Raw genomic sequence first — 72,089 nt, 5'->3', positions numbered from 1 at the left:
GATTATTTTCGTTCATGTTGCGTAAGGAAGCATAAAGAATTCTCTTTGTGCATTGATTGCTGCATCATTTCTTTATGAAATGGAATCTTTGAAAACTGTGTGTGTATGAGAGAGAGAGAGAGAGAGAGAGATCTGTGAGCTGTTATAATTCCAGCTAATGCTGTAAACCGTAGGGCAGAAAACTTCATGGACATTCAGAGGAAGAAAGGTAGACACTGAGCCTATTCTTAAAATAATCTCTATTTCCCTCCTTTATATATATATATTGTGCCAAGATAATCACTAAAGGAACTGGAATATTGGGAGAACAGGTGACTGAATTCAGTGATAGGGCCCAGATTAGAGCCACTATCTTAAGCTTCAAAGCAAAACTTTGAGAGTATTGACTATGAGGGCCTTCTAAAATAAATGAGGGATTGTTTGCTTCGTGGAGGTTATCCAACTTGTGATGATATTGTTTTTAATGGCACTCCTGAAAGGTAGGTTAATTCCCATTTGCCCCAGAGGGAAACTGCTGACATGGGTTTCATTCTGCGCTAACGACTGATAATGAGGTGCTGTGGTTTCTTGTCTGCAGGCGTTTTCTGCCGCTTCAGACTCATTCCCGGCCACAGACACTCATTAGCTCCTGAATCACACCCTTGCCTCATTGTTATTGTGCTGTATAGCACCAAGTGAATCTTCTGCATGCTCAGAAAACAGTATATTTGATAAGCAGGTAGCTGTAGAATATGCAAACTTGGCAAGATTTAGATTTCAATTTTACACTTCCCACCCACCTTCATGAGCTGACCAGATTTATTAATAATTTCTGTATGAAAATCAATGTATTATTCAATTTGCATTTCTATTTTATATGTAATTTATCAGCCAATTCTTTTATAATTTTATTATATTTTATTTAACTTAGTTGTTTATTTAGTCTTTTATTTTACTCAATTTCAATATGCCTTGTTACAATATGTTAAAACATTCCTGATGAATGGATTGTAATGTGTCTCGATTAGAATCAACAGATCATTAATTCAGTCAGTTACAACAATAAATAAATAAATTAGTTAATCACAGTAGGATATGAATAATTGATTCTTTGATGACCAAGGGCAAAGAAAAACAATTAAATAATTGTAAACAATGGTCACAATGACAACCAGTCAAAACTGAGCATATACCAACTTGCCCTGACATTATTTAAAAACTTGAACATACACAAATCTTAATATAACACAAACACAAACTGGGGAAACACTCAGCATGCTATTCTAACTATGGTCAAGAGACTCAAAATGGGTATAGACACATTAATACATCAGTGCAGGGACATACTTTAAATAGGTATGACTGAAGATCCTCTTCACATGTTAAGACATAAATATGAGACTGACCTTTGTAAATGTCCCTGGTTTAATAGATAGTCTAATAAGAAAATGCAGAAATCGAATCCAAATGCCTAAAGTTCCCCCTCCAGTCAAAACCCTTAAAACTCACTTTTGCTCATTAAAATGACATATTTAGTATTTTTTTTTCCAGAGCAAACACCCCTAATGCCTTAAAACCGACTTAGATGTAATTCTACACTTTCACCTTCTTTGAGCATGTGCAGATTTATGAATATGCAATTAGTCTCTGCTTCTACCTCCATTCACCCCTCTGCTGCTCGCCTGTAGCTTGAAAGCCCTACCCCGCAAGTAGACAGAATTGATTCCTTGGGTCTATGATGTCAAAAAGAAAAAGGGAGAAAAAGATATAACAAAGAAAAAAAAGAGAATAAACTACAGAACTTAAGAACCATTGGAAAGGGAGTGACACTAACTCTGGAAACTATTTTCTTTCTTATCAGGAATGAGGTAACCAGAGGCTACAAAAATATGCAGGAGCATGCAAGCTACTGTTAGTAACTGTAAACCTACCTCTGTAGTAGATGTTTCTGATAAGACAGCCAATGGCCACGCTATGTATTTGCAAGCTAAGTAAATGTCCTTAATTTTTGTGGTTAGTGGAGAACTGCAAGAAATGTGCGTTCACACCTATATTTTCACTTAAAAATAAAACTTCAGAACTTTAGAAACTTCATGATCCATGTAACAGTTATCAGTTCTAATATCTAATGTTGGCTCCTGATAGGAAGGTGTGGGAAATTCAGATTTGTCCCTGAAATTCAGATTGTGAGAAGCATAAATTAGAAAAAAAAGGAATTAAATCCAAACCAATGATTAAAAAATAAAAATGACTAATTACGTTGTGTACCCACTTTTCTATTTTAGTTTCAAACTGTGAGAAAATTAAACTGATAAACCAGACCAGACATTTACACCAGACCCTTCATTACACATTTTGAGTGCAACAAGTCTAATTGACAGTGTTTTATCTATAAAGCACTAAGTGGCTTTAAATTGTCTAAGCTTCATGGCACTATGTTTTATCCTGCAGCGTGCTGAAAGCATTCATTTCGTCTTTACATAATCAGACACATAGCTGGAGTTCCAAGGACACAGTAGTAATGCAAGTGGCCTGAGTGCTAATTTAGAGTGTGTCTAATGAGACCTTTTGGGTGGGCTCATGGCAAGGTCTGCTACTGTCTCATACTCACACACATACACAGTTCAGAAAGTCGCCGCTAGATCTCCTTCCCACACTGATTCGTAATGCTGCAGAGAGAATCAAGTCATTTCCTCAGCATGTCTGCTACAGTGCGCTGCTATTGAATGTTAAGTCGCTTGTTGTCTCTCTTTAGAGTTTTTTTTTTTCTTCAAGTAATTCTTCACTGCCTCCTCCTCACTGTCTAAGACCCCTTAGTTATCTTAGCCTCCTCCTTCACTGTCTGCTGTGTTTTATCCCAGGGCTGAACTAAGTTTGACTGGCTTCCATCATCATAAAGCTCTTTTGGTACATATATGTGTGTTTTAAATTAAGGATCTCAAAGCTTATATATTACAAACATTTTAACTGACCTATTTGTGTATACTTCCAAACATTTATGGGTCTGTAGTTGAATTGTTCTCATTATAAGAAGCTGTGATCTTGTGATTATTCAATAGGGTGGCATACTAGTGCTGTAGTAGTGAACAACTGTTCATAAACTGACACCCTGTCCTGTTAATTTAAAATAACTGACCAAGGTTCTTAATGGCCCACAAAAAACGGATATTATGGAGCACCATTCTGAATGTCAAGTGTTAAATAAATTGTCCCTGATACCGGTTGTGGAACGGTGTTCTCTGAAGTAATGAAGCTCCAACCTATACATCTGAAATGAGTTTTTTGTGATCCAAACCTAATCACATATAAATACATATAAATGTCCTCAGTAATGCTCTTGTACAGTATGCAGTGAAGTCCTCGCAGTAATTTTACATGTTGCAGTAAATCTGAACATAAGTATGTTATAGTTAGGATGTTATTGACATAGTTGTGTACATACAGTGAACATATAGCCAGTTTGTAAAAAAATCTAATAAGGTCTACAAATAGGGGTGGGGTTAAAAATGTGTCTTGTTATTGGTGAGTTGGTGACTGCAGTGTTAAGATATTTGAGGGATACCCTCAAAAATGTCGGTCTAATATCGATCATATTTTTAATTTGTCTCCCTGTGTGTCTGATTGTGAAGGATTTATCAATATGAATGCATCATTAGCTTAATGCTGCAGCAATGTGACTCAGCTGGCCAGCACTTAACCATGGTCCATTCCACTGACCAGCATCCCACCTGGGTGATATATCCTAAGTGCTAGATCTTTTTGTTTGTCTTACACACACACACACACTTCACTGGGAGAGTGTGTTCTCAGTGGGATGTGCCCTCTTGGGGCAGCTGAGGTGATTTTCGACACAAAAGCTCCTGAGGCTGTGAAGGAAGTCATGCAGTAAGCAGTGTGAATCATAAAGGCTCTCCACACGCACAGGTAACAGCCAAATCTGTCAGACAGAGAGCTCTCTCTCTCTCTCTCTCTCTCTCTCTGTGTGTGTGTTTCTTTATTTTTCTATCTCTCCCTCATCTCACACAATACCTTGACCACTTGATATCCTTTGCCTTTTCTTTCTTTTCCTCCTAATCTTTGTCCTATCTCACCTTATTCTCTCCATTTTGTCTTAATTTCCATGTGTCCTTCTCTTTATTTTTTCCCTTTATTCATGCCTTTTGTTCTTTTCTTTTTCTTGTTTTTCTGTCTATCTCAATTCTCTGTTGTTTTAATTTGTAGTTGTTTTTCTCTATATTCTCTTCCTCTCTATTTCTATAGGTTATTTTCTGCTACTCTCTTGACCATATCTTCCTTTCGGTCATGTTTCTTCCTTTTTCGGTTGTATTTTCATGTTCTCTCATTTTTTTTTCTTTTTACTCCTTTTACTCCTTTTTTCCTTTTGTTTCATTTCTCTCTTTCTCTATTTTCTGTTCTTATTTTCTCTTGTTCTGTCTTTCTATTTTACTGCCTTTGCATCTCTTCCTTTCACTCATTCATTTAATTTTTGTTTCACACTATTTTCAGTATTACTTTTCTTGTCTCACTTTTCTTTCTTTATTTATTTTTCTCTCTTCTCTCTCTCTCTCTCTCTCTCTCTCTCTCTCTCTCTCTCTCACACACACACACACACACAAACATACACATGCACACACACACCCTCTGTCGCTCTCCATCTAGCCCCTAAGTGTAACTGGAGGCTAGGAGCTGCACATTTGATCATATTGATCTGTTTTGTTTTGTTTTTTTCTTCCCCTCTGCCAGCAAGCTCCCCACATTCTCATAGTTCTTCATTGAGTACAGATCCGAACAGCCCCTAGCTTTCCAAGTTAATTTTCTTTGGAGAGGGGAGAAAGGCTATGTGTGTGTGTGTGTGTGTGTGTGTGTGTCACTGTTAGTTTGGAGTGCCAGTTCTTAGCAAGTCTAGCTAAACTTGGCTTGAAAATCTACAGATGACCTGAACCAACACCACTGAATATTTCCTGCTGCCATCTGCTTTCCCAAAGACACTGCCAAGTGCAAAGTGGACAGGTTCACACAGATTGTGTTCCAACACAGTGAGATCAGATTGGAACCAGGTAGAATTATTGGTAGTTTGCTTATGAGGGCAATGTTACTGTAGGGAAATTAATCAAGAATACCAGCTTTCTCAGGAATTTCAGCACAGACAACAGAAATAAATACTTCCTGCCGGAGTAAAACTAAAGTTTAGAGCAAGACTTTTAGATATAAACCCTTAACATTGAGCTCTATGTAGATGAGTTAAGAAAGACTTGGTCTTCTAGTCTCTCCCCTGTTAATTTAATGTTATATTAAAACTAAACTGACAATGTTTCTAACTGAGATGTCTTTGACTTTTCTATATTAAACAGTTATCTGAAGCTTATAATCAAACTCTACAAAAATAAAGGTCTGAGAAGAATAAACTGCAATTCAGTCAAAGTTTTTCAGTTGTTGGGCAGCACGGTGGTGCAGCAGGTAGTGTGGCAGTCACACAGCTCCAGGGACCTGGAGGTTGTGGGTTTGAGTCCCGCTCCGGGTGACTGTCTGTGAGGAGTTGGGTGTGTTCTCCCTGTGTCGGCGTGGGTTTCCTCCTGGTGATCCACTTTCCTCCCACAGTCCAAAAACACACATTGGTAGGTGGATTGGCGACTCAAAAGTGTCCGTATGTGTCAGTATATGTGTTGCCCTGTGAAGGACTTGCGGCCCCTCTAGGGTGTGTTCCTTCCAGGTAGTTTCTGGACCCACCATGACCCTGAACTGAATAAGGGGTTACAGATAATGAATTAATGTTTCTGTTGTTGTCAGGTAAATACACAGCTTTATATTTATGTAGACAAATAAGAACAAAACCTGTCACAATGATTTTTTTTATTTTTTATTTTGTAATGGAGGCAAAGGTTCTGTATTTTTACATATGCAAATGGAATATTTTATCTAATTGAAATCGTTTGTCATTTGTAATATTTGACACAAGGTAAAAAGCAACTGCGGTTCAAATGTGATAAAGAATAAACACCACATTTTGATTTGACAGTAAAGACATTTTATATGTTCATTAATATGTTAGATTGCAAAATGACATCCAGTTACTTAGATACAAATGTTTCTAGTTATATGTATAATGGTTAACTGCACTGAGGGTAGAGCTGGTTTTGTATACTGAAAATAAATAGATAGTATATTTCATAAAGCCCACAATTCTATTTGAGGATGCAGTACATTAAGCTTTCAAAAGGAAGAAACTGGAGTTTGCAGACCTGTGTGAGAGAACGCAGGTGGCAGGCACATGTAAGACCAGTGGAAATAGGTGTTATGGGATTTGTAGCCAAGACTACCTCACCTGCTAAGGCAGCTCTGAAGGAGTTATCAGAAACAGCTGAAATGTCTTGTCAGTGCTTGTGGATAAGGAGAGCACAGAGCACATAGTTTGGAAAGCATACTGTAGATGTATTATAGGTATGTGAAGGATAGGACAGGTGAGTGGGTGCTGTGTTGTGCTATTGGGCTGCTGGAAAGTTCAAAAAGAATTGGTGACACTGAGCATGCATTAAGCGTTCCAGTGGGTCTTGGTACAGCCCTAGTCACCAAGGAGGCCAGTGTGGATTTAGTGTCATTGATAGTTAAGGGTATGGTAGGACTACAAACTAGCTTGGAGGGGGTTGGGTCTAGGATGCCAGACTGTTGAGCCTTCTAGAGGTGTCATGGGCTTAATTAAGTGAAACATTGATGAGGCGAGATGCCTACCTGATGACCCCCGTGAAGAGCTAACAATGCAGTGGCTGAGTTGGGTACACAAGTGCTGGGCACAATGAATAAACTTCAGTATAAGTGTTGCTGGTTGCTGATTGGATCATAAATGGCCACAGCAACCCTATTGGCTTGGGTTAAGATTTTAAAAAATCTAAGAAATCATATTTATTTGAAAACACTTTAGTGTGTTCAAATATTAGCAAATGTTGAGTAATGTGTTTGGTCACACAGTACCATCATCCATCATTTGGTTCCCTTACAATTTAGCTTGGTCTAGTTACAATCCAATCTGTTGCTTTTATAATCTTCTAGTCGATTCATTTACTCTGTAGTGGGGTTTTCTCAAGATATTCTCCGACTGAACAATGTTTAAATATATGGTTCATTCTCCAATTATTTTGACACTGATCTGACAGCTGTGATAATACTGCTGTGAAATTATGTCAAATGGAACTTTCTACTGGTGTTTAAACTTTGGGTTTAGAATATTCTTTCAAAGGATCTATATTTCTTAAAGGGAAATACCAAATTACCAAATTACCAAATAATACCAAATTAACCATCAGTAATAAACATGTCTGTCATGGAATATACAATATAAAAATATGCTAAATGAAATATTTAATCAATTAATTCATTATCTGTAACCACTTATCCAGTTTGGGGTCACGGAAAATGAAACATACAAGTTTAAATACCATTTTGAGTTGAATATAGATGCACTGTGCTCATGTGCGCTAATGGCTGAATGACTGTAGCAGTCAGTACAGACAGTACAGTGGTTCTCACTGATTGTATGATATATTTGTATAATGTATGCTGGGTACCCAGAGTGAGAAAAAACAGAGGCATGGAACTCCATCAAACCAATTCAGTCTGATGGATATGATTGTGTGCTGCTGAATATTATTTACCACAGTAAAGTCTCTTTACATCTACTGTAACATAAACCTTAACACACATCAGCAGAAATACCTGATGTCTGTAGGATTTTATGCTTTCTCTCATCCTCTATCTTTTGAACAGTGTCTGATGTGCTTACAGCAGCAAGAACAGCATGCATGTTTCACCTCCAATGTACTGTTAAATAATACACTGCCCTCCAGAACTATGGGCTGAAAGAGGACTATGAAATAGTGTCTGATTATCAGTTTGATCATACTGGAAATATGGAAGAATTACAACATTTCTATAAAGATTTTTTTTTTCTCGAAACAATGCACATGTTACAGTTCCTGGCAGCCCTTCATTTAGTTCTTTGTGCACCCCAGATAAAGAGAGTAATTTCTTTTTTCAGAAAACTTTCTCCAGTCTTTCATCTTGAGATGTAGATGTATTTCCATAGGTTTCAATGATTTTGAGCTCAGGGGAATAAGAATGCCATAGTAAAAGTTTAATTTTGTAGTAAAGCAGGGTGGATATAGGGTAGTGTTGAGCTCTCCTCCATACTGCAGACTACAGTTTGATTCAGATTAAATGTGAATACCAAGTTGTAACAGTTTGTTGTAACAGTAAAGAGCATAGAAATATAAAAGTGTTTAACATGGATTATGGTTTGCTGACTTGGACAAATGTGTTGGTATAGATAATTACATAATATAGATCATTGAAATGCACCCAGCCTTCTGAAAAACTACTAAAATTGAATGCAATAATTTTATGTATAGATGCAGACCGTTGTTATGTCAAATATGACAAAAAATGGTTTGAAGTACAGGGGAGATTGGGTTGTGAACCCTTCAAACAAAGGATACCCCCCACCCCAAAAAAGAACATCTGTTTTTACCTGTAATTGTAAATATTGCAATATATACCCCATAACAATTCCTGGAAGAATTGTGTTGTGTAATGTGATTTTATATACCCCCTAAATTGGACCACACAATTTCTGATCTTATCTATAAAAAAAAAAAAAAGTTTCAGGTCAGTGGGACTGCAGTCGCTGTCCTTGGATGTGGGAAATTAACCTCAGATTGAATAGAAGGATATTGTGGATCATAGACATGAGCCAAGGAAACTTTCCAAAGCTGGATTCCAAGATCAAGATACCTCAGTGTCCATCCATTGTTTTTTGAGCTACAATGGGCTCCATGGAACTAGACCAAAAGGAATCAATTGTTGAAAGGAAAACTTCAAATAAGGTAAGATTGGGGTTTGCTAGTATGCATACTGGCAAACTACAATGCTTCTGGTAGAACGGTCTTGGACAGATGGAACAAAACTTTTTGATAAATCATATCAGCTCTATGACATTTCAGCTATGTTTACAGACACAAATTTTAAGTTTTCAAAGTAAATAACAAAAGAAATACCGTGAAACATGGAGGAAGCTTGTTTATGTTTTGGGGCTGCTTTGGTGTATCTGCCACGGGGTATCTTGAATCTGTGCAGGGCACACATCTTTAGACTATCAAGGCATTTTGGATCTAAACATATTGCCCAGTATCACAACACTCTGTCCCAGTCGCAGGTCATGGGCCCTTGAGTAGAGTAATGACTCAGAACACACAGCTGCAAGCACTCAAGAATGGCTAAGAAAAAAAAAAAGGACTATTCTGAAGGGGCCAGCTATGAGCCCTGATCTTAGTTCTTGAAAAGAACTGAAACATACAGCCTACAGAAGACACCCATGAAAACTGAGACAGCTGGAGCAGGCCAATCTACAGAAGTCTCAGTGAAAGCTACATAAATTGCTTATTTAGAGTGATTGCCTTCAAAAGGTATTTTATATATATATAATTTTTAACCCTAACCCATACCATTTTCATTTGTTTCATTATTTATAATTTCCAGTTGAAGCAAACATATAAAAGCATCCTAACTATGTTTCACAGGACATTTTTTGGCCTTAATCTTTCTTGTCCGGGTGACTGTCTGTGAGGGGTTGGGTGTATTCTCCCTGTGTCTGCGTGGGTTTCCTCCTGGTGCTCCAGTTTCCTCCCACAGTCCAAAAACACACATTGGTAGGTGGATTGGCAACTCAAAAGTGTCCGTACGTGTCAGTGTTGAACCAATTATTGGTTCAACTGGACATAGACCTCACCTGCCAGTAATTGAACAGCAATGGTTAAGTAACTAAATACATTTTAAAGAAATGAAACTGAAAGAAACGTCTCTTTAATATGTTCAAAGTTTCTGCCACAAAACCATGAGCTTTGATAGAAAGTGAAATGAGACTTAAATCTCAGACGTCTCTTGTTTAGTGTTTGTAGAGATTTCAGTAAGTTCATCCACTATTCTCAGATTTGCCTAGATGAAAATGCTCAAGAATCTTAGTATGAATTAATTTTGAATCACTTCTCATCCAAGATTTAGACTAGTGGTTTTGATGCTGTGAATACATTTGAAAGAAATGGGTTATTTTTCTCCCAAGAAATATCTGAACAAATGGACTTTTAAGCAAAGGTTTTCTTGAGCTTTCTATCACATATTTTTGTTGTCTAAGAGAAACTACAGAGATATTAATCTGTTTACACCCCCCCACACCCCAAAGACAACATGTGTGCACTGAATAACTTCTAGATGTGCAGCATCTATCAGCACAAGAAGTGCAGTTTGCCAAACTTATCTTTTAGAAGATTTTGGCAAAAGTAAAATGCTGAAGCTGAAAAGTCTGATGAAAAAGCTGAAAATGTTGTGATCAGACAATGTAACATTCATAACACAAAGAGATTCAACTCAAACAAGTGATTAGTGAGTAAAAGCTAATAAGGGAGCTTTAACTGAGTAAAACATTGTAGATGCATTTTATTTTAAAAAGCACATAAGTTGAAAGAAAATAAAAAGGGAAAAACATTACTTTAATTTCATATGAGAAAGTAAATATGTATTTCACTCTAAACTGTTGGAGCCCAAGACTATTACTGTATACCTGGAAATATATTACTGTTTGTGGCTCTACAGAAAATGTCCAGTGATATTCAGACAGTATGTGTTGTGACTGGGCTTACAGAATCAATGGGGGTTTTAAAAAGACCTCTTTGCTCCGTATTCAGTCCTGCATAATCATAATGTGTAATTTAATGTGTGGGGTTCATACTGTGCTGGATGATTTCATGTTATCGTTGATGGCAGTATGGGGCTGTTCTTGCTCCTAGACACGTGCCAGACCCTGTGTGATTTCTTACCCCCATGCTGGGGTAACACGGAGAGCAAATTGAGATAGAGGCTTTATCAGTGTGGCTCTTGCCCTGTGCAATTATTCCTTTTAGCAATTATTTTTCTCAGCTGCATAGTAATAACTAATATGAGTTATGTTCTATTATCTTTTTTAAATTTAGGTTTAAAGCAGTATTATGTAAAAGCTGAACTCATCTGTTCAAAAAATATTTTTTTTATTATTATATTAATATATATTATATTATATATAAATATTTTTTTCAATATTTTTTGACTGAGTAATGCCTTTTACCTTCCATGTTTAGCCTACAAAACAGTGTTTCAAATGTTCTGGGTCATCTTTGAAACTAGTACTTAATTCTTTTTTTTAAACAAAAGTTTGGGAACACACTAGAAATATGGGTTGATATAAACAACTAAAGATGAAATGGATCATTACTATCACTCTGCCTCAAGCTGAACTTTAGTTTTTTTATATGATTGTCTTCCTCAAAATATAGCAGGCTAGTATTTAGATTGGCAAAAGGGCTCAAATGCCTTGAATTTTTAATTAATCTTTTAGCTCACTTAAGCCCACCATAACAAACAGCAAATCTGAAGATGTTTGAAAATGTCCTGGTTTTTGTGACAGCTAAGATTTATTATTTGAATCCTTGGAATGAGTAGTACATATTGAACAGTCTTCAAATAATACACCAACGTACTTAAGTTCATACAAGTGAGAGAAACTTAGTGTTTCAGTAGGTTTAGAAGTGTCTGTGAAGAATGACAAACTATGCATAGTAATTTTTATCTAAACCCATTTGCGAAGCTGTTTCCAGCAATGGAATAAATGAAGTATTAGCTATTCAAAGGAAATTTTAAGTGAAACATGAAAAGGGAATTTAAATAAAGTAAAAACAATAACCTGCAGAGACCCTTGCATGTTTTTCATCTGCATTGTCTTTTACAAAATAAATAAACAGATCAACGGCAGCAGCTGAACACATGCTGGGTTAATGCAATCTCCAATAGAGTAGATAATATTTGGATTTGTAATGTAAAGCTAAAGTATTCTTAAGGTCAGCAAATGCATGGCTTCTGTCCAAGTTGTGTGCATGACCCATATCATCATTGATTCAAGTTGCCAGATGTTCAATTTATTCTTATCCCTTGCATCTGATGATATTTGGTTCTTATTTTCTGTTTTATGTATCTGTCTGTCAGTGAGGGCTGATATTTTCAGGAAATCTCTGTTATCCTTTTGTATATGTGGACTGGGGGAGCATTATATATTAAAAAGGCTTCTTTTTAGCAAGAGACATTTCCAATAACCACATATATTTTGGGTGTCTAGGGTCATAACAGTAAGTGATTTAATTGTGAATTATGGAGTTTTGTTTTCCATGTTGATCTGTAAGCAGGTTCTACAGTGGCAGTGAAACAGTATAATAGTCTGTCCAATACCTACAGTAATTGTAGGATCCTCAAAAGACCTCTTGCTTTATCATCTCCTATGCACTTATTAATGCTTCTTTTTCACTTGGTCCTACGGTTGTAGCAGAAATACATAGAAAGAAGAAAATTGTGAATTCTTCTCAGAATTTGAGCACTTGCCATGTTTTCATTCCAACACTGCTGTCTCTCATAGCATTGCTGAAGTAGTATATTCTCTTTGAAAAGTGCCCAGTCCAGAGCGGAGCTCCTGTGATTCTGCCCCCCGTGGTACTGCCTGTGATCCCGCCCTCTGTCCAATTACAAATAGTCCAAACCCACCACTGCCAGGTCTACAAACACAGTGTTTTGCAGCCATGAAATGACCAAGTGAACAGAGTTAATGTTATATTTTACCAGACTCAAAAAGCCCTATTGCCCTTCTAAAAACCTCCATGACCAGAGACAGAGGAAAATGAGAGGAAATATTGACCTTGTGCTTGAAAATGGAGGCAGTTTAGATGCAGCAACACTACAGAACAGAGCTGGCTAATTTTCTCCTGAACATGCAACAGCAAATCATTTCTGAAAAAATATAGAAGTACAGTCACATATGTATAGATTAAAAGGAGTAAGCTTTTATATAAAGAAAGAGAGGCATAGCCACATTTGAAAGGTGTTAGGACTGTGTTTTGTATGTTTTATATAAAGAAGGTGAATAACAACATGATCGAAATGTGTAAATACCATTGTTTGTTTGTTTTAAAGAAATTGAGGCAGATTCAAGTGTGTTCCTCTGTGGTGTGTTTGTTTTAAACAAATTAAGGAGTAAGGATTGTGTTTGAAAAGCCTTGCATATTCACCTATTTAAGGTAGAAGGGAAAAATCAAGCTTGGTAGTACACAGCAAATATAAGTGTTTTGCTAGTAGGTAGATGTTTTAGTGACATGATGTACACTTGGTCGTGTGTTTTCAATTGATAAAATGGGAAATAAGAAGTGTTTCAAAACGAGTTTTGTTTATAAAGCCTACCTCTACCTTTAGCTTTGTATAGCTGTTTAAAGTGGAAATAAGTATTCAATAAGAAGCGAGAATAACGCAATTAAGACTCTTAAACTGACCCATTAAGGTGGAACTAAAGTCATGAATATGAAAATTGTGAATACGAAGCAGGGATCTGCTTCCTAAAATGACATTTATAGTTGAAGGGAACCCCAGCCTTTTGTAGTCTTAAATTTTAAGGTGGTTTAGACAGTACATTCTTGTAAATGCAGGGAAAATAGCGGCGGCTCTAGGTAAATGTTTAGTGACATCACATACAATGGGTTTGTGTGATTTAAACGGATAAAGTGGAATAACAGTAGCTTCAAAATGTTTCAAAAGCTATAGCTTCAGCTCTTATGGTGGAACAAAGAATTCAAGAAGCTGGCGAATAATGCCAATACAACTCTTTAACGGACATATGTAAGCTAAAACTGCATTATAGTTCTGATTTTAAGTGCTTGGTGTCATTATTGCAGATTGCTCCTTTAATGTTTTTGTCTTTCCATACCTATAGGTGAGGGAGCTTGATGAAGCAGTATGTCTTGTCTTTGTTTAAATATCTTCATCTTTTACAATGTAAATAATATTAAATCAAATATAAATTCACTGCCTTCAGAAGTTTTGGAACATTTATATAACATTGCAAGCAGTGAAACCTTCTTTAAAAATGAATACACTAGGATTATATATCTGTGAAAAGATTAATTGCATAAATATTGTTTCATGACGGAAGATGGAAATTTCAGTTTCAAAAGTGCAGCAATATAAATGAAGTTCTCTTTTTTTCCCTCACCAAACAGTCTAATGAGTGTTTTTTCATAAACTCTGAGTTTGGAGAACACTGGAGAAAACATGTCGTGATGTGCCTTCTTACAATATCCATCTGACCCTGAAAGCTGAATGAGTTATTCTGTTGGTACACATTGATTTGTTGATTGATGTGCTGAAGGACTTCACATCCCAATAGCACACCCCAGTTTACACCAGGTTTTATGAGCCACTGAAGATTTGATAAACAGTTATGGCCAAAAGTGTTTGCACCCCTAAATATTTTCCCAGAAAATTTTTGAAATTACACACGTTTTGTTATACACACGTCTACTTCCTTTGTGTGTATTGGAATGGCACAAAAAACAGGTAAAAAGCCAAAATGTATATAATTTCACGCAAAACTGGGCTGGACAAAATTATTGGTACTATATAAAAATGTTGTGTAAATTACTTTGTTTCATGTGATGCTCACCTGTGGCAAGTGACAGGTGTGGGTCATATAAAAATCACACCAAAAAACATTTTTGGAGTTTTGCATATTACTTTTGACATTTTTTGTCCTTTGTCTTTTGGGTTGTTCCAAATGATATAAACGTGTGTATAACAAAACGTGTAACTGCAATAATTTTCTGGGAGAAATACTTAATTTTCTGGAAAAACCTTAAGGGGTGCCAACACTTTCGGCCATGACTGTAAATGATTGCTGCTAATTTCCCAGTGACACTCACCCAGTACCTTTCCAGTCCCAGCAAGTGAAGTGTAAAATATACACTATATACTATATTATTAATACATTTTTACTGAAACTTATTTCACACTAAAAGCAAACAGGAATCAGGAACAAATCCATCAAAAAATAGTGTATGGTTTACTGTGGTGAACTGTGAAATATAAAAATTAAATACATTGTTCAAGTCTAATATTTCTCAAGAGGGCTATTCTATTATATGTTGTAAGTACACGCATATGCACATTAGTTTCAGTAGTTCTAGTAGTAAAACATTGTTTATGCTTTCTAAATATCAGCAGTTATCCCAAGAAATACAACAAGAAAGCAATCCAAGCTCTGTGTGTAAATCCTCTTATTTCTTGCTATTCCTGCAGTAGGCCACTGTATGCCAACAGTAACAGTGGCCTACTAATTCTGCCAATGGTGAGGTCAATCAATCAGTTATTTATCTTTTATTTATCTAACTGCTTTTCACATCAGATAATTGTCACAAAGCCGCTTTACACAGATCCAGGTTCAAGCCTCCTATGAGCAAGCCAAGGGCAACAGTGGCAAGGAAATACTCCCCGAGTGTACAAGGAAGAAACCTCAAAAGAAACCAAGACACAAATAAGAACCCATCCTCCTCTGTTAGACACACAGAGCACAACATATAACACAACCGAAGTAAGATAATATGAAGGTAAATTATTAGTGATGAAGATGCGAGAGGAAGCAGGAGGTGATCAGTGATTCAGTGGGAGTGAAAAAGCAAGTGCATTTAGCCAGAAACAGCATCCTTGCATTGCCACACGTGATGCTGTAGGTGAGACAAGGCCTTGAGCTTGTACAAGATGCGTTTGGGATGGGGGCTGGATCAGGCAAACACCAGGGAGAGCAGCAGGAACAGGGCATCTCAATGCATTAGAGAGACAGGAGAAAGAAAGCCAGACATGGTGAAAAATAAGAGGGTTAGTTGGTTTACGGTAAACCGGAAAATTCCCCTGCCTTAAAGCATCCAGGAGCCAGGCAAGAAAACTCAGCAGCAGACAGACAAATGTGAGAGAGAGAAATATATTGTTGTCTTTTATTTAATTTTTTAAATCTGACAAAAATATTTATTTATTTTACATTTAACCTGCATTCTACATATATTCTGTATATATAGCATTATATATATATCCATATTTTATGGGTTTTTCCCCTCATCCATTTTGAAGTTCTGCTGTTTGGGTTGGACCCGAGTTTGGACCTGAGTGGGCCCCACATCCCCCCAGTTAGACAAGGTGCCATGGTACTGTTTATATCTGACTCTGATGTTTCATCCACTTACACAAATTAGTGTATATAACTTGTAACTCAAACAGAAACGTGGGTTAATACTGTAATAGAATGAGGAAAAATGTTTTCCTCCCTTTCTCTTTTGGGGGTGTGTTGCCCCATCACTGCAAAGAACAAGCTGCCCATTGAAATGACTATGAGAAACATTTAAAATTTTTAGGCTCAACCTGCAATCACATCTCTCCCTCATCCACACATAGTGCAAACAAGACTTCAAATGCTGGATTCTGCACACAGACAGTGCACACTCTACCTTACAAAGAAACACCAGTCATGTGTATACAGCTCCATACTGAACATAGAGTCCTGTATTTGGGTGAATAAGATTTTATAACTCACATACTGCACTATGTAGGAAGCAGGGAGGAATTTAGGACAAGCCAAAGTTTGAGCAAAAAGCTCAATATTAGCCAGTGATTAGCTAACAGAGCATGGGCTCACAAAGCAGTGTTAATGCAACACACGTTATCAGTAAATTTAAATGATTCACAGAGTCATATTAAAGCAAGTGGTGACAGCAAGGGTTTGACATGCTCAGGTTGAATCCATTAATATATAATAATTATTGTAATACGTGATGTCATAGATTATGATAAATAAAGTGTATCATTTCAATGGTCATTAGGGAGCAATTCACAAATTGAGATGTCATTTTATGCACTCTGCAGTGCTCAATGAACGTTTGAGTGAAGTAGAAGTATTAAGTTAATCTTATATTCCATGCTCATTTAACATTTAGAGTGAGGTGGAAAATATGATGTGGGGACTGAAGAAAAATGTAAGTTATAACCATTTTATAATCTAATTATTCTAATGAATTTAATTAGAATTATATTATTGCAGTTAATACAAAGTAACTTCTACTGCTTAAATTAACACTTAAAATGAGTCAGGAAGAAGCAGTGGTGATTCTGCCAGAGTAGCAGTGCCTCTGTCTGTGCTGCACTGCAGTAATTTATGAAGAAGTGCTGGCATAACTTTAGACAACATATTTTAACAGCTTATTTTCTGTGCTATAATTGTGGAGTCAAAGGTACAATACAAGTACTTTTCTATGCATTTATTTTCTTAAATTACTTTATATATATATTGATTTGATTTTGCTAAGACCTTAAGTTAGATTTTGGTTTATTTTTGCTATAACACCATTTATTTGCAGTCTATTGATTTCAAGAATATTTCCTGAGATGCCCTATCTAGATGTCTATCCAGCAGGGACATGAATGTAAATCTTATTGTTTTTCACATTCTCAAGACATTCTCTTTTTTTTTCTTTTGACACTCGACTAGAGTGCTGTGGATTATGGCCACACGAAATGCAGGGCTCAGTTCACCCATTAACCAATACCAGCCCTCAGATTAAAGCTGTCTGAGATGCAGAATAAATGGCTGAAAGATATTTCTCAGGAGTTGACAACTCTATCAGTCTGATTGCATATGATCCCTCATAGTCAGTGAAGTAGGTAAAGTGTGTAAATCTGCAGTATATCACTGCATTAGAACTTAATTATATTAAGAACTTAAAGGTGTCTGTACACTTGTACAACAGAGAGCACAGACATAATGTACACATGCCCACAGAGGACCTTTAAATCTTTATTAATGTGGCCAGTCTTTGCCAGCCTCACTATCTGCCTCTGGGCTGTATTTATGGGTACTGTCCCAATTAGTTGTGTTTAGAACTGTCCTGCTGTTGTTCAGTTCAGTATTATTCTCCAAGCTAAAGTCTGAAGGAAAGCCAACAAGTGTACTTATTATCACATCAGATTCACATGAATAACAAGTTAGCTGAAGATTACATTGTAATAGCCTTTTAATGACTAAGTCATAATATGTGCACAATCATGTTGCACACAATACATCATGATTAAGTGGCCTCATAAAGACAGAAGGCCTGCAACAAAAGCTATTGATTGGTCTCCGCCAGCCCCTTTGTTTGTCTGGGGCATTTTGTCAGATATGGAGAAAAGTGTGCATGCCTCAGCCATTTTTTTCAGCACTCCTTTCCCTCCATTTACTGTCTGGAAACATATTACTGCAATCCTGTGCAAGATTTCCAGCATCCATAATTGAGGAGCACTTGATAAATAGCAGGAATTTTTTCCCATTTGCCCTGAGTAGAAATGGAACATGGGGCATGCAAAAGAGGGGCTTATACCTATTCCTCCAAGGACTGCAGTTTTCACCATGATCACTTGGTATTCAACATCAGTGTGGAGAAAAGCAAATTATCTATGCACTCTAAAGTGGTGTTACATGTAGTCAGAATGTAAAAAGACTGACCCTTACTTGTCATTGAAATGTGGTTTGGCTTATGCGTTCCGTTTAAAGTCTTGTTGAGCCGTTATTTTATATTCATAACCTGGCCATGAAGCAGCTAATTCAAAGGAGATTATATTGACTCAAATTATTCCATTCCATAATGCTGGAAAAGGTGTTTTGTTTTCCCCACCAGACAGTGTGCGCATTTGTCTCGCGTGGATGGCAGCTTTAATTGAGCATTATAACAGGATTGGAATTTGAAAATTGTTTTCCAGTCACATCAGGCAAAATAAGAAAAAAAAGAACAGCTGATCAGTGTGATCACATCAGAACAATTTCTTTATTACTTGTCTGTCACTTCTGCAAGATAAACACAGCGGAATTCACTGTGCTGAATTGTCACATACAGTGTTCATTTGTTTCCATCAAGATTTGAATGAACAATATAATGAACATTGTAGGTGTTAAATCAACACTGAGGTTTGAGACATTTTAGCATTCAGAATACATATTCATAGACTGTAATATTAAAGAAAATATTGTACTGCGGCGGCACGGTGGCGCAGCAGGTAGTGTCGCAGTCACACAGCTCCAGGGGCCTGGAGGTTGTGGGTTCGATTCCCGCTCCAGGTGACTGTCTGTGAGGAGTTGGTGTGTTGTCCCCGTGTCCGCGTGGGTTTCCTCCGGGTGCTCCGGTTTCCTCCCACAGTCCAAAAACACACGTTGCAGGTGGATTGACGACTCGAAAGTGTGTGAGTGAATGTGTGTGTGTGTGTATCTGTGTTGCCCTGTGAAGGACTGGCGTCCCCTCCAGGGTGTATTCCCGCCTTGCGCCCGATGATTCCAGGTAGGCTCTGGACCCCCCGCGACCCTAAAATTGGATAAGCGGTTACAGATAATGGATGGATATTGTACTGCTTTTTATTCATATACCTCAATAGACTGTATGCTCTACAGTATCACATCAGCCCTGGCCCATTCCCCTCCCTTCTGTCAGAGGTCTCAGTCTCCTCAGTTCAAAGGCTGAGTAGTTTGCTTCTTCTTTGCCCTTAATTTGTTATTTAAGTGTTTAAGCACCAAGCCTTGCCTTGTGTCTTCACAAAGCAATGTGTAGTATGCTGTGTTATACCTTGTCATTCCAGTTTTGAGACATTTCTTCATTTAAATCTCTTGTCTACCATTTACAACTTATAAGCCTTGTCAGACTGCTGTCCTACCAGTGATCAGTATTCAAAATGATTAGTTCTTCACTGATTTGTTTGCTCAACTGGTTTTTCAATTTGCCATGAATTCATGCTGTTTGTTAATTCATCATACACAGGCACATCACACTCTTAAAAAAGGTGCTATAAAATGTTCGATAAAGAATAATTTTTGTTTAAGAAATATATGTGTGAAGAACATTTTAAAGGTTTAAAAATCCATCACTCAGTCTTAAGGTTTTAATCCTATTAGCAAAAATGGTTTATTATGGAACCAAAATTGGTTCTTCTATGGTGTCACTCAAAGACCTTTTTGTAGCACCTTTATTTTTAAGAGTTCAAATAATTTCAAATGAGACTCACAATAATAAGATTTTTTTAATACATATATTCCAGTGGAGTATTACCTCTATGTAACCTTATTCTGAAAGGTGAAGTGTCAAAAGTGAAGGCTGGTTTTGGCTGATGTTTGACTGCATGTCAGCAATCATCATGTCAGCTTCAGAGCTCTGTTGAAACCTCCTCTGTAATCCAGCTCAAATTAAGTGAGGCTTTATTTATGGAATTTATCATCGTGGCCCATAAACCTTTCTCTTTTCTAAAAGGTGACCATTTCAGTCTATTGTCTGTCGAACTCAGGGAAGTTTAACCATGTGATTTATCTGGTACGTAATCAGAACTGGGAGCATAAATAATTGCATTATATGGGATAACCTGAAGGACACACTCAGGACACACCACAGACACACAGCTGCATTCACACACACTCTCACACATTCACACACAGTCTTTGCCACTTCCTGGCATGATCGTTTATTAGAAGAGTGCACTCACTTGATTAAAAAATGATTTAGTTGGGGGGTCTCAATCCCAAAGACACTTGGCCTGCTTCATTATTTTTTATATGGCTTTTCTAAGAGGACAGATACAGGTGGGCCAGTTGAATGGTGGGGCAAGATGGTGTAGTGGGACCCTTGATAAGAGGAAGCATAGGGGCGAGAGGAGATCTGCATTGACTTAAGATGTCAGGGCTGGTCAGTCAATAACCCTAACCACTTTAAGAGCACTCATCACTCAGGGCTTATTGCTCGGCAGCGTGTTAGCTGATGCTAGGCTGTGTCCATCAGAGATATTGACAGGCTGAGCCGGTCGAATGAAGAGTATGAGCTAAATAGGATATTATCTCGGCTGAGGTAGATTGGGTGCTGTTATATGGCATTAAGCTGAACTGTCAGGACACAGACTGGGCAATATACCCAAACACATTACCCTCCTCCAGCCCCGCCCTCTACCACCGTCCACTCCATTGCTTTGGCCAGATTTTATCTGGGCTGTAAACGATGGCTGGGTCTGAAGAAGGCCCAGTAGTGTTCTGTATGTAGGGAGAAAGGATTACAAGTCTCTCCTACATCTGAACAGATTTTCAGTTATTTCTAAGACTTATTATATAATGACTTTTCCTTTTAACATCTCTAACAAAAATCTACTCCTAGTGTTTCCTGAGACAGTTAGTTTACCTGTAATGGTGGTGATTTGGAAATTATTTATTAAAATTGATTGAAATGCTTTAATTTGATGAGCTTAAAACATTACATTCAATTAACTCATGGTCCCAGTTTACAGATTTGCCAGGGGTTGAATGCATTAACTGAAATCTGAGACATAGGGCTGAACAACGTCTTATTAATTATTACTAATTATTTCCATTGAAAGATTATTATTTTTTTTATTATCATTATTGTTATTTATTTATTTATAATAATTATTATTATTTGGCCTGTTACTGACTGTAAGTTTTTTTTTTTCCATCATAGAATATACCAGCAATTTTGCTACTAACTAATTTATAAGTATATATTTCTGTCCATAATTTATTTATCTATTATCTCCCCACCCTAGTTTAGATTAGTTTTAAATAAATACATAAAAAATATATTTTTTAAGGTATATGGTGAAATTCAACTGCTGATTTGTAAGTTGTAACATTAGCATTAGAGTTAGGATTAAGTACTTGAGTGCACTTATGATTAGGTTTAGGCTCAAGGTTACACTAAATCTACCTTCAACTCTAAACCAAGTAATTAGATTTTAATTTTAAAGTAATTTTAAACAAATGGAATTACAACCAAACCATTTATCGTGTATTTGAGGCGCTGACAGTAATGGTGTGAGTTTTGTTAAAATTAGTAAAGCAAAAAAATAAAAATAAAAAATGTAAAATAAATAAATAAGTAAAAACATACAAACTAGCTACATATAGCAAAAATGATTAGCTTACAATCACAGGAGTAATACAAAAGAAACAACGCAATATCAAAATTAGGTACTAAAACAAAGGGGCTTACCACAGAGGCAGATTTACAAACAGCCCAGACAGGAGTGGGGAACAGACTATAAAAAAAGATTAGGACTAGCAAGAGATATAGGGAGGAGACAAGGACAAACAAGACACTCATTACCAGAGACATAAGAAAGGAAGTAAACATGGAAGGAACACACAGGGACAAAGCAAGGCAGGACAATATAGGTGAACTCGAATGAATGACCAAACGAATGAATGAATAAGCAAATTGTTTGTAGCTTGAAAACTGTTTCAGTTCTGCAGGTAAATACAAACACATGTTGCTCCACTTAGCTACTTTAAAAAGTTCCTGTTGTGTTTATTCAAGCCACCAACCTCCAAAGATCTTTCACAGCAGCAACTATCCCAAGACTGTGGATATCCAGCTGGTATTACCAATTATCAGCCCTACATTTGTGGTCTAGGAGCAAAGAAATGTTTAGTAACAGCAGCTGGTGGAGTTTAGATATCCAGCTGGTATTACTCATTCTCAGCTGTAATTCGTAATTTAAGAGCTCAACTATATGCATTTCATAGTGTTTACATTTCTTGCCCCACTCATGCAGTCAAGAATATCAAGATGAGAAACAAATTGTTGCCTGTGTACACTTGTACATTTCCCCCTTCGTTTCCAGAAGCTCCATTCTTTCTCATGAGAGAGTCAACGTTAATGAATATCTTGCTGTCTTATGGACTCTGAGCAGGATTATGCTAAAGAGGCTTCAAGAAGGGGCTGAAATCAATAGCCTTTGGTCAACGTATTCTTAATGATCACCACCCGCAATGCACCTCTGTAGGCTGCCCGTCTCAATGGAGCCCACCCACAGTCTATTTCATGCTTTTAAAGCCAGCCAAAGCAGCAAATAAACAAAAAGCACACTATTTAGCTTTGTTCTGTTTGTGTGCTCTGTTAAGAAAAGGTACTAAATGGAAGGCAGAGAGCTGGGGGAGTGGGGATCAATGCCCACCCAGAGAGTGGGTGGTTAGACAACCGTGTTTGTGCTTGGTTTGTACGCATTTATTCCAATGTTCAGCATTCATCACCACACTGGTGTGCCATTAGCCAATCTTTTAGTAATGACCATATGAATGTTAAAACTATTAGATGTGTAAATTTCTGAACATAAAATATTGAATCATCAAGTCTCCAAATAGTGTATTCATCACTTCTGGGCCCTTCCAGTGTTAACAACTGCTTTTGGTCACACATCATGATAAGCAAAATTTTGAATATAAAGCAATTGTATCGACACCAGTGATGTTCTAATTAAATAAGAAAGGAAAACACAATATATATTGATACATCTTCATCAACTGCTTGAATTGAATTTTATGGTTTGTGGACTATGGGGGACGTATATTGATAGCGTGGGAGTAGATGGATGTTTAATATTTATGGGACCCCTTATGTGAGCTACACTCTTTAAAAATAAATAATAAAAATTATATTTTCAAGTAAGAAAATGCCATAGAACATTTTTCCTTATGTTGTTGCCCTTGCAAATGTAAAGGTTTCATATTCACACACTTTGATGGGTTTGGGTTAGTGTGTATGTGTGTGTGTGTGTTTGTGAGGTTGAGGGTGTGGTTATACTTCCTCTTTAAAGATCTGCCGATGGGTGTAATTCATATTGGTAAAATGGAAATTGGACTTCCAGACTTTTGATGATTTTGTAATCAACTCCTCTTGAAATTGCTACAAACCCAACTAATTGCTCTACTCAGTGACTTGACTAGAGCTGAATATCAAATAGTCATGCAAAGGTAGAAAGAAATAACTCAAATTACAGCCGATACTAAGCAAATGAAACTAGCGACATTATGACTTTCTCAGTAAAATATCTTTACTTTAAGACACAGCAGATGTATAAAGAACCAATCCATACTTAATAGTAACAGTGGCATCCTCACAAATTCTCTGGGTTCTTTGCATTTTTATTGAAACAAAATCATACAAATCAATTGCGAATTGCCTTCTCCAAATATTGCTGCAATTTAGCCTTTATAAAAGCTCTAATTGAAAAGGGCTGTTGAATGAGCACAATCAGCTATAACGATCACACCAGAACAAACCCAGTCATTAAGTCCTTAGCACTCCTTTGTATCTCATGATTTTAATCAGAATTCTAATGAGAATCTAAGAGGAGCTCGGAGTTTTAATCGGTTATTGCATCCGTCTGTGTTCGGTAGGACCATCATTCAAATATTTGTAATAGAAATCCTACTATCCACTGCAAGTCTCTCTCTCTCTCTCTCTCTCTCTCTCTCTCTCTCTCTCTCTCTCTCTTTCTCTCATTTCTTATTTTCCTTCTTCTTTTTCTTCTCCACTTAAACATCTAAAATAATCATTTGAAAGGTCTTCGTACATTCTCAGAGTACACTTTGACTAGTATGCAAAGTCATTATTGTGAAATCGGATATATCTGAGAGCACAGAGAATATCTGAGCTTGTCCTGAGGGAGGCTGATGCTAATGCACTTAAGGAACAGGAAAGTGACACATGAGAGAGGCAACAGGAGAATGGCTTGGGGCAGCACTGATTGTGCTTCCTAATGTGTAGACAGGTCCCGTTCGAGCCAAACATCCCATAATTAGATCTGCAGGTTAGGAGGAAACTGCCTCATCATCTGATCGGATAACCGAGGAGCGTGGAGGGGAGATTACAGCAATGTAATGGTGCAGCTATCTCATTTAGCACAAGAACGGCCGCAATTGACTACTCTGCTACTCCAATCAGTTGATATCTCATCTGCTATGTCGCAGATGACAAACTGGTAGAATACAGGGCAGAGAAATTGTATTGTGTGTTCTAACATAACTTTTAAAATCCTACAAAAGTTAGAATGCAATTATAGCACATACACAGTCCAGCAGGTCTTACTTTAGATTTGATTGAAGATAGAAAACTGTGGTACATGAGCAGTTTGTTTGTTATGGCTATTGATTGGACGACGCTAAATTTTTCTATTACTTTCTTCCACAGAATTATACTAGCTGTGCCTGTTCTAGACAATTTCTCTAGCATCTAAATATCATAGTCCGTTCATCATCAAGTTTTGCTGCAGAAAATACCACCTTATTTCTGGCAGTATCAGTATGGTTAAAAATAGACTAGTTTGCTTATATGTGCTCTATTATAGGGATCTGAATTCAGGAGGGATTTCTGGAGGTTAATAGTGTTATTGCTACATGAGGTGACCAAAAAAAAAAAAAGCACATGCAAAATCATTACTCAGAATGATTCTGGAGACAGCATGGCATTTGAAGAAGAATGAATGTAACTGGTTATCACTCAAAAGACTGAAAAGACTGATTGGTTAGCTCACATTTGGCAGAGATTTAAAATGTCGTGCCATAAATTGGTAAATATTTTCATAGACCCCATTACCTAGAGTAAAAAAAAAGATGAAAATTCAGTTTCCATCTTTCAGTTATTTCTGGCAGTCAATGCAGGGAAACCAGGTAGGGTTTAGGTGGAGCTTTACTGGTTTATGGTGCAGTATTTGAAAAGTCTCTGCAAAATGTGTGCTAATCAATCACATTCTTCCCTGATTTTTGGCTGGTAACCTATTGCAATTCTTCTGCCTCAAAGACAGTGCTGCCTACAGGACCATTTTGAGTAGTGATTTTGCACACAAGGGGAAAAACATTTAAAAAAAATAAATAAATTATAGTGTCAAAGTAGTTTCCTGATTAATTTGAACTCGGTAATTTGCCATTTGTCTAGATCCCAATTTTCCCATTGAACAAGTCACCTTAGCAGTCATCTCAACAATTGCCCCACCCCCTGAGAAATTTGGAAGGAGATGCCACTGGTACAGTACATTAGGGTTTCTGAAACATTAGGCCTGAGCACACTTTTGTAGTCCTTGGCACAGATCTAAGGTGTACACAGTTGTATATAGTGTATTGTTGGTTGTATATAAATTTGGTTAATACATTTTTGGAAAAAAAATAATTGCAATTTCAAATCCAATTTTAATTCAATTTAAAAAATAAGTTTATATAAGCCTAATATGTATTCTGGAGTGACTGACCATTGGGATAAATTTATTTGGCTGAAGGCAATCAAATGCTCAAAGAAATGGTTTAACATATAGTGTAAATTTTTCACAGGACAATAGAAGCTACTACTTTCTCTCAACAATAATCAGAAACGTAAAAATATGCCTAGCTTATATTACTTTGAACCTGCAGTGATGTGGCATCACCATTCATTTTCTTTTTACCATTTTGGTTTTGCCAAGATATTTCTGCTTCCATTTGTTTTGATATTAGGTGTCTGTTCTCTTTTTTATAAAAAGAAATGTGTGATTGCCACCTTTTTTCATTATAAAATTCCCTGGTACCTTTATAGTGAGATTATTTCAGTGTCTAGTGGCACACAGGCCAAGTCTGAAGATATTTAATGGGGAATAGGGTGTCCATGTACTTTTCAGAAATTGTGGTACAGCTGGTTCCAAAGGCTGTGAGGTATGGCTTGAATTATCAGCAGCCCTATGTTTTTTTTCCTGTAGGAGCTTAGTAGATTCTCCTGCTGATTTCAAGGGCAGCTACTATGGATGCAAACAAAAAGTATGCATTATCTGTTCATTGAATGCTGTTTAATGGACTAAGTAGAATTTACCTAGTCTGTGGATGTACTGTTCTCATTAATTGAAACCCTGAGGCCACAATTAAAAATACATCTAACCATCACTACATTTTGTGTAGACACGCTGTTCATCTAATGCCATAAGTATCTAGATTGATAGACCATAAACAATCTTCTGCTGATGTACTTTTGAAGAGTAAAGGGACTTGCTGGTAAATACAGAAGCAATGCAGCTACCTAACCTTACTGTTCAGAAGTAATTTTTATGAGCCATTTAACTGTACTGAATGTGTTCAAATCATTACAATGGCGAGAGCATTTTAAATGACCGGAATGACTTTTCAGTTGAGAAGGACAACTAAGCTAAGCTGGCTATGTGGAAACCTCATTGATTTTGTTTAATGACCAAGTAAAGGACAAAATAATATTGCTAGCTTATCTTTTTATTAACCTAGACCAGTAGGTCCCAACATATTTAGGGGTTGGGCAACAAAGCCAATGAATGGGATACATAATGCATGTCACTTGTAATAATTCCACTGTGAATGTGATTAGTCACTTAATTTTGTCTTGATCAATAAGACGTTTTGAGTTTTTAATTTATTAATATTTAAAAAAGTAATTCTAGTGAAGTCTGGTGAAGCAAATGACCTGCACATATGTGTCTGAGTGTGGTGGCTCAGAAATTTGGGAACCGGTATTGTAAAGTGTTACCAGTATTTGTGTAATGAAAGCTGGTTACTGTAGTGAGAGAACATTGACAAAAGAAGACAGTTATAGAACATTGTGAATAATTTCAGGCTACCAAGGTGGGAGGATATAAGGTTGCATTACATAGTACAAAAGATTTTAACACAGCAAAATATAAAATCTGGTATTAAATGAAGACATAATATAGTGCAAAATACAGAATATGATATTTTCATGAGTGATTCATGATTATTTTTAGTTCCTGCACCACTCTGTACATCTCTGTATCTCTCTCTCTCTCTCTCTCTCTCTCTCTCTCTCTCTCTCTCTCTCTCTCTCTCTCTCTCTCTCTCTCTCCCTCTCTCCTCATCAGTTGCAACCCAAACAAACAGTGGTGGTGGGTGTTGTATTCTAGCTGGAGCCTCATGTCAGCGGGTGCATCGTCCTTACTCTGACACATCAGCCCAATTAAGCTTATTTACAGCTCCTTCCCCCCATCTTCTAACGAGTTCCGCTGGGCTTTGCTCCTCTCTAATGACGAGGAGCATGACACACTGAGCCTGTGCCACTCCAGCTTCCTTCCATTCTGCTCACCATTACTTAGCTGCTCAGGTAACAAATCACACTCCTACAGGTAGGGTAGTGTTTTCCTAACAGCACTCATGCTGTATCTGAGGGGGAAAAAAAAACACAACAGACAACACTTACATTGTCTTTGTTATGCACAAGTCCTAAAATGCCTTTAAGTGCTACATGGCATGCAAGGTACATTATATAATGCCTGAGATAACTCTGCTAACTTGCTTATTATCTCTTATAGATATATTGCAATATCTTATTTCACACATTTTAATGTATAATGAATCCTCACTTCTTGAACTTTAACATTTGATTAGCAAACTATGAAGAATAATTGTACACTGGTTGAGAATAATGTCATGAGCCCATGTTGTAATATCCTAAGGAACACTAATAGAAGTGGTATGCATGTAAGTTGAATTGCAATAGAGAATTTAGACTGGACATCACAAGGTATTTGCATGCCTGATTACATCCTATGAAAGCAATAATAAATTATTATAAATCAGAATTCCTCAGAAAATGTGAAAAAATACATAAGTAAAAAACCGATACACTCAAATCAAAGTTATGTTTGATGTTAATTTTTGAATACATTCTTGAGAGTACTAATCTGCACTGTAGGACCAGGACTGAGATATCATACTTTGATAGTGACCTTGTCCATATGGGTGTCACATACTGAGGGACAGAGTCCTTATGAGAAGGAGAACTTTTAGAGAATGACATGCATACTGGATCTGCATTGCCAGGCAACAACAACCAAACAGGGTTTGTAAAGCTCTAATGGATATCATGGGACCAGTAGTAGGAAAACACTTGACATAATGGCCACTGACTTGTGTTAAAGACTAAAGGGCCAGAACATATTAAACAATTGATCAAGTGGACTTCTCACAAAAGCCTGTAACTGACTCTTTGTATTGTTCTATTTTTTTATTTTTTAGATACTCAGCACTGTTAAACCAGAATTTTAAAACTTGTATTTAAACAGTGTAGTCTTCAAAATCCAGTGGATTGCAAAAAATAATAGAGTTACCTAATGTGCCTAAAATATGACTAACATTTAGTGAGTCAGCTGTTCATCCAACATATTTCTTTAATCAAGGGTGTAAATGGGGCTTTGGCCATTTAGGAATGTGTTATACTAGATGTTATTTTGCTGGGGGCATTTGCTTGCATTAATCCATTTAATACATTTTTGAGATCAGGTGCTGAGGCTGGGTGATTTGTTCTGGATCACAAACACCACCTCAAATCATCAGAAAGTAATTGGATGGAGCTCTATCACTCCAGAGAATACAGTTCCACTGCTCCACAGCCCTTTGCTGGGGGGATTTATAACTTGACCTTTGGTGAGCAGCTCCAGAAGATCCCATTTCATTCGTCAAATGCTTTTCTATGGAAGCCATTATGTGGGATTGAACACCTGTGTTAGCAATATGTGCAATTTTGGACATGTAGTGAATATTATTTTAGACTGCTCAACTTCAGTTTTATAGATATTTTCTGTCATTGCAATGGCAATGTTTTATTTTCTTTTAATCTGCTTTTTTAGCTGTAGTTTCCTCCCATAGTTCAAAGCACATTGGTAAGTGGATGGTTTATGTGAAATTGTCCACAGGTGTGGGTGTGAGTGACCAGGTGAATTTGTGGTGGCCTGGAATGGCCAATCCAGGTTGTATACCTCCCTTGTGCTTATTGATTCTTGGTAGGCTTTGGACTCAATGCAACCCTGAGCAGAATGAAACTACAGGTGATAAAAAAAAAAAAATAATAATAACTGGCTGAATTTACCTTTTAAAACCTGTATGAGCAAATCTTGGGCAAGACTGTCTTTATAGACAGCTATAAGATCTTATCTAAAAGATCCTATATACTGGCATAACCATTTACATTTATTGATAATATATTAAAATGAGTCATGCACACACGCAGGGAAGTGGACTATTTCTCTCATCATCTCGAGTTGAGGAAATAAAGAGGCCACCTCCACAGCTCTGGAGTTCACTGGAGATGATTAGCATGTAGGTTTTAATTGCAGCTTATCCTCATTTTCCCTCTCTTCCTGGGGTTACCATCCATTTCTTCAGTTAAAAGCACACAGAAAATTCTGCTGTTTATGGCTGTGGTCAACAGGGGGAATAGAAAACATTATGATGTGTTAAGCTTATACCTACATATTAGTCCAAAATATCTTGAGGATATCTTTTGTCCTGAAAATATAGAGATCAAAACATCACTAAATACAGAAAATTACTCTTGCATGAGCATCACAAACCTTATATAAACACTTTTTGTCAAAGTAAATGAACACATGTTTTCAAAGGCAAATATCATCAGAAGCAGAACAAAACCTTGTATTTCCAGACAAAGGAAACATTGATTGACAGTGGATAGGAGATGATATTTTTTCAAAGTATTTTAAACTATTCCTATCACTTCATTTAGGATCAGTGAAGAATTGATGGTACTTTCAAAATGTCTTAAAATTATAAATGAAAAGTGTTAACCATCATAAAATTTACAATGACCCATGCATACGGACAAAGTAAAACTTTAAGCATCCTATTTAATGTACATATTGAGGATTTTCCAAGTACAAAGAATGCACATCACATTCAGTGTACACATTGCAATGAATGTTTACTGTTCATTAGTTAAAATGCTAAAGTGCTGTTATGACATATTTTATACCTCATTTTGTATATCATAGCTGTCCAATTAAAAACATGTATCTCCATTTTCGTTAATTTGTAATTTACTGCTGCACTCTGGGACCTGCATTTTCTTTTTACCTATGTCCACCAGCAATATTTATAGCCTGCACACACTCTCGAATACGGTACCGGTCCCGCACAAACCTAATTATTTTATTACTACAACCACTTGTCATTGCATTGAACTCTAGGCACTTGCTGTCCAACAAACATGCTAAAACCCTTAGCACCTGATTATGTCTCCATATATACCACCCTTGTGGAAAACTAAACTTACAAGCTGATAGAATATGCTTCAGCGTGCCAATCCCTGTACATAATGTACAACTAGTGTCTTCAGGATTTTGCGTCAGTAAAAATATTATACCACTTGCCTGCATCACCCACAACTCTAGTTTATTCCAATCAACACACTGGCCTTGTTTTGCCTGTGATGCTGCTTTTGCACACTGTGCCTTCTCTTCTTGACTCTCTCTGGTGATGTGGCCTTACTAAAAGCTCTCCACTAATCACCTGACTCAAGGCCTGCTCCTCCACATTGCACTTGGCCTATCACATCCCTTATCTCTAATGACCTCCTGGCTACCTACACAACCTGCTTTTGTGATTGACACTGCTACTTTTACCACTGCATCCTTCAATCTTGACAAAATCATCTCACAACTTACCTTTGGACATTTAAATTCCTCAACTAAACTTGTGAATGGTAGTTCCAGCACCTCTCTCCCATACCATGCTACACTACTTAAACAGTGTGGCACCCCCTAGCTTTGTTCATAACCCTATCCATCCTCTCTACTTCTGTGAATGAAACATCACAAACTGTCAGTGGACAAGGCAGTAAGCCAAACTGCAGACACCACATTTTCAACTTCCCTGGCAGACATGATCTATCAATGCTAAAGGTTTTACCATTTTCAGTCCTGAGTCCCTCAACTTGGTCCATATCATTTAGCGCTGTGCTATACCATCTATCCAAACTCTTCACTGGTCTCTACAGTACTGTAGGGATATTTTCTCCTTCCATTAAAAATATTTCCTGCTAAAGTTTTCCTTAGACAATCAACAGACTTCCAGACTTGCTCGGTTTAACTTTTAGCCTAGCCAAACTTAGATTATCATTTAACTTCCCCAGCAACTGCTGTGTGCAAGGCATAGTAGTTGTCAGGGTCATCATGTCATCTATAAACCCTAATTGGGGGGAGCCGAGTATCACCATGCAACCTCTCCCCACCTACAACCCACTTAGAGAAGGTGTCTTTCCTTCTTGTGTAAAGTTATTATTTTGGGAGATACCATACCCATTTTTTAATTGAGCATCAGCAGTTATTTTAAAATATTTCCAATTATTTCCAAAAGAAAATAATATTAAACCGTGAAGTAAAAGTTGCCATTTATATGTTTCTTTCCTGCAGAGGATTTTCCAATGCTTTCCAGTGTTTTTATTAGGTTTGCATCCCTACAATCACATAACCAATTTGATCTCCATGCACGTTTGATTCTTTGTACACTTTTCCCTTTTAGAACCGTGCACAGACTGGGCCATGACATTCATCCCATTCCTGAACTTTCGAGTGAATGGTTGTGGAACAAAAAACAAAGTGCATTCCTCCCTTTTGCTATAAATATGTCAGAGAAAAGATGGCTTGTGCACCAGACTATACTTAAAGTCTTTTCCATTCCAGTCAGGTTGGATGGTAAACAGTTTGTTTGTGCTTCCTGACCCTGAGCTTAGTGTGTGGTCAGGGGGCGGTGGGTATGGACACACTGCATCTGTAAATGGCCATTTCCTGTGGAGATGGTAATGCAGTGTGGAGTTCTAGTGCAGAAACAGATCCTCCCAGTGTGAGCACAATCAGGTTTTCGGCTTTCTTCATCTGCTGCTGTTCTTCTTCCATGCACTTTTATATCTCACTGAAACATACAGGTTACTGCAGTCTCCAGCAAGAGCCAGGGGACAAACTCATGGAGAGCTGAATCGTTTACTGTCAAAAGGCTATGAGCTGTTTACTACAGTCTTAAAAAAGGCTACAAAGGGCTTTTTTAACAATGGCATAGAAGAACCATTTTTACTTCAATAAAGAACCATGTTTAGTGAAAATATGTGAGTGTAAAAAAAATTAAAGGTTTAAAAATCCATAACTTTATCTTAAGGTTTTTTACCCATTTAAATGTATTAGCAAACGTGGTTCTTTATGGAACCAAAATGGGTCCTTCTATGGCATCACTATATTGAAAATATTTAGTAGCACCTTTATTGCTTTATTTAGTGTATGGCTGTTGTTTGTTGAGTACTCTTACCTATGGAATGTTTCTGTTTCCAGGCAAATTACGTTCTACAACATAAGTTTCCTGAAATCTCCTCTGAAATTAAGCACAATAAATGGTAGTGTGTTCCCCTTTTTTACTGCATTAATAGACTGTACTCTGTGAAGTTTCTACACTGACATTACTGTGAGAATTAGATGAACTTTTGCTACAAGAAAATGAGGGATGTGGACTATGGGATATGGGTTGATCAGTTAAGGATCTTGAAAGCCATTCTGGCTCATCTCAAACCTACTCAATGGAACTCCATTACAGCAAAGAACAGAGGCCCAGTGTTCCACAGTCCAGTGCTTGGGGGCTTTATTCCTCTCCAGCCAAGGCTTAGCAAAATATATGAATAAAATATAGCTGCACTATCAAAGTGGAGTTCTTCAGTGAGAAGAAACAACCAAACACAAAAGATCTGTAGCCATCCACATGCTATTACAGAGAAAAGGGGGGGAAAATTGTAAATCAAACAACAAAGTTGTTTGAGGTCTCAGGACAAAGGCCTGGCCACCCCAAAGCCCTTTTCATCACTGAATGTGTTTTGAGATTACTAGGACTGTGGGAAGCAGAAAATAGAGGTGAACTTTCGAGGTGAGGAAAATATGCCTGCACATTTCTTTGAAAAACTAAAAGCATGGAAGAAAGCTGTACTGAACAAAATCCCAAACAAGTAAACGGCCATTTTGACTGGAGATAAATGATGCCATATCTCTGACTTATGCACAGTAATACACAGCATAAGTTTGAGTAATAATGATAAATAATATTCTTGCTTATGCAACACCACTCCTTCCAGAAAGAGCCAGAGACCTCCAGAGTCGAGGGAATGTTTAAAATGCAGACGTGCCTCCATTCTCCCACTTCTCTTCAAGCCTTTTGTTGTGTTCTACCTTGACCCATGTGGGGCTTCTTCCTGCAGACTTCACTGATGCTTTTGGAAAACAGAATGATTATAAGGTGCTGGGAGGGAGTGGTGGGCAACCATTCTGTCTTATTTTATGTTTGAGTTTCCTCAGACTCTCCCCAGACATTAGCAGCAAATAGACACAGAGACAAATAAAGAGAGTGAGAGAGCGGGAGGAAGATGTTTTGCTTTTGTCTGGTCTCCACTTGACCTATGAACTGCTGTAAACTGTTAAATGCCAGGTCCCTGTTACTGTGTTCTTTTGTGAATGAGGAGATAAAACTCAGATGCTTGTTCAGTTGAATTAGATCAGCTAAAAAAAAAAGCACAGTCCTGATCTGAATTTACCCTCATGCTATATCACAATTGCACACCAAATATCATAATGACACCATTAGTTTTATTCATTAGGTTTGGCCTAATATACTCCACTTCCAAATCTGTGTGGACACAACTTCAGCTACTGTATGATTTCCATTGGGTATGCACAGATTGTATAATCTGTGTATTAAATAATTAAATTAATGAATAAAATTGTCTGCTCTAGATTTGAGCCTTGAGCCTAATGTCAACATGTCAAGCAAGGACATAAAGCATTGTGGGATATGGAACTGCATTCTTTGGAGAGATGAAGCATCTCTCTCTCTCTCTCTCTCTCTCTCCCTCTCTCTCTCTCTCTCTCTCTCTCTGTCTCTTGCATGCACACACACACACACACACACAAACCCACACACAAACAAATCCTATAGGTTCCTCAATATTAAGCCAGAGAAGATCTATACCCTACCATCGTGCCAGTTCTCTTTGCGGCTTACTATGAGCAAATAAGGACAAAGAGAAACAGGGACTAACTTTATTAACCATGCACTCATAAAAGACGCATATGCCTTACTCATTCTCTGTGTAGACAAAGCCAGCATGAGTTATTAGTCAGAAAATATTTACTTATTTATTTGTCTGTCTGTTTGTTTAGTCATCTGTTGATTTGTTTTTGCCTGTAAATATTGGCATTGAAACCTTCCTGGCTGATGACCCTGCAGCTGGCCCTAAGGCACTGGCAGAGGTGTGACAAGTTGTAATGCCCAGTAGAGCTAAGATTGTCCAGGCCAAAAAAAAAAAAAAAACACACACACGCACTGTATCTCACTTTGTATGTTTGTTTTGCATTGCTGAAAATCAAACCAGCAAACAAAAACAAGATAAAAAACAATAACTTTCCAATTATCTGTGCAGTGACAGCTTTAAAATACAAACAAGAATCCTGCACTTAAGAGCATATTTCATTGACGGCTGCTGCATATATGATCTTTTAAGGTCCCCTTAAGGAGTGGGGGAGAAAAAGAACCGGGTACGAGTGTTTGCTTGGAACGTATTTCAAATCACAGGGACCAGCTTGCCCTTTTTACATTCCCAGAAGCCTGCAGGGGAAATGGCAGAGGAGATGCTTACAAATGCACACTTACACACATTCAAGGTGAGGTGTATTTCATCAACTCTCTCTCACTCTGTGTGTGTGTGTGTGGGGGGGGTGGCTGGCTCGGTGTAAACTTCTGCACTTTTTATACTTTAAAGCTGCACTGTCATCAGTCTGCTTGTCCATGACCTTAAAAACCTCAAACAGATTAAAACCTGTGTGCCTCATTAATTTTGTTTGTGTATTGTAAACATTTAAGGTTGCAATAAATTGTCAGTGACTAATACAAATACAGAGGAAATTATTATTATGCGATTAAATAAAAAGACAATCTACATTAATGCAATCAGCCCCTTTGTCCACACAATCATTCTGCCGTTGCTGTTATCATAATTAATTTCCATAACTGTGTCTTAGGGGCAGCAAGGTGGCGCTGCAGGTAGTCTTGCTGTTATCGAGCCCTCAAGTGCCTTTCTATTAGGAGTTCGGCATGTTCTCTTTGTGTATGTATGGGTTTCCTCTGGACGGTGGTGATTCCTTACATGGTCCAGAAACCCATGTTGGGAGGTGGGTTAGCAGTTGTCCACAGGTGTGAGTATAAATGGGTACAGTTTAGAAGTCTATTTTGCTTTACTTTATGCTTTGTGTTGCAAAACCTCTTATAAAAGCTTATTATCAAAAAGCAAATGCATCCTTAAGGTGTGGAGCTACTTCATTTCACATCTTCTTGAGTAAGGAATTAGTCCATGCTACACAACTCTGGATGCATTTGTACGTATAAAGTGATATGAAGCACATTAAACCATCAAGCTACCACTCTTCTTTTAGAAACGTGCAGAAAGCTTCAAATTATAGGCGCTAAAATATTACAACAGGGCTTATGTGATGGAATTACAGAAATTCGTCTTAAGGAAGAAAGAATGGAACTCCTTTGACAGAGGTCTGTATAGAGTCAAGGCTTAAATGGAGTGATAGTGAATTCTTTAGGAATGTTATTTGTGTCCTTCATGAGACAAAAATGTGTCCTCTGCAGAAACTAGGTTATGGCTCAGTGTAGATCTTGACAGTGAAAAAAATACAAGGCTTCAAATTGACTGACTATATAGATGAATAGCTCAAACATAATGTTATCTGAATGCTTTTCAATATTATGTTCTGATCCTTTTTTCCACGTTTTTCTGAAAATAAATGTAACTAAGAAATATTTGAGTTATTCTCTATTGAACTCTTTTTAAATAAGCTGTTTGAGTGTGATTAAACACTTTAAACAACCTCCAAATAATGTAAAGGTATATTACACTTTATACAATTCACATAACCCTGCATAAACATGTATAAAATCTATTTGCAAAAAGTATTAGTTGTCATAAAACTTTCTTGGATGAAATCAACTAACGTATGCTATTTGACAACAGGGGCATGTCAGAATAAGCTTTCATATATATGTACATTTGTTACACTTGTTACTTACAATTGATATGTACATATCAATTATCATGAATGGTTTTTTGATGGTGTTGTTTTGCCTTATGGATAATTACCTGCTGTGTTATCATTTTTTCTTAGTTCCTAGATTTAAGCCAAGAATCATTTGACTGGTGTGTTCCAGCTTTTGGAACGAACCCTGTGTGTACATGCTTTTCTTGTTCAAATGTAGCCAGTCATTGTCATCCCATTTTCAATGCTCATATAGCATGTGTTACAATCAGTAAAATTGTCATCAGTAAAATTTCCAGAAACAAAATTAAAAAAAAAAATCGAAACGAATAAAGATGTTGTTCTTATCTCAGCACAAGCCCCAGTGTCTGAACTGAACTCTTTCTTATTGTGTCTCACCTCTTGCATGCGCTCTTGACAACCCACTGAGATCAGACTTCAGAAACCTTTCCTTTGTTCTAATTTCTATTTATGTCCTTTGGACATAGTGTTAGACGTCAGTCCTTCACCGAGATTGAAAAGCCCACCCATTCTCCCTGGGGTCCATTCCTTCCACCTCCTCCTCCTCCTCCTCTGCACACTGAATTCCACTACACTATCCGTACAAAACCCATTTTAGCACAGCTGGAAAAACAAAGAAGAGGAAATGAAAGATAAAAGCCCAGTTGTGCACAATGTTTAAATCATTTTTAGCATTTATTTTCTATTACTGAAAGGGCTTCATTGGTGTCTCTTATACTGCTCTATAATCTTTTAAATGTCACTCATACAGCTGGAGGTCACATGACTGAGGGACTATACCTGCACTATTCAGCTCCTGTTTGCTACGTTCCCATGGTTGCAGGTTGTTTCAGCAGGGGTCTAATGGAAACCCACCTTAATGGCCTGGTGAACTGTAGCTTTGGCTTTTATCAGCGAATTTAGCTAAAACTGAACAGCAAGGACACCTAATTATCCTGTAATAGACTTAATTGAATCCTGTTCCAATCATTTCTCAAGTAAGTGCATGTTAAATCCTGTATTTAAAATGAGTCGCTTTCAAGGAGATATGTTCCTGCATCCTGTGAAGGACTGGCGTCCCCTCCAGGGTGTATTCCCGCCTTGCGCCCGATGATTCCAGGTAGGCTCTGGACCCCCGCGACCCTAAAATTGGATAAGCGGTTATAGATAATGGATGGATGGATGGATGTTCCTGCATATCCTGCATGCATTTAAAATGTGTCTCAAAGAATTGGATTTTCAAAGGATGCATGGTGTAGAACACAGACCTTCATCTCATGTAGTAAGAAATAAGTTAGTTCCAGTTTGACCTGCTAAAATGTTGATTATATGAACCCAAATGCCTTTCAGCCAAATCTACTCCAGTGTTGGATTTTCTTTCAATTTTTTCCTGTGTTCTTTTTTATATTCACTAAAACCAGCAGCCTTCCTCTGGGAACTCTGAAAACATTAAAGGTATTTTTGCAAAACCATTGGTCAAATTTTTTCAAAGCATGAATAAGGACATCATCAGTCACTTATCTTGGCACTATGGCAAATGATTTTTCATTCAGACCTAATGGAATTGTAGTTTGTAATTTTTCTTTTAATTCCAATAAAATAATTTAATTTTTTCAGCAGCTGTCTCTCTCTCTCTCTCTCTCTCTCTCTCTCTTCTCCCACTCTTCACCCTGCCTTCCTCCACATAGCAGTGTAAAACAGTTGCACCAATGTAAATATATACCATCTGTTGTGTATGTTAATACTTTTATGTTGCAGTGTGAAACCATTGATCAAATTATTGATCTATGTCTAAGTATGCTTGAAGTATGCTTGATCATTAATCCCCTGTTTTGTCTATATACTCTACTGGTACATAATACAGGTCCCAGTCATATACAATCTCTGAGATTTATATCTTCTTAGTTCCAAAATTTAAATTCATACCACTCTCTAATATTTCAAAGTTTAATGACTGGTCTCAATGTGAAAATATACATAGTTTATTAAAAGATCATTTTTAGCATTTCTACAATGTGTACAAAATATTGTTGGCACTCATTACACCTTATGGGTGTACAAGTGACCTTCCGATGAAAAATAAGAATTAACTCTGCCCCTATTACTATCAATAACCCATAGCTTCATCCTAAGCTTGCTGGGTACGTTATAGACAGTTTGTGTAGATGTTGTAAAACAGTGCCACCAGTGGATGGGAGTGATTGTAAAATGACTACAGATTATAATATATCATAATGTAGAAATGTTATAAATACCTGGGTGTTTCTTTTTTGTTGTATATGAACTAAGCTTTGGAGATTTTACTGCATTTCCTGCTAAAGACGTTGATGTCATTAAAGCTGTTGATTTTTGAAGCATAATTGCACAGCACCCCCTCCACTCAAATAATTATTCATTTATTCAGCAAGCAACAACTCCTTCTTATAAAAGACTTAGAACAACTCCACCATTTTTCCACTCTCCAAAAGGACAATGGTTTGACTTGCACCTTCTGAGAAATTTGAAATCATTCATGGCTTCTTTGTGGATTCATTGATCAAACTATTCCTAAATGTCTAAACATGTTTGAAGGAAAGCATTAGTCACTCATCCTGCCTATAGATCTATGTCTTGACAGAATGGGTGCATCGTTCAGATCTCTACTGTCATTTTCTGCTGCCAAACACTACCTTACCAGCTCTTAGTTCAAATATTTTGATATTGCTCTGCACTAAAATAAGCAGTAATTTTTAGGGCAGCTCAGATATTACAAAAGCAGAAGACATTTGGTTAAATTAATACATATTTTTTTGTATTCAGTTCATTTTAAAAATGAATGTATATATTCATTTTAATACCCAAATGTTATTTTACATTATTATTTTTATTATTATTATTTTACATGTGTCTTCTAAGTGTTTGCAAAAACGTTTTGCATGTGCTTTGCAAAAACATTGGCCAAATTATGGCTAGATATCTATGCATGTCTGAAGGAGGGGATTAGTCAGTAGAGTCTGTAATATGACTATGATTTGACAGAAATAGTGCCCTATTTAGAGCCCTACAAGGACGTCCCTTGGGAAGTGCTGTCATAATATACTGTACTTTCTCTCTCTGAAACTTTAGTACACACTGCAAATTGCAACAATGGCAAAGCTAATCTGGCAAAGATGCCCCATTGTGCAGAAATAACTGCATCTAAAAGTTTCTGGTAACTGTTGGTGAGCTTGGAGGACTTTTGGCCCATTCCTCCATAGGGAACCACTTTAATTCTGGGACCTTGGAGGGTTTCCTTATATGATCTGCTATATCTATATGATCTATATGACCCAGCATCAAAACTGGGCCAAGCCATGTTACATGCTTAGAAGTTGTACTGGATTCCTTTGGGACCTTGCAAACTATTACCTGCCTGGCTCTTGCAGTGCTCATTGTTGGTGGATTGTTCCATTTACACATTGGTCTGACTGTGGATTGGTGAAGTTCAAATGATTTAGAGTTAGTTATGTAACCTTTTCCAGTCTAATAAAATCCACAGCTCTTTCTGTACTCAGAAATCTCTTTTAAATATCGGATCCTTGTACTTTTATCCTTTATATACAACAGGGTGCACACTCACACTCAGAGTGTCATCCCACTGACTGAAAACCTCTGAGTCTAATTGCTCAACTTTACACTTAGTACGTGAGGTATACATACTTCTGACACAGAGAGACGTGTAATATTGGATCAGTAAATAAATGACACAAGTGTAACGTTGTTATTTGTTTAATTGGGGTCTCTGAATCTACTTTTAGGACTTTCAATTCAATAATGCTTCAGGTCATATTTATGCAGAAATATAGAACAATCTAAAGGGTACACATTCTTTCAAACATAGCTGTAAGCGTCTTGTCTCTTTCTTGGATGTTTTAGCTTTTAATCTTTTCGTTTCATATGGCAGGTCCAAATATTCCCCAGTGGCACAGCAGTAAATTTTCAGTGCCTAGGTGAGGAGCCTGTAATGTTGTTCTGTCTCTGTCCACTCAATCCTGCTTGAATGTGTGCTTGCCCCCTTTTCTGTTGTGCTTGTTATTAGCTTCTGTGTTGTGATCTGGAGAAACCCAGGGGATCTGTTGTGTGATGACTGAGCTCTGTGTCGCTGGCAGTGTCATAACTATTTTGGCAATAGCTTTGGGGCATGTAGCACAAGGGCAACTTACGTCTTTATTGAACTGTTTACATTACTACTTACATAATTTACAACCAAGACTCATGGAGGACTTAAACTGGCTTCATAATATGCTCAGAAGTGTGGGGTGGTTTATGCAGTTACAAATCCTCAAATGTATTTGTACTTTTCTGACTGTTTTCAGAGGACTTTCTCTGACAATATATTTGTGAGCATCATATGTGCTATATGTCCAAAAGTCTGTAGACAGCTATTTTAAAGTGCATCCACTGATAGTCAAACTATGGCTTCTTCATGGTTTTTGGTTTTCTATCTCCTTTTATCTCCTTTTATATCTCCTTTTACCTCCTCCATTTCATGAACTACTCAAGCCTGTGACAGTGATAATAGGCTGAATAGTTAATCTGATTACTGTAAAATATACAACTACCAAATATAAACCAATTTACTGTTAATTAAAATGAAATAAATAGTCAAATTATTCCTGAGTATAATTCATTTTCATCAACTGATTTTCTAATTCAGTTTATTATCGCTGAACAATGAACTTGACATTTCTTTCAGTAATTCAGCTTAACTAACTGTTATACATCTCTGATAATGATTTAGAGGTGGTTATTCCTTTAACTTATGTCTGTATCTTCACTGCTGTTCAAGGTAGCAGAAATTCAGTCAGCCTCCTCTCTTACTGATACAGTGTTAAAACACATATGTCTGTAGAGTAAATCTACTCAAGAAATATAATTCAATAAACAATCATTCATATTTTCCTCAAAAATATATCAAGCAATGTTTATGAAAGTGACTATTTATTGTCTTTACCATATTATTATCCTTCACAGGGCAACACACACACTCGCACATTCACTCACACACTCACACCTACAGACACTTTTGAGTCACCAATCCACCTACCAACAGTTGTTTTCGGACAGTGGGAGGAAACCTGAGCACCCGGAGGAAACCCACGCGGACACGGGGAGAACACATCAACTCTCTCTCTCTCTCTCTCTCTCTCTCTCTCTCTATATATATATATATATATATATATATATATATATATATATATATATATATTTTTTTTTTTTTTTTTTTTTTTTTTATTCTAATTGCTCCATTAAAAATAAAGATAATAATGGGAAGGATAACATGAATTTTATTTTGAAGGGTGATAATGAGATTGAATATTCAAATACATTTTCAGAAACACTGAAAGTATATTCAAAGCCTGTAAATGCTATCTGGGCCAGTCCTGGCTTACAACAGAGCATCAACTCAGTTCAAGGAGAGCAATAGTGAATAAATGACCTAATTATATTTTACTGATGGTAATTTTCATTTAGTGGTTCTGGTTCCATCACCTAAACTCAGTGGGAAGTGATGAGAGGATGGCAGGATGCTTTGAAAAGAAGAGGAGGACGGGGAGGAGTGTTGTGAGAGCTGCACAGTCAGGACATGCTATAACACTGCAGTCTGTTGTGCTTCACTGATCACCTACCTTGGGGTGTGTGTGAGTGCTTGCATGTGTGAGTGTGTGTGTATGTGTGTTATTCTGCTATGTTTGGTTGATGATGTGAAGGTAGGTGTGTGTCCATCTGTCTGATTTCATACTTCCATACTTCCATACTGACATTGTGGTAGAGTAGGTGTTGTGTGTGTGCATGTGTGTGTGTGTGTGTCTGTGTGTCCTGTCCTTATTTTAACAGCTGTTGACAGAATATTTGTGTGGGATGGTGTGTATTTATATGTGTGTGTGTCTGTGTATGTGCATGGGCATGTCAGGCTAATCTAGCTGAGAGATATCATGTGTGATAACTATAGTGAAAGGTGTGTATGTGTGTGTGTGTGTGTGTGTGTGTGTGTGCAGGGTGGAGGTGGGGGGTGTTGTGTGAGTGTTTGGTGACAGTTTGGTGAGTGTTTGTGTAGGTGGCTGTACGCCAGGCTTATCCATTGTGAAAGGAGCAGGTTTCATGTATAAAGCAAGTCTAGGAAGAGTGGTGATGCAATGCTTTAAAAGTCTATGTTTAGACACCACTAATACATAATTTAATCATTTGAAACAATTGGAGTCATTCCAAATAGTAAAGCTGCAGAGTGGGCATCAGTGAGTAATGTCTGTTTATTTGATGTTTATTTATACTACATTGAGAGGGCACTGGTGAGTAATGTGTGTTTATTTAATGTCTGCCAAAATCTTCAGAGGGCAGCAACTAGTAATGTTTATTTATTTCATAATAAGAAGAATTTAATATGAATTAATAAAACTTTTCATAAGTTTTAGGCTCCTAAGTATTGACATGTAGGAAGCAAAGAAGTTAATTAGCTAGTTTGGCCTCTTTAGGATTGTATTGGCATTAAAATTATATGATGTACATTAAAGGACAATTATATTGCTTATTTATATGGCAGTTAATTCTCATGAAATGTCAAGTCCTCTCTCTCTCTCTCTCTCTCTCTCTCTCTCTTTCTGTCTGTGTTGTGTGTGTTTGTATGTGCATGCACAGTGGTCTGGACTGCTATAGTGAGTGTATGTGTGTGTGCCCCCATGCATGCTCTCAGTCTGCTCTCATGTGGAACTCCTGTTCGTGACTCTGTGTGTGTATGTGAGTTGGGCAGCAGCCCCCCTGCTGAGCCTCCTGCTGGTGGGTTAAGTGTGTTACCTCATCACTATGGAGACTTGCTGCTGGCCAAGAGCCAGGTAAACCTGAAATAGTCTAGATGTGATAGGGAAGTTCTGAAGGTTCTTTCTTTCTTGCTTGCTTTATTTTTTTACATTTTTAAATGTTTTATTAGTGGATATATTATGAGGGCGGCACGGTGGCGCAGCAGGTAGTGTCGCAGTCACACAGCTCCAAGGATCTGGAGATTGTGGGTTCGATTCCCGCTCTGGGTGACTGTCTGTGAGGAGTTGGTGTGTTCTCCCCGTGTCTGAGTGGATTTCCTCCGGGTGCTCTGGTTTCCTCCCACAGTCCAAAAACACACGTTGGTAGGTCGATTGGCGACTCAAAAAGTGTCCGTAGGTGTGAGTGTGTGAATGAATGTGTGGGTGTGTGCTGCCCGGTGAAGGACTGGGGCACCCTCCAGGGTGTACTCCTGCATTGCGCCCAATGATTCCAGGTAGGCTCTGGATCCCCCACGACCCTGAGTTGGATAAGTGCTTATAGATAATGGATTGATGGATATATTATGAAAAAATAACCACTTTTTCAATGCATTTGACTGGGTGTCTGGAGCACCTAGCAACACTTAATCTGTGAAACAGGACAATTGCCAGAGTCAGTTGCCAAAGTGGGCGGCACGGTGGCACAGCAGGTAGTGTCGCAGTCGATTGTGGGTTCAAAGTGTCTGTAGGTGTGAGTGAATGTGTGTGAGTGAATGTGTTGCCCTGTGAAGGACTGGTGCCCCCTCCAGGGTGTATTCCCGCCTTGTGCCCAATGATTCCAGATAGGCTCTGGACCCCCGCGACCCTGAATTGGATAAGAGGTTACAGATAATGAATGAATGAATGAGTTGCCAAAGTCAGAAAAGATGGGATTCAATAAGCCATTCCCATTTTGCTTCCTTTCAGGCATGATGAGGGAAATCTTTACAATTATAACTCACCCTCTTGTGAATATCTCCAAACATAGCACTGGACCCACATTTCATGCAATGGTGCAAAGGCAGGGTTAAACCAGGGTGTAAATTGAACACAATGAGTGAAGACATATAAGGGAACCAAGCAACAATAGTGAAAACCATAGTGGAAAATTAGGGGAACCAAGCAAAAACAACAACAAAATAGCAGAAACATGAGACGAAAAATAAAGAAACAAGCAAAAACAAGAGTGGAGAAATGAGAAACAAGCAAGACCAGCGAACACAAGAGTGAAGAAATAAGAGAATCGAGTAAAAACAGGAGCTTCAGTACTTGTTTATCGCTGCTGACTCAAACTGTGTGCGCAGCTTAAATAACTTGTCGTTCTGAAAAACCTGACTAAATGAGGCTGGGTGTCGTGTTTTTTTCATCCTTGTGGTATTTTGACAAAGGCATGTCACAGAACTGTATTCAATTGTGAAAAAGGAGTATAATCTTTCACAAAACAAGGTAGGCAGTTTTATTTAATTCCTTTATTTTATTTGTATGTTTTTAATTATTTTTTCCCTTTATAAGACACATTATACCACATGCATAATGAAAAAAAAATTAAAATGGGTTAGGTTTGGATGCATTTGTGTCAGAAAACATTACACAGCACATATTACATATTACATACATAGGATGCTAAGTGGAATCTCTCAGTATCAAACTGACTCATTTGCCATTCCTTCCACAGAGCTGTCTTCTTGTTTCCGGAGTCAAGGTTAAATCCAGGACCCCATTAGAGATGCCTCAGTGCATACGGGAGGTATTTCTTACACATGTAAATATGCGCCTCACACACATTTACTTAAGCTTAAACAGCGGAAGAAAAATAATACATCCTATAAATAAATAATGGATTTTTTTCCCAGGAAGGAGTGAAGTAGCGATTGGTTGGGAAGAGAAGAGAAGGACGAACCCGACACAAAATACTCACAGTCAAATGGTTGTGTGAACGTTCGTTTTACAAAAGAAAGCTCAGACGTCCCACTTTTAAAAATAAAAGTTTGAGCCAGATTTGAGGTTCATAATGACCCTGTGGTGGAACATCAACATCACTTTGTAGGGTGTGAAAAACATCCTCAAAATACTGGTGTAATTTCACAGTGATTATGGCTTTCAGACTTAAAATGCATTCTTTCATGCTTTTCAAAGAAGTTGTTTATGCTCTCACTCACTCTGTTATTGCTCCACACTGCAAGAAACAGCATTTTTTTCCTAAAACAAGAAGGAAAACTAGTATAAAGGAGGAGAGAGCTCTGAGTGCTACGCAGGACTACTACTTTTCATTTACATGAAATCCAAACTTCCCCCTTTCACATGCTATTTGAAGGGAAAGTTGCACAATTGCCTCCCAGATGTCCTTGTTAGTAGAATAGAAGAGAGCGTGAGAGAGGGAGAGAGAGAGTGTGTGTGTGTGTGTGTGTGTGGGTTGGTGGGTGGGTGAGAGAGAGAGAGAGAGACAGAAGGGAGGAACTGGTGAGGATTTGCGACTGGAGCGTGGCTCTGTGAGTCAGATCAAAGGCCAGTAATGTGACTAATTCTATAATGAGGTTATGTGGCAGTTTGGAGAGCGTTTAGCGAGCAGACTCCCTAGAGACTGGTCCTCCTACGTACTGATTCTGTAGGTTCTCTCATAAGCACATAGTCCCGAATAGGGAGCAGGAGGTAATTTAGACATCACAGAGGTTTTGTAAAGATGAAAATATAATAGTGAAAAAAAAATGATGCCTCACTTTCACCAAAGGTTTATGTTCCTAAGATTTCCTCAGCACTCAAGCTCAAGATACAAGCTCGAATGCTTCATACAATACAGATGATGTAGAAATACATTCATATCTTTGATCAAGCAAGCAATACATCTTAAATTACTGATACTGTACTGATTGTAATTCTGATTATACTTTCCTGTAGTACAATGGACATGCGCATTTATAAACACCAATAGGCATGAGATGTCCTGCCTATTGTTGACCTAATAATTATGCCAGGAGACATTGAACAAAAGTGAGCCATAACTGTGACCTTTTACAGTTATTTAGAATTAAGCTATGCTACATTACACACTTGTTACACATCTTTATACACTGAACTACAAATGTCAGTTGCTATAACTTATCTCACCAAAAAGACACTCATGACTCAATCCAGATAACCAGTTTGACCTAAGACAGCTATGAAGGCTGATCACCACAGTTACACAAAGCTTTGAATGACACAAAGGAATACATGGAATACAATCGTAATAAGATTATGTTGTATATTGATCTATAACATGTTTACGTCTATTTTTTAAGTCAGATTCATGGCAAGTTTATGTAGGTGTCAAGTAGACTTATGGATCATTTTACATGGGATTTTTTAGAACGTAATTTCTTACATTATTCTAACATTCATTAATTTAGTCCACAATGGACAGATTCCTCTCAGTGTATTTAGACTGAACAGCTTGTCTTGTTTCTTTTTCTGCTATTGTGTTTCCCTCATCTTTATTCATTGTCTGTAGTTTATTTATTAGCCTTAATTTCCACAGCTGTCTCCACCAAATGCCTCTCTATCACTAAAACATTTGGAATCATTTGTTGTAAATAGAAAATATCCTATATAAATCTTTGACTACTGAGCCCCCAGTGAAATCCAGTGCTCAAAACTCAAAACCCAGCTGGAAAAGCTGGACTGATTTGATATCTACACTGAGATATGCTCATTGGTAGTCAGTGACATGTGAGTGGGTATACATCTGTTGTGGGTTCAGTTCCTACCTTGGATCACTGTCTGTGAAGGAATTGTAAAATGGATTCTGCCCTTGTCTCTGTAGGTTTGTTTCAGGTTTTCCTTCCACAGTCCAAAAAGTAAAATAGATTCATTGTTTTTGTAACATTTCTGTGGATGTGAGGGAACTGTACAGATGGTGTTCCTGCCTTGCACCCAGTGATTGCTAAACATTAAAGAGGTGTTAGGGCGGCACGGTGGCACAGCAGGTAGTGTCGCAGTCACACAGCTCCAGGAACCTAGAGGTTGTGATTTCAAGTCCCGTTCCGTGGTGGTCTGTTTGGATTTGGTGTGTTGTCCATGTGGGTTTCCTAAAAAGTGCCCATACACAGCAAATTCATCAGTGTTAAATTAACACTGTTAGTGTAATAATTTAACACTCTCAGTGTTACGTTAACACTAATAGAGTTGATTTAACTCTGGAGAATTTGCTGTGTAGGTGTGAGCGAATAGGTGTGTGTGTGTGTGTGTGTTGCCCTCCAGGCTGCCTTGCGCCCAGTGATTCAGAGTAGGCTTTGGACCCACCGCAACCTTAAAATGGATAAGTGGTTACAGACAATGAATAAAGGGGTGTTCTATGTTACTTCTTATATACCTTTTGATGTACAGCATATATTTCCAAATATCAGGCAATATATGAGCATTTACATGACAAGTACAGGAGAATTAGGATTAAATGACATTGTATAAGGCTTGTAGTAAAGTGATACACTTTTGTTTCACATATAACACTGTCATGATTAGATTAAATATTTTATTTCATGAAGGTTACCCACATAGGGACTTCATGACACCTGAATAAACATGGAAAATACACATTGAGAAAGCTTATCTTTCTGTAATTCTCAATGATTAGTGGCTTCCATAATGGTGTTAATATCAAAATTATATTTTTTACTCTATAGAACCTTTTACAAGTACTTTTAATTATTGAAATAAATTAAACCTTATTACAATTATAATGGATATTATTACAATGGTGATGTATCTGTGTTCTATTTAATATAACACTGTTATAATATAATGCAGAAACCTAGGCACAGCAAACACCAACCATTTTTATATGAGAGTATGTGCCCAAACTATCACTTTTGTTCCATAAGTAAATAACATGGTGTTTGTAACCCCAAAGCATGCACCGTATCAATGCTGTACATAGAATAATTATTTATTATTGAAGCATAAGAGCCTTGATGTCAATACAATGTCATCTCCTTGTGAATAATCTTTTTATAGTTTGTTGTTTGTTTTTTTTGCTTAAAAAAGCCTTAAGAGAGAAAGATACAGACAGACAGATGGAGTGCGAGACTGAGGGAGTGACAGAGGGGGTTCATCTTGATAACCATATTAAAACTCCCTTATCCAGTGATGCAAGTTTGCTTATTCTTCAGAAAAAAGGAAGAAGTCATCCCTTCTATCTCTCTCTCTCTCTAGAGACCACATGTCAATGGCAGTCAATCTGACGCAATGCACTAAGTGTATTAGATGTGTGCATTTAATTTTCTTCAGTCTTTTATGAGCCCCCTTTACCATCTGCCCTTTTAAATAGCACATTTATTATTTATCCCTTCAATCGTGGGGCACAAATGTGTTTTCGCTTGAGAGTGTCCATATCTAAATAGGTCCTACGAGTGCCTCGGTGTGAGGATTCAAAAGAGAAACACACAGACACATATAGACATGTGTATATATAAACTGTATAGACTGTGTGCATTGTGTTCTCTGATAGTATTAATATCTGTTCTGCAGTCAAAGCATATCACAAACAGTGTTCATTTTACATATTGCATGGTTTAATTGCAAACCCAATAAGTGTTCCTTTCATTTTTCTACATAGAGTTCAGACAAAACCAACCCTATTTTTTTTTTATTTTACTCTTTGAAAACATGAATTTCCCTTTATATTGTGGTTAACATTTGCATCATAATTGAACAAAGGAAATTTGTATGACTTGGAATAAAGATGCTCAGCATTACCTTCCACTGAAAGTAACACCTTCACAGCCACAGCTTAAAGCAGATATGAAGAACAGTGCACAGTGGGATTTATATGAGGTTAGGATGGGGGAGTGCAGTGAAAATAACACCACAAGTGCTACATTTTTCACTTTGTTTTCCAAACTCACTTATGTTTGCAGGAGACCATCTGTCCTGCAAACGTCTGCTCCTATTACCACTGAATGATTTCATAATATTTTCTTGTCATCCTGGCCAAACCTCCATGTCAGACTATTGAGATATTCGTGTCTGTTTTTTACCGGATGTCATAGATCCTTCCAGTGTTTCCGCCCACCTCTCTGCCTGATGAATGGACTTAATTATTTTGATGAAGTTCAAAGGTGACACCCCAGCCCTGGTGCTGTAATGAGCTGGAGCGGCTGACAGTGGTTAATCAGACAGAACTGAAGGACACGAGAGCAAAATGAGGACTAGAGGTGAGCTCAGGTGCCACTGAGGGGTTAATGGGTGAGGTTAGGCATGCAGTAATGGAAGCATTACAGCACCAATCGAGAGATGCTGTAGGTTCTATGACCTTCAAACAATATTTTGAGCACTCTTTGTAAATTCAGGGTTAGGCTGTGGGCAGCATGTCATTTTGAAAACTTCAGGTTAAGATTTCCAGATGAAGGCCATGTTAAGGCTCATTTTTGTCTCATCAAGTTGTCCTTGAGTGTGCTGAGATTTTAGTTGGTTGGCTTTATTTTATTTTTTAATGTATTTTTTTAATGTTTTATTTTATTTATTTTTATTTTTCTTTATTTATATTTATTTTTTATTATAGTTATTCCTAGTACAGAATCTCTTCAGACCCTACATCAGTGTGAAATCAGTGTGCAATATTGAAATGACATATAAAAAATAAACAGTATAAATATGCTACATTCATGATCGTTAACGTCAAAGTCACCATCTTAAATCATCTAAACCAAAACTCAGACATCATTTTGGATACAATATTGTCCCAAAGAACTGAACACACATTAATGTGCATGTTTTGCAGGGCTTTATTTCCTTAATGGAACTCATAACAAATGCAGTCTGCCAGGATTTATATCCCTTTCCTCCATATGTTATGTAACCGCTTATTCAGTTCAGGGTCGCGGTGGGTCCGGAGTCTACCCATAGTCACTGGCTCGAACATACCTCGGAGGGGGTGCCAGTACTTTACAGGGCAATACACACTCACACATTTACTCACAAACTCACACTTATGGACACTTTCTGTTTTGTCAGTCCACCTCCCAATGTGTTTTTGGACTGTCGGAGGAAACCCATGGACATGCGGAGAACACACCAAACTTCTCACAGCCAAACTCCAGGATCCTGGAGCTGTGTGACTGTGACACTACCTGCTGCGCCATAATGCTACCCTCTGTCAAATAAAATGAAAATAATCATTTTAATACTATTCAACAGTTAACATAAAGTGACGAACGAGATTTTTTTTAAATTTTGAATTACAATTATACATTGCACTATGTATATATATATATATATATATATATATATATATATATATATATATGTGTGTGTGTGTGTGTGTGTGTGTGTGTGTGTGAGAGGGAGAGAGAAAGATTGGCACTGCATTGTTTAAACTTGCATGCTTAAATTCTGAACAGGTAATGATAATGAAGACGATGATAATGGCAGCATGTCTGGGGTGATTTATGTGGGTGAAGAGGGAATGTGGTTTGGCAGAGTTCAAATGAATGACTTGCTAGAGGGTAATTTAATCAAATTGTATTTGGTCTGTTCTATATTTTTACAATTAGAGAATAAACCATAAATCGTAGCCACACATCATTCATTGAGTTCTATTAGCAAGAAAAAAAAAGAATGTTTCCATACCACATTTAAGATTTGATAAATGCTCATTTTCCTCTTAGTGGCTTTGTACTTTAACAGAATAAAGCTATGTGCCAAAGTGGCCGTCTGCTTCTGCTGATGTTAATGTGAGCTTACATTAGCTTTGCGTCCATTAGCCTTGCGGGGTTACCTCAGTTATTGCACCACTCTCAGGACACCTACTGTGAAGACAGGGGATGGGGCTGTGGGGGTATGAGCAGGGAAGCAGGCTCTGAGAGGTGGTCCAGTGAGAGGTGGTCCAAGGAGAATCACTAACTCGACAACTGCAGCTGCCCCACCCTCAGACCACTCACTGCTTTCCTAATGGCCCTCCAGACCAGTGTGACCGATCTGTGCTGGACAGAGCGTATAATGAGAATGAATTGCATCTAAATACTCAAGAGCTGAGAGAAAGAATGGAGAGAGAGAGAGAGAGAGAGAGAGAGAGAGAGAGAGAGAGAGAGAGCAAGAGACCAAGAAATACAGAAGAGAAAGACAGATGAGTGCATCAAAAATGAATGGCTTCATTTCTGGGCTAATGTGTTCTTATATCAGTAAGGCACTATTAAAGATGTGTCTCCAGTCACGGCAGACGGTGCCCATTTGGCCTGAGGATTGGCCATTTAGTTAGTGTGTCATTAAAAATGCATGATTTTTTCCCATTCTTTTCTCTGTCTCTTTCCCTTTTCTGCCTGTCTGCACCTGATTTCGATTCCAGTTTGATAGAAAAGATGCTCCACTTTGCACTTTATCCCAAACATAAATTGTTGTTGCATTATTTCAGCTGTCCAAATGTCTTCACATTTTCTGCCTTTTTCTATTTCACTGGGGTAATTCAGTGGACAATTATTGCCCATTTACTGGACACAGATTAAGCTTTAGCCTCCACTAAAAATGCTTGTTAGTCTACAGCTAATCTTGAAAAGCATATAAATACAGTCCTTCCACTTCTTGTATTTATTGACTTTTTCTAGCTTAAAACCAACTCTGTTGGTGCTTTCCTTTCAATTAAAAGAAATCAATAATATTTATACACAGTAGAATTAACATAACAAATATTGTTCAATATGATAAGATTAGGATCAGATCATTTCAGATCTAATATAATATGCACAGGACAATATGGTTTCATAGAAAAGACAAAGGCGTCCTTTCTTTATATAAAGAATGACATTTTGAACCAGCTGCAGTAGTAGATTATAAAAGAAAATGTCATAGAGAAGGAAATTGCTGCACATCCTATACAAAATCACATCAAAATATCAAGTTGCAATAAGATGGAGCTCTCTTTAGCTCTTGCATATACCTTAGGTTATACCTGTTTTTAAAATAAACAGTGTTAGAAAAAAACATTATTGTAATTTTCAGTCTGAAATGGTACAGTATAAGCATATTCTGTGTTCATCATGATCATTCCAGGGCAGCCCGGTGGTGCAGCAGGTAGTGTTGCTGTCACACAGCTCCAGGGATCTAGGATTGGGGGTTCATGTCTCGCTCCGAGTGACTGCGAAGAGTTTGGTGTGTTCTCCCCATGTCCATGTGGACTTCCTCTGGGTGCTCTGGTTTCCTGCTACAGTCCAAAAACACATATGGATAGGTGGATTGGCAAATCAAAGTGTTCGTAGGTGTGAGTGTGTGTCCAGGGTGTGTTCCTGCCATGTGCCCAATGATTATATGCTGAAGGCTTATAAGCTGAATATTGTGTTTGATGATATAAGCAATCAATTTTGTTAGAAACATTCTTAAAGTAACCTAGAGCAGGTGTGTGGAAAAAAACAGATATCAGGGGGCCTATTAATTTTGTATTGTTGGATGTCTTTACAAAGTCGAAGAATACTGAAAATTGAAATGAAGGAGAGAAAAGGTCATCTAGCTTTGAACTCAGACAAAATCCCTTGAGAAAGGGAATATGTTTAGATGCAAAATAGACCAGAGGTTCAGAGACTAATCATGAAGGTCATGTTAGAGTAGGGTCAAACAGACCCCATATATTATGGTGTACTAGACTATGAACTGTTTGTAAGGGCAAGTCTACAAGACCAAATATTGAATTGAACACCTGGTCATTTAATACTGTCCTCTGAACTCTGCTGTCTACTGTCCTTCTCCATTTTTGTACATTAGTTTTTGTTTTTTTTGTTTTTTTTTTTACCTGGGTGTCCACTGAGACTGGTCTTCTTTAAGTTTTTTTTCTTTTATATTTTGTCATGGTGTCTTAGGGGTCTATTGATGTTCATCTTCGTACTGAATTCTCTTTTAGCCCATATTACTGAGTGCAACAAGCTTTAATCTATTTCAGTGCAAGATCCACACTGCAGCAGTTTATATCTTCCACACCATCTGTACCATTCCTATCCCAGATCGCACCCCCCTACACCCCCCTCCTCCTTCTGTGGCAATCTGATAGCATACTTCATCCTAGCAGTAACTCTTGTCATTTTTCCATTTAGTTAGGTCAGCCATGGCCATTATTGCTGGTGAACTGTATGAAACCTAACAGAAACATTCAAAAAAGATGAAGATTCTGATTTAAATGGGGAACTCGGTAGATTACCACCTCCAAATGATCTTAAAAAATGGAGGTCAACACCCCAAACCTTTCCAGTGGTTTTAGGGCTAAGGTTAGGAAATGCTATTATGACCATATTCACTTGCAGCTTGACTATGTTTTTGCCTGAGACTGAATAAGATTAACTGATGGTCCTGTTTCTTCTGATTCTCTGCTGCAAAGTCTTGAATAGAGAGGACCTGATAAGGCCTTGTAGATACACAGCATGTATTACATATGAAAAAGTGTTGGATCTGACTACTGTCTATTGTTGTAATGAAAATGTACAAATATAATTTATGACATATATATATATATATATGTTTTTTCAATTTCTTTTAGGCCCTGGCTAAGTCTTAAATAATACTCTGTTTCAGCACTTGATTAAGTAAAAGCATAAGGCATATGTTGTACGGCATTATTAAATTCCACATAAGCTTTACTAATGTTACTGTTCTGGTGATGGGGGGACAAATAGGAATTTATGAGAAGCCTCTTGCTATAAACATCTGGTGCTACTAAATCCAATTTATTTTCGTTGAATTGTCTGCCTGCCATTTAATTGTCTTCCAGGCAAGGAACACATTATCTCCCAGAACAACAAACAAATAAACAAGCGTAGTTAAATGCTTTGGAAAAAAATTGCTGAGCATCTTGTAGAGCAGAGAACCTAAAACACATAATTGATAATAAACGTCAAACCGTTATTTCAGGAATCTTTGAAAATGCAATTTCAAGCTATTGAAATGAAATGTCAGTACAATAATATTAATGAAGCCAACGGTTGACAAGCATGACTATGGAAAATAACAAATACACAATGAGCAACAGCATTTTAAAGTTATTCTTATTATTATTTGTCCTAAAGCTATGAATGGTAGTAGAAATGTGTTTATGTGAACTGCTAATGTTTGCAAATAAATTATTTACACATGAGCTCTTACTCCTTAATTATGTATTTGCCTTGGTACCATAAACAGAATGGCTTTACTTTAAAAAGAGGAATACAATATATGTGCAAAGATATATTATTAATTCATGCTCTTGTCACTCAAATCACTCATGCTTACTTTAACTCTCCAGATTTACCATGGTCTGCGTCATGAGGTACCCAAACACTCTGCCTCTTAATCAAGACTTTGTTTTGTTGCCTCACATTTGCAGTCTTAATGTAATGGAACTTGTATTAAGAAGTGTTTTTTGATTGAGACCTTAAATGTGGGTTGAAACACCATGTTATAGCTCATTATGGGGCTTTGTTGCTGCTTTGAGTGTTGAAACTTCCATAGAAGATTTGTAATAGATAGTTGATAAGTTCCAGGTATTCATCTAATTTCTTTTGTGTTTTTCTTATTAGATATGATCAGAGATCAGATTTACACAGATGATCATTTTTATATTTGTCTATCTAGAAAAATAGCTGAATAAACAAGATGAGCTGTTTTACATTTCTCTTTTGTTTAAAAATATTTAATGTACAAAAATTATTATATCTAATGTAAAGTTACCTGCTAAATGCTTGCAAATAAAAGACTGAGCAAGCTTCCTGCTGTTTGACTAGTAAAGTTTAGAGGCTTGATTTACTGCTTTGAATTTATCACATTTATCATGTCAGTGTTTTTTTTAATTTTTTTTATTTGGTCCACATCAACAAAGCCAATGTCTTCAAATTTTTAGATATGATATTACACTTACACTTGATAGTCATTATCATTGCATAGTCCACCCAGGATACAGTGCTAGACAGTGTCATGTATATAAGCCTACTAATCTGTGATGTTGGTGTGAAAAAGGTTTAATTCTCAAAGAAAAAAAAAAAAAAACAGAGTTGGTTATAGTTGTTTGTTTTTCCTCTCCATGCCCCACACAGTCAGCATCCTCCCTTTGACTTTGCATACTTAATGGCTCAAATGAGGCAAATTAAAATGTCATATACCTGCACTCATAAACCTGATTCATGCTACAAGGAAAGCGGCAAGCGTCAAATTCACTGTTTTGTTTGGTGGAGCTTGTTAATGTGTCACTATAAGGAGTGTCATTACTCTGTCTAAGAGACTGCAAAGAGGCTTTGTTCAGCACACCAGGGGATGGAGTGATGCAGGCATATAAGATAGAATCATTCTATTAATATGGTTATTAAATATGCCACCTGTGCCTAAGAAAAAAATACCTTTGCAAAGTGCAACACAAAAGTTTTCTTCAACTACAGTCAGAACTACAGTTTGGCATTCATCATATACATTTTACATGTTAACTTTTATGTTTATGCTTTCCTCAAGTGAACAAATGTAACTACATAAAAAAGACCAAGAAAGTACAACAATAAGAACATTACAATAAGTCCTTCAACTTCAGAGAGTAATTTATGCTTTTGTGAAAAGCGCTTTCAGAGCACTGTTAATTTACTTTAAAATTCATTCAGATAATCCCCTTTTTAACCTGCATTTTACACTGATATTATTTCCACTCACTCCCACACATACAGTAATGGATCCGATAAACGCAGAAGGATGGCTGGCAGGCCTTATATCTCGTCTAATTGGAGGGCTTTTGAAGGCACGACTCCATTTATCTCTGAACAATGATTACACGCATGCAGAGCTGTAATCCCGAGGCTTTGGCAGTATTGCTTCAAGAGGTTGAGAAGATGAATGTTTATTGCCATTAATCTGCAGGGCATTCTGATTTATGGCTATTGCCGCATCCCTCCCTCGTGACTCTCGGTGCCTGGTGAACTCTGGCCACGCTGGCTGTGAATTAAATCACTCACACGTCCATCTGTTGGGGAGTTATGGCGGTGGGAGCTGGTGGGTTGGCCTGATCATGTTGGCCTCACCTTCACAACGTCACCGTTATGTTCCAGTTGACACGTTCAAGTGGCTGCTGACCAAGGCTGCAATTGGGTGAAGTGTAGTAGATGGCATCCGAATCTGGCTCTAATAGTTTTATGGGATGAGCATCAATAAGGCCTAAATAAGATAAGCGGCCATGTTCACGTAATCATGTCCCTTTATCTTGTCAATGGCCACAAGGTGATATAATGAGATACTGAGGCTGTAGAGGTTTATGTCAAAGGCGATGCAGTCTCCTTTTTTTACTGCTTAGTCTTAAAATTGTCCTGTAATCAAACTCACTGAAAAATCACTTATCTACTCTTTAAAGAAAATAGCAGTTCAATCAGTGATAATATGCTTGTGAGTAATACCACTTTTTTTACATAACATAGATGGTACAGCATAGTGAGTAACACCCTTAAACTCCACTAACCCTAACCCTCGACTGGTTCCATTCCTTACAGTTCGTAGTGTGATCAGGTGCCTTCACCACAATACATAAATACACACATGCATAAAAATAAAACAAGAAACTTAGTGAAAGACAGATATTTAGCTTGTGGTGCTACAAATGTATATAAATAAATGAATAAATAAACATTTAAAAAAAAACATTAGCTCGCCTTCAGTTGCTTCAGACTACAGCATCCTCTCAATTGTAAAAATATAAGCATACAAGAATTTGATATTTAATTCAAATGAAATCTACTGTGCAATTGCTGGTGCACCTCTCATCTGCATGCTTGATGCATTCTGGGCTACCCCTGCTTATGCTAGACCATAAGTGACTTTAGCTAAGGACAAGGTCATGTAAAATCCCACAGCTCTGACAGAACATGGCCCATCACATAGTTTAGCTCACCTGGGTTTCATTTCTCCAGCTCTTCTAAGTGCTGTCTCAGAGTGTGCAGAGATGATAAATGAAGATCTTTTTGTCCTTAGGGAGGCGTGAACATCCTGTGTCAAATGGGAACTTAGTGCTGTAATGATAGCAATGTCCCAAACATCTTTCCACAGGTCGGAGAGACACAAAAGAACACCTCCACTTTCCCTCACATTAGGCTTCAGCTCACACAATGATGTTGACGTACTATTGGCTTTTGGACCAACTACAAGGACAATGGTAAATTAGTCTGCCTAATCCGCAAAAGCTTTTTATCTGCCTTTGGCTGTAATAATTGAATGAGGTGAGATGCTTAGTGTCCTCCAAGACTTAAGAACTTTCAGAGACTGTAGCTCAGCTGTGGACTGTTGAAATATTGTTTATATAGAATCAACCCTTTTAACTCTCATAATACATCAGTGCTAATATATATCCATGTATTTCACCCCAATGTTATGTTTTTTCAGAATTAAATTAATTATATTTGCAATCAAAATGAATTAACCCCCATTGCAAATTAGTTGTATTTTCAGATATACAGTTGGAAACATAGTTTGCAAGTTCAAAGTTAAAGGAACCCTGGTTACCCTGCCTGGACCTGGCAGAAATAAAGCAATCACTGGCTTCCACCAGTGTCCTGAAGAGGCAGATGGTCAAAAGCCCTCAACTGAGTTCAAAAGCACCAAGAGATCTCAGTTTACACAATAAGGCACTTATCATACCTTCAAGATCTCCAAGCCCAAACTCCAAGTCGTACACTTCTGCTGACACTAAGAAACAAGAAAAAATCCACTCCAGTATGCTTAAAACCATATAAAGAACATCTATAAGTTGTATTAATTTATTTATTTTTTCTGTGGAGAAATAAAACTAAACTGGAAGATACAGAAGTGGTGGTTACTGTCGCCTGACATGAACCCCATAGAAAATCTTGGGTGGAATTTGAAGAAGGTAGTTGTAGCAAGCAAACCCAAGAATGGACTAAGATGCCAGAAGCTGGTGTCTGTTATAAATGTTTGTATATGGTCATAAAACAAATATAGGGTACTCTGCTAAGTACCAATGACGCTTGTCAAGAAGGGGCAGAATGATGCTGACATTGCATTTGTCATTAAAACTGACATTTTTGTTGAATTTGGTGAAACTATTAATTATAATAGTTGTTCTGAGCTATTTAAGTTGCTTTTGTATGATTTGTTTTCTGTATTCAGAGATATTTTTTCTAATAAACCCAACTTGTAATCGGGGTGGAATAATTTTGATGGCAAATGTATGGCCTTAAGCACATCATGCAGGAAGTTGTTGAATATCACAGTACTCAGTAGAGTCAGTGGGCCCATTGCATGGGATATAAAACCAATTCATGCAGCTCTGCCTCATTCTGCTCATTTTTCAGTTTCTTTGTCAATGATCCTTGGATCATATTAATATCTGCTGTCTTCTAATAATTGAATCGTGGGTATTGGGGGAGTGAGCTTGATCAAGCCTTTCTTGTGAAGGATGGATTCATTGCTCAAAATCCATTAATTCAGAACTTGGCAGCTTGTCTTCTCATTGACATTTGGAATGAGATGCCAGAAAACTTTCAAGGGCAAAATATCAAGATAGAATGAGAAGGCACAGCTATTCATCTGAAACTACATATTGTATAGGTCCCTTGGATGCCACTGTAGGACCATTTTGCTTCTCTCTTACTCCAGGTGACACAGAAAAGTGAATCGATGAATGTTTATCAAAAATACAGATCTGTAAGTATGGTAATGTCACAACCTAATAACCAAATATTTGACACTTTAGTCACCTTTCCAATAATTCAATATAAAGCCTGAATGTGTGGGCAACAATTTAAATATATTACCATTTACAGTAATGTAACTTTTCACACTTTCTACCTTTTTATACTGGATTTTTTTTATGAATAACAAAGGATGATTTCCATATCCCCCACTAAACCTGGTCATTATTCACAGTAATCATTTGATTACTTTGTAATGCCTTCTCTGGATCAATAACTTTTTTTCTTCTTCATTTTTTCATATTGTAGCCATCATCCATCATTTTCTCTCGTATGCAAGAAACACTATTTTAAGCTATTAGACTATTAGAGTAGTGGTTTCAAACTGTGATTTTGGAGCTTGCTGCCCTGCACATTTTAGTTCAGATTTCTGCTCTCTAAACTCCAGATGGGGAAATGCCCCCCAACCAACTGAAAAAATATGTGTGATAGATTTACTATGGTGCCAGGACTAGGATCCTTCACCGAAAAAGATTTTACTTTTACATTTTAACTACTGTATCTATTACAGTGTATTTTTTATTTTTATTTCTGCAAAAAAATCCAATAAAACCCTCCAGCACTGGGCTGTGGAGCAGTGAAATTTATTTTCCTGAAAGGATGAAGTACTAATACCTGAACTGATTAGAAAACATGAGTACCTGACCTCCCCAATGCTCTTGTGTCTGAACGCAAACAAATTCTCACAGAGAGTCCGCTCATCCTCACATAGTATGTGTTCCTTGAGTACACTGCACTCATCCAGTTCATCCCTCTCTTGTTCCTCTAGTTTCCTGCAGTGGGTGGAGGAAGGAGGGGGTGAGATAAACGTCTTGCTGATCTGTGGGATGCACACTGCAGCTGTTATTGATGATTAGCTCAGGCCTGCCTGTGCAAAGGTAAGAGAGAGTGTCAGCCATCATTCCTTTCTGCTTGTGCTGTTTATCTTACTGCTGTCTTCCATCATAAGCCTGGTATTTTCTGCATGTTTACATTCACATTAATATTCATCTTTGTACATTATAGACTGTGAGAGTGAAGGGAGTATATGACTATTAAAAATGGACTATGGAGAGTTTTGTAAACTGTTAATAATAACAAAATCTTGTATTCTTAAAAGCTCAAAGTATTTTTAGTGCTTAGCAACTAACAAATGTAGTTTTAATTTCTAGTCCATCCAGCACATTATGGCATGGGAATATTCAACCATGCATTTTTTGCAACTACTTTATCTTATCAAGGTCATGGTGGGTACAGGACCTTCACAGAATCATTAGGTGAAATGCAGGAACACACCCTGGAAAATGCACCAGTCTATTGCAGGGCAGAACACTCACTCCGTCACCTGTACTTTTGGATAATTTTCTGGAGCACCAGAAGGAAACCCATGCAGTCAAGAGTAGAACATACTAAAGACAATTTCCCAAGGTGAGGATTAAACCCAGGACACCAGGATCATGGAGACAGAGATGGGGACATGAGTGTGAGACTTGGACTAGTGTTGCAGTTAAGTAACTCAAACAGTGATTTGAGATTCACCTTCAAATGACTCTGACTCGACCTGGACTCAAGATTTGGGCCTAATGAACAATATTAGTTTAAAGTAATTATGTTATTATTATTATTAAAGGAGAATGCACGCAGTCACATATAAAATCACTCGCCACAACAGCAGCGAGTTTACGTGCTGGAGCTGAGCCTTTTGTTGTTAAATTTGGTTACAAAATATATAAAAAATGATTTGTTACATTTTGCTGTTTTTCTAATGTTTTAGTATTATTGGGTGCATATTTATTTGTAATTATTTGGTTAATTTAGCCAACTGCTAATTACTTTTTACGATGCTGTCTGCAGCAAAGCACAACCTGCCGATATTCACAGTTCCACGAGTGAGACTCGGAGCTGAAGAACGAGGCACTGGAGAGGGAGCCGTCGCAGTAAACGTGCCTTCTATATTAATCAATGTAGCCAGTCACATAAATCGAGATTAAAAATTGCTCTGGCACAGACCTATATTTAGAATAGATTTTTTTTTTTTTCGAACACTGAAAAATGTTGTGCACGATATGCCTGTGCTGCACAGCCAGATAATGATTAGTCATAACTGAAGCTAAGCACAGTCAACTCCAGGCACCCTGTAGTGCAGAACATAAATAGCTCAAATATTACAAAATACTTGTAATTTCAAACAAAGCTTTTTGTGGGTTTCTACACATTGCATTGAAATATACCTTTAAAAGTGATCATAGAACTGGTTGATACTGTATGCTAATAAATGACAGTACAGTACATACTTTAAATTAATAAGAAATAGCAATGCAGTGTTATGGGCCACAACAAATATCATTCATGCTTTTCAACCATAAGAGACTCAACTTGGATGTGCTCCTCAAAGACTTGAGATTTGACTTGGACTTGCCACTCAAAGACTTGAGATTTGACCTGCAGAAAATGACTTCTCTCATGAGTATCCCTTTCCTGGAGGTGTGCCGCACCTGCAGTGCCACTCTGATGCCTGCACACATGATTTTAATTCAGTTAAATTTATTTACTCTAACTGTGACCAATTACAAGACAGATGAAGACACCACTGTAAATGTGTTTGAGGAAATACAACTATTTACTACCCACCTCTGTGTGTAAACACTGTAAATATAATTAATTATATTGACTGAACTTGGCAACTTGGCATTCCCATTTCAAATTACAACAAATTGCATTCCAGCGTGTGTATTTGGGGAAATGTAAGTACTTACTATCCACATCCGCTGTGTAGTAACACTGTAGACATATGATTACACGTACTGGCTTAATGGGGAATGAAACCAGACCGGCAATATGATTCATTCCTGCACAGCAATTCATTCCGAAAATGTGTCGCATTTTTACAGGCCTTCAATAAGGCAGATTTGTAGTGCTGCACAATGATGTTTACTATTTTTAGGAGCACAAAACTGTGCATCCTGTCCCAAAGGAGACTCTGCTCCACATACTGATGAATCTGAATGGAGGTCTGTGCCTCAGAGATGCAGGAATCGTCTGAGATCATAAACATCCTTTTTAAATTGCAGATAATAGAAGAAGAAGTGACTCCAGTGGGACCACTTTGTGTTATAGACAAGTTTTGCTACATATTCCAATTGGCCCTGTCTCCTTCGTCCACCCTGCATTTGCATGAGAATTACACCCTCAAATTTCTCTTTCAAAAAATATGATTCTTTCTCTGTGTCTGCATCTCAGGAACAGAACAGAAAAAGAAAAAACAGAAAATGAAAATCACTGGTTTCACGCCCCTTTGTTTTGTCAGCAGTGAAAGGGCTGTGATGGTGTCACGGATTTGGATATACTGATTATAAATATTTAAAATATTTTGAGAGGTTAAAGCATTGTAATGTTTGTAGGGGGGTGCTTAAACTTCAGAATCTACATCTGAATTATGTTTGGTTATGGTTCTATGGCTGCAATTTCTATGCAAATTTTACAAAACTGGATTTTTAGAACTGCCATGATCACAGCAGTATATCGATGACAAATGCAAACTGTTTATTTATTTATTAATTTACATATCAGTCAATGTGCCTTGATTGAAATTGCTGCCTTATTTCTTTGCTCTGAACACTTTCTTTTCAAATGCTGAACTAATTAAACACACACACCCGCAGAGTTCAGTACAGCTCATTCTACCACTTTCATGTGGACTATTTAAAGCGGAATGTGGAAAACTGTCCCCATACAAATGTTCATGGCTTTTTGGTTTTAATTAAGGTTAATGTCAGAAAAATGTGTACAGTATTCCAGAGCAGCTTTTTTAAAATACTGAATAATTACAAATGATTTATGCACATGTATGCTCTGAATGATGAGTTGGAAATAGAACTTGCTAAGAATAAAATCAGTCCTGATGTGGAAGATCTATCAAAAGCAGCAATGAAAAAATATGTTCACAGCATATTTCAGACACACATTTAATGCATTAAATTACATTTTGTAACTGCATAAGACAAACATTTTATAGCTTTAAGAAGTCATTTATGTATTCTAAAATGTATAACAACTTTACTGTACTGTGCATATATCAGAGAACACCCTTAATTTCTTCAATACTTCTCACCATCAAATAAACACTGATGCCACTGTAGGACAAAGCAACAATAAAATGTATTTATTCAGAAATGTATATCACAGACACCGTTCACAATGTTATAATGCATAATGTACAGTGATCAATCATAATATTTTTATCTATTAAATATATATTCAGTATTGAATCTTACTTTACAAAGAAGTGTTTTTTTTAAATATCAATACATTTTGTCCCTTAAAATTCTAGAACCTTAAGCCAATAATAAAAAATAAATAAATAAACAAACAAACAAAAAAATCTCATGTTGTTATTTTATTTTCAGAATGATATTGATCATATTTGGCAAAATCTCCTCAGACAAGATCTTCTTTTGGATGCTCTTCCATGCCGTTTTGACATCAGACAGTGGTAAACAAGGCTCATTAGCATGGTGCTGATTATCTCCCTTCCATGACTCTGTAATTAGTACGCAAGCAGTGCCTCTCAGATCTCTGGAGTTACATCAAAAGGAAATCTCTCTCAATTAGAAGTTCTGCTCCTGTGTAATTTTGTCTTTGTTTACCTTTGGTGCTGCTTTTTCAAGCTGTTTCATCTTCACCCAAAGGTTAAAATGAAGCTTGTGACCAGCACTAGGGCTAATTGTCACTTTATCATCACCTTTGATAGAATGTCTTGAATGCCTTCAACCCATTAGTGATCTCCTCTGTGCAGCTGAGGAACATTGGCTCACAAAAATCCAGGGAGTCGGAGCAGGCCACAGACGACAGAACAAAGTAACTGGAACTTAAAGCAAAATCAGACTCCAGGCTTTTATAAAGCAACAAAACTAAGCAAGATGAATATTTAACTATAGTTCAGATCAAATATTAACAGTTTGTAGCAATTTTCTGTAAAGCAGAAAGCATGTTTTTTGAGGACAGATCATTGGTTTGGCTGTGTAAAAATGTAAATGTATATAGGGAGTATATTGTATTTTTATATATTAAATATCAACTTAATCCATAAGTTACTTGTCTTAGAGTGACTATGACTATGGTAAGAACACACCTTGCACACTCACAACTGTGGAGAATTTTACACTTTTTTTCTTTCATAGTGCAGTGAAGTTCATGCAGGCGTGAGGAAAACACACTGACCATTTACTGCCTAATATATTCCACCTTATGGACAGGCTGATGTGTACCTTACAGCTATAGCAAACTAACAGAACAATCACTACATTTAATAGTAGTCTATTCTTTTCAATTCTCTACAATAAGTTTCAGAAAAGGACAAAATATAAGTTCAGATTTGTACTGAAGGGTTCTTTAAAGAATACCAACAATGACATTCTAAAGCATATGTCCAATTTACATCTTTAAATGACACCATGTACACACTGCATAATACACAGTCATGTCAGAATATTATGACCATACCTGTTGTTTCTACACTGATTGTCCATTTTCTCAGCTCCACCAATTATAGAGGACCTCTTCGCATTTCTACAGACTGTAGTTTGTCTGTTGCTCTACATACATATTAGCCCACTTTCACCTTGGGAAAAAAACATTATGCAATTACAGCTGCAGTCTGTAATTGTAGAAGTGCTCCAATGTGGTCAGCGGAGCTGAGAGAATAGACAATATAAACATACATATATATATTACACAAATATACATTAGTATGTTTGCAGAAGTGAACATTAATGCAGGCTTATGAGGCAAATTTTGATTCATTTTTTAGAATTCAGATAAATAAATCAGGTACTGTGGATCAATTCAACTCTGAAAAAAACATACTTTAGTATCTTCCTTGCAGTGCATAGGTATCTAGGTCATATATCAAAAGTGTTTCTGGAACATCAGCATTTGGCAAACTCAGCATGGAGCATGGAACAAACATCTTATTTGACTTGTTTACCATTATTTTCAGCAATTGTGTTAAATAATTTAACCTTAGGTAATGTCACAATGAATCATTACGTTATAATAAGAAACAAAGGGCAGTAAATAGAATATATTATCTTAGGTAGTTTTAGTTTCTATCATTACTTGATGATTTATTGTGATTTTGTGTAGTTTAATTTAGTAATGCTTATTACTGTCTTATTTCTTAATACTGTTTTAAGTAATGTTATCTATATATTGTTAAATAATAATGTGCCCTTGTTGTAAAGTGGTACCGTGAACTGTTTACCAAATAGGAGGCCATGTACTTGTGGAAACACCCACTGGGCCCCTCAGAATATCTGCAAAGCTTTCCTTTGGAAGCAGACATTTCTGACCATGCTGTCCAAATAATGACCCCACAAGAGTTTCCATCAACCACACCATCTATCTCTGGCACATGGCACATTCTATTTCTGGGTCACTTAGAGTTCGGTATGAATGCCAGCAACCGTAAATTGTTTTGTTTTGTGTAAAGGACGAGAGAGAGAGAGAGAGAGAGAGAGAGAGAGAGAGAGAGAGAGAGAGAGAGAGAGAGAGAGAGCAAAGAAGAAAATGTGGATGGCAAGGTTGCACATGCAGCACTTAAGCCAAGAACAATATTTCAAAAAAAGATTGTTCTCCAGTTGGCAAAGTGTATCTGGAATAAACAGGCTTTCAGTACATGAGCAAAAAGTATGTAAATAATATAGTGGTAATAACGAAATTAGGGATGTACATGGTACAGCATGTGGATTTCCAGTGGCTCAATAACAGTAGAGAACAAACTTCTTACTTTAATTTCTTTTTGCATAATGTCCCATTGGACAGACACAAAATTAACCATTGACCTTTTAAACATTTAAAGACTTAAAATGCTCACACCCATAACCGTGACATTGCAGCTGTAACAAAACCACATTTTTCTGAAAAGATATAAACTTTAAAAGAGTAGAAATAACTGTTTAAAACGCATAATATATCTCAGCAATATACTATAATTTACATCCTGGGTTGTAAAATTTAAAATTCTCAGTCCCATTTGATTGTTTCTTTGTTTTTTTTGTGGTTTGGATATTCAAAGGTTTTTTTTTTTTCATTCATTACATATGCCAAAATAATATTTCATATTATTATGAAATTATTATGCCCATTTCAAGAGGTTCAGTGTTAAAGCATAGTAAATGTATTCCTAATATAATTTTAATTATGCCTTACTTTTTACAATTTGGAAAATTTTGTTACCTGTTACTGACAGTTAAGATGAGCAACATGAACACAGACAGATTTGAAGTTCCCATCATCTGCCAAATGATGCTATCTACATTAACAGTCACCACATGGAGGCTACAGATAACCTAAAGCACCTGAAATACACACAGTTCAGCAGAGCCACTTCAGTGCTTCACAGGTGCCTGCTTTATGTGCAGACTGTAACGAAATGTTGCAAAAAGAAAAACACGTCTTTGTTTTTTGCTTTAAGATCAAGTGCAGTATTTGGTGACAATGATTGTAAACATTTGGAAATCCTCTACTATAATTTTACTTACTATAAAATGATTACATACCTATGAAAAATCATTTTTATTTATGAAAGTATTTATTTATTTATCCATCATTTCCCCCTATAAAATAACCCAATAGCATAACATAAAAAAGCCAGTAAAATGAAATGAGAAATCAGATGTATTTGTAGCCCCAGAATGGACCAGTTTATGCTCCATAGTGTGGTTTCCTCACATGCTATGTGTTAGCTGTGTTTTAAAGTAGTGCTGTCTACATTGAAATGTGTGAAAATATACCAAATATGACAACAACTTCCTCCCATAATTCACTCATTTTACAGAGCCTACTGATGTATTATTGTTTTCATTAAAGATGTATACACAATGTCACTACTGCTGAGTTCAGTAGGTATTTTACATTACTGTTATGCTCAAATATGTGTTAAATCTCATAACTACCTCTCCATCTTATTATCTCTCTCTCTCTCTCTCGCTAAATCCACATATTTTTCTCTTGCAAGCCTGTTGAAGCTGTGCAATGCAAATCTCTCAGTTAAAGCTTGTATCAGACATTTCTAGTGTTTTTGCAAACTCTTTCCCTGAAACATTTATTCAATAAAAGTGTGCGATTCTAATTCACATATTTAAAAAGCCTTTTCAGAAATTTAGTAATAAAGTAAATTGAATGGCAGTTTGTCATGCATTGAAATAGTTTGTCATGCATACCACCTTACACATGTATTTGCTTTATCTTCCTTCTAAAAAACTGGAAATTCTAGCATTTAAACTTATAATTAATCATGATTAATTACAGAATGTCAATGGGATTAGCTTGATTAAAATTTGTAATCGATTGACACTACTAGGTTAATGCTTGACTACAGAATCTCTGACACAACCAGGCCCCTATGTGTCAGTGCAGTGGCTGCTTTATAATGTGAAGAATTATTGAAGACAAAAATACTGATAGCTCTTTTAAGAGTTTACACCAGGTTATTAATAACTAAATTAAAGCTACAAGCATTCATTTTCTGTAATCGCTTATACACTCACACCAATGGACAACTTTTTAAATGTCAATCCACCCACCAAAATGTGTTTTTGGAACATGGGAGGTAACCGAAGTATGCCCATGCCAACACAGGGAGAACACACCTCCTCACAGACAGTCACCTGGAGTGGGACTTGAACCCACAACCTCCAGGTCTCTGGAGCTGTGTGACAGCAACACTACCTGCTATGCCACCGTGCTGACCTAGCTACATGCATAAGATGTCCTATTCATAGAGCACCATGTGTATGTTTCTATGAATAGGACTGTGGGTTTTAGATCAGTATTAATTTCACAAAACCATAAGGAAACAATAATGTTTGATTTATGATAAATAGACTCAAGCAGAATGCTTTGATTATTTCAAGATGATAGCTGTAAGCACGTTCATTGACTCTCTTATACTTAAAGGAAAATGTATTTGTTATTTTTAAATAATTTCAAGTTGTTTTTATTTATTTACTTATTAGACAATATGTGTTGGGCGGCACGGTGGTGCAGCAGGTCGCAGTCACACAGCTCCCGGGTCCTGGAAGTTGTGGATTTGAGTCCCGCTCCAGGTGTGTGTGTGAAAAGCTTAGTGTGTTCTCCCCTGTCCTTGTGGGTTTCCTCCAGGTGCTCCATTTTCCTCCCACAGTCCAAAAACACACGTTGGTAGGTGGATTGGTGACTCAAAAGTATCTGTAGGTCTGAGTGTGTGTCGCCCTGTGAAAGACTTCTTTTTCTTGGCTAGCATATTATGAGATTGAAAACCAAATATTAAAAGCTACAATCTGACCAATCAGTAGTTTCTAAAGTTTTATCCTTGCACAAATAAGGCATTCAGATTGACCTCCTGTGTGAATAATTCACTAAAAGCTCTCAATTAATTCACTGGGCAGCAATAATAGCTCCTTACTGAGATCTGTCTGTGTGTCAGGAAATGGAAAATGTCAAGAAATCCAATTCTTGAATGTTGGCTTTTACAACATAGGTCAGGCTTGCATTTTTGAACAGCTTACTTATTTTTGAAAGCGTTTACCTTTTTATTTTCCTCTGTCCTTTATTTTCTATCCTTTTGTTTACCTTTCTGCTTTGTAAAGCATTTTGGGCAACAACAGTTGATATTAAATGAAATACTACATACTTTAAGGTATTAATTAAGATTTACTTTATTTTATATATAATGATTGCTGTCAAAAACAGCATATACAGGCATGCTATTGCATCTCAGAATTATTAATTTCACTATTTAATTCTTTCACTCATTTATTTTCTCTAAATTCCTTAAAACTCTAAATACTGATTCCTACTTGAAATAATTAAGCTCAAAATAGGATAAATTCTGGACAGGGTGCCAATCAGTCACACAGAATTAAACACTCACACAGTCACACACACTCTCACACCTTTGGAAAATTTAACTTTCAATCCACCGACTAACTTGTATTTTTGGATTGTGTGTGTTTGTGTGTGTGTGTGTGTGTGTGTGTGTGTGGGTGGGTGGGTGTACTGGAGTTCCTAGAGGGTACTGGGGGGAACACACCAATGTCCTCACCAGTAAGCCCAACCCCAAGACCCTTTATACTGTTGAAACACCATTTCCAAAACTCATACATAATCTTTAATTTGACTATTAAAAGCCAGTACTATTTAGCCAATATTATTTGACCAGACATCAAGCTGTGTGTAACATTTTATTGTAAAATGGTAAATTAACATCCATTAAGACTTGTGTCTTTTTAGCCATGCCGGCACACATATCACCCCTCCACACACACTCACACACACATACACACACACATACAAACACAGACAGAGTATATATACTCAGGGTTCAAAGCCCCCTCCAGATACATTGCTATAGCAAGTTCCTTGGTAATTGTTTGAAAGGAACTCTCTCACTTGTGAAAAGCTTTTTAAATCAGAGGGGAGGGTTGCTTGTGTCACTAAACTGCCAATCAAATAAAGAAGTGGGCGACAGAACTCTATTCTCTATTATGTTTTTGCTTCAGCTAGGATGAAATGTTACCTGCAAGAACAATGCTTCCTACAAAGATCTTGACAGACTGAATGCAGATTATTATAATAATCTTTAAAGGGTGCATAAGAGATAGAGGGCCAGCTGATGGTTTGATAGCTTGAAGATAGGCCAGGACTTCTGGGGGCTGTGCTTCTGTGACAGCAGTGCTCCTCAATGCTCTTTGCTCTTCCTCAGGTCATCACAGGGCTGTTTATGTGCTGAAACTTCATTGTCCACACTTAAGGGAGCAATTGGGCATCATCGGAGTCCATATGGAAGGTAGTTTTCACATCTGGACTGCACTGATGAAACACTGAGTCTGGAACAAGGCTATTCACATGCATGTCAAAATGGCCAATCATGTAGATCAAATGGAAATGGACTGTATCAAAGATCTCTTTGTTTTAGAGGACTATGGCTTGATATATGTGTGTGATTATAGATTACACTAGAGCTTGTGCAGTGTAAGTCCTATTTCACACAGTAATACTAGGTCCCTGGCCTTAAAAAAATGCAGGATTTAAGTTTTAACCACACTTACTTGAGGAAAAGTGAGTGTTCCTTTTTTGTAAATAGTTATATCAGAATGAAAACTTCATTTCTGCATTTCCATGTTTTTACATTGTTTGAAAACCCAAGCTCTTTTACACTGTGTTAAAAAATTCATAAATAATGAACCAAAAACAACACAAAACCACTGGAAAATGAAGGCATTCTTTCTTCTTCTATAAAGATCTTTCTTGTCTGAAATGCTGAACTATTAATAGAATAGGGCACAATTAAAAGTTAAATATTTTTCATGGTTTTCAAGGAGACTCTTGCACATACAGGGATTGAATAGGTCTCAAAATTCTGTAATAATTATACTTTTGTTGGTACCAATAACACATTTTTTTGATATTCAGTGAATTTCTAATACACTCAAAATCTACTGAAGTCTGAGTTAAAGCATGAGTTAATGTGCTTGTGTATTTCTTCTTTTAGTCATATTTAGTTCAAAGTGTCACGCCTTCGTCTTGTCACCTCTGTTTTTCCGGCCATGTGCTGAGAGAGAGCACATGGCTATGTTTTGTTTATGTTCTTGTCTCCGCCCTTGTCCTGTCTTTGTTCCGCCTTCTCGTCCGTGTCATCTGTTAACCCGTCCTCCTCGTTATCTGTCCAGGTGTGTCTCATTTATGTCTAGCATTTAAGCCCTCTTGTCTCATGTCCTGTTTGTCGTACCCCGTGACATATATATTTAGTTAGTATCTGTCTCTTTAGTCTAGGTTTCCATTTGATTATCTCTGTCCAAGTCTGTCTGTCTAGTCAACTTCAGTTTTTTAAAATATCCTGTGTTTTAGCGAGTGCGTCCGCCTCAGTCAGTCCGCTCCGTGATCCGTGACAGAATGTACGACCAAAAGGACGCAGCTAACTCAGACCACTTTATTAGGAGGGGTGCTATTAGCCGGACTCCATTTCGAACAAGCCCTAAAATACCAGTGGAGGAGGCTTTAAGAACAGCCTCCGAATGGAGTCCACGGCTCCAGCCCATGCCCGGCGCGGTTCCTTTCCCTCCAACGGAGGACTCGATTCCAGACTCAATGGATTATTCCATTATATTTAGCGAGAAGCTAAAAGAAGTCCAGGCAAATATAATCCAGTCTCTAATCGAGTCAAGGACTTCAATAGAGTCGACTCCTGAATCGAGTGATTGCGCCAGCGCGAGTAGAAGGAATCGCCGAAAGAAACATGCTGGAGTCACCCCCTCGATGGTCGATTACCCCCTCAGGTCCGGAGAATTTTTTTTTGGGGGGGGGGGGGGGTTAAGGGTAGGGGCTGTTAGCCTCCAACCTCAGGACGATGGAGGTGGGGCTAACAGGGGCGCACCACTGAGGGATCTAATGGGTGCGCCTGTGAAACCCCCTAAACCCTCTACAGCTCCAGCGCGAGCCCGGCGAGCAGTTCAAACCCCTGTCCTCATAAAAGCGGCGTCTCCAGCCACTTCTGTCTTCGTGAGCGCGGCGCCTACGGCCGCGCCTGTCTTTGTGAGCGCGGCGCCTACGGCCGCTCCGGTTTCCTTGAAAGCGGCGCCTACGGCCGCTCCGGTCTCCTTGAAAGCGGCGTCTCCAGCCGCTTCTGTATTCATGAACGCGGCGTCTCCTGCCGCGCCTGTCTTCGTGAGCGCGGCGCGCGCCTCTCCGTCGTGGACGTCGTCGCAGTTTTTCCTGCCTCCGTGGACGTCGTCGCAGGTTCCCCTGCCTCCGTGGACGTCGTCGCAGGTTCCCCTGCCTCCATGGACGTCGTCGCAGGTTCCCCTGCCTCCGTGGACGTCGTCGCAGGTTCCCCTGCCTCCGTGGACGTCGTCGCAGGTTCCCCTGTCTCCGTGGACGTCGTCGCAGGTTCCCCTGTCTCCGTGGACGTCGTCGCAGGTTCCCCTGTCTCCGTGGACGTCGTCGCAGGTTCCCCTGTCTCCGTGGACGTCGTCGCAGGTTCCCCTGCCTCCGTGGACGTCGTCGCAGGTTCCCCTGCCTCCGTGGACGTCACTGCAGGCTCCCCTGTCTCCGT

This window comes from Hoplias malabaricus, chromosome 3, assembly GCF_029633855.1.
Source record: "Hoplias malabaricus isolate fHopMal1 chromosome 3, fHopMal1.hap1, whole genome shotgun sequence".
In the NCBI taxonomy this organism is placed as follows: domain Eukaryota; kingdom Metazoa; phylum Chordata; class Actinopteri; order Characiformes; family Erythrinidae; genus Hoplias; species Hoplias malabaricus.
Note: the sequence above shows the minus strand (reverse complement) of the source record.